The sequence below is a fragment of the Lutjanus erythropterus genome, chromosome 20 (genome assembly GCF_056507025.1).
Source record: "Lutjanus erythropterus isolate fLutEry1 chromosome 20, fLutEry1.hap2, whole genome shotgun sequence".
In the NCBI taxonomy this organism is placed as follows: Eukaryota; Metazoa; Chordata; class Actinopteri; order Lutjaniformes; family Lutjanidae; genus Lutjanus; species Lutjanus erythropterus.
The window spans coordinates 31,421-103,509 of record NC_139336.1 but is presented as its reverse complement, the minus strand read 5'-3'; the positions used below and the strand labels follow the sequence as shown (position 1 = coordinate 103,509).

The 72,089-nt window shown below is 36.4% G+C and overlaps 1 long non-coding RNA gene across 2 annotated transcripts; it reads right to left on the bottom strand.

Annotated features, from left to right (window-relative positions):
* Positions 1-26,906: 26,906 nt before the first annotated feature.
* On the bottom strand, positions 26,907-35,495 carry LOC146307954 (uncharacterized). Of its 2 annotated transcripts, none has more exons than XR_014772630.1 (6): positions 35,423-35,495; positions 35,086-35,187; positions 32,785-32,831; positions 31,355-31,432; positions 30,001-30,193; positions 26,907-27,382 (listed from the first exon to the last, which is right to left on the bottom strand). It is a non-coding gene; the product is annotated as an uncharacterized LOC146307954 (long non-coding RNA). The 2 variants fall into 2 exon arrangements; XR_014772631.1 differs by having other exon boundaries at positions 26,907-27,359.
* Between the last annotated feature and the right edge of the window lie 36,594 nt (positions 35,496-72,089).

Here is a 72,089-nt window from a genome sequence, read left to right as displayed (position 1 = left end):
CTGACCACTGTGATTTGGTCCCTGTATGTGACTGCATATGGTGAAATAAGCGTTTTCAGAACCTAAAAAGCTCAAAAAGCACACTTTTCACAGCCAAGTGGCTGCAATCATCATCTTCTTGATGGAAAAGGTGGTTTTGTGTCTTTTTATGCCCTGTTTTGCCAGATTTTTCACCTTTAAGCATGACTGACCACTCTCTGATTTGGGCCCTGTATGTGACTGCATATGGTGAAATAAGCGTTTTCAGAGCGTAAAAAGCTCAAAAAGCACACTTTCCAGTGCCAAGTGGCTGCAATCATCATCTTCTTGATGGAAAAGGTGGTTGTGTGTCTTTTTATGCCCTGTTTTGCCAGATTTTTCACCTTTAAGCATGACTGACCACTCCGTGATTTGGGCCCTGTATGTGACTGCATATGGTGAAATAAGCGTTTTCAGAGCGTAAAAAGCTCAAAAAGCACACTTTCCAGTGCCAAGTGGCTGCAATCATCATCTTCTTGATGGAAAAGGTGGTTTTGTGTCTTTTTATGCCCTGTTTGGCCAGATTTTTCACTTTTAAGCATCAGTGACCACTCTGTGATTTGGTCCCTGTATGTGACTGCATATGGTGAAATAAGCGTTTTCAGAGCCTAAAAAGCTCAAAAAGCACACTTTCACAGCCAAGTGGCTGCAATCATCATCTTCTTGATGGAAAAGGTGGTTTTGTGTCTTTTTATGCCCTGTTTTGGCAGATTTTTCACTTTTAAGCATAACTGACCACTCTGTGATCTGGGCCCTGTATGTGACTGCATACGGTGAAATAAGCGTTTTAAGAGCGTAAAAAGCTCAAAAAGCACACTTTCCAGTGCCAAGTGGCTGCAATCATCATCTTCTTGATGGAAAAGGTGGTTTTGTGTCTTTTTATGCCCTGTTTTGCCAGATTTTTCACTTTTAAGCATCAGTGACCACTCTGTGATTTGGTCCCTGTATGTGACTGCATATGGTGAAATAAGCGTTTTCAGAGCGTAAAAAGCTCAAAACGCACACTTTTCACAGCCAAGTGGCTGCAATCATCATCTTCTTGATGTAAAAGGTGGTTTTGTGTCTTTTTATGCCCTAAATTGGCAGATTTTTCACTTTTAAGCATCAGTGACCACTCTGTGATTTGGTCCCTGTATGTGACTGCATATGGTGAAATAAGCATTTTCAGAGCGTAAAAAGCTCAAAAAGCACACTTTTCACAGCCAAGTGGCTGCAATCATCATCTTCTTGATGGAAAAGGTGGTTTTGTGTCTTTTTATGCCCTATTTTGCCAGATTTTTCACTTTTAAGCATCAGTGACCACTCTGTGATTTTGGCCCTGAATGTGACTGCATATGGTGAAATAAGCGTTTTCAGAGCGTAAAAAGCTCAAAAAGCACACTTTTCACAGCCAAGTGGCTGCAATAATCATCTTCTTGATGGAAAAGGTGGTTTTGTGTCTTTTTATGCCCTGTTTTGCCAGATATTTCACTTTTAAGCATCAGTGACCACTCTGTGATTTGGTCCCTGTATGTGACTGCATGTGGTGAAATAAGCGTTTTCAGAGCCTAAAAAGCTCAAAAAGCACACTTTCACAGCCAAGTGGCTGCAATCATCATCTTCTTGATGGAAAAGGTGGTTTTGTGTCTTTTTATGCCCTGTTTTGCCAGATTTTTCACTTTTAAGCATCAGTTGACCACTCTGTGATTTGAGCCCTGTATGTGACTGCATGTGGTGAAATAAGCCTTTTCAGAGCGTAAAAAGCTCAAAAATCACACTTTCCAGTGCCAAGTGGCTGCAATCATCATCTTCTTGATGGAAAAGGTGGTTTTGTGTCTTTTTATGCCCTGTTTTGACAGATTTTTCACTTTTTTAGCATGAGTGACCAATGTGATTTGGTCCCTGTATGTGACTGCATATGGTGAAATAAGCGTTTTCAGAGCGTAAAAAGCTCAAAAAGCACACTTTCACAGCCAAGTGGCTGCAATCATCATCTTCTTGATGGAAAAGGTGGTTTTGTGTCTTTTTATGCCCTGTTTTGACAGATTTTTCACTTTTTTAGCATGAGTGTTCAATGTGATTTGGTCCCTGTATGTGACTGCATATGGTGAAATAAGCGTTTTCAGAGCGTAAAAAGCTCAAAAAGCACACTTTCACAGCCAAGTGGATGCAATCATCATCTTCTTGATGGAAAAGGTGGTTTTGTGTCTTTTTATGCCCTGTTTTGCCAGATTTTTCACTTTTAAGCATATCTGACCACTCTGTGATTTGGGCCCTGTATGTGACTGCATATGGTGAAATAAGCGTTTTAAGAGCGTAAAAAGCTCAAAAAGCACACTTTCCAGTGCCAAGTGGCTGCAATCATCATCTTCTTGATGGAAAAGGTGGTTTTGTGTCTTTTTATGCCCTGTTTTGACAGATTTTTCACTTTTTTAGCATGAGTGACCACTGTTATTTGGTCCCTGTATGTGACTGCATATGGTGAAATAAGCGTTTTCAGAGCCTAAAAAGCTCAAAAAGCACACTTTCACAGCCAAGTGGCTGCAATCATCATCTTCTTGATGGAAAAGGTGGTTTTGTGTCTTTTTATGCCCTGTTTTGACAGATTTTTCACTTTTTTAGCATAAGTGACCACTGTTATTTGGTCCCTGTATGTGACTGCATATGGTGAAATAAGCGTTTTCAGAGCCTAAAAAGCTCAAAAAGCACACTTTCACAGCCAAGTGGCTGCAATCATCATCTTCTTGATGGAAAAGGTGGTTTTGTGTCTTTTTATGCCCTAAATTGGCAAATTTTTCACTTTTTTAGCATGAGTGACCACTGTGATTTGGTCCCTGTAAGTGACTGCATATGGTGAAATAAGCGTTTTCAGAGCCTAAAAAGCTCAAAAAGCACACTTTCACAGCCAAGTGGCTGCAATCATCATCTTCTTGATGGAAAAGATGGTTTTGTGTCTTTTTATGCCCTGTTTGGCCAGATTTTTCACTTTTAAGCATCAGTGACCACTCTGTGATTTGTTCCCTGTATGTGACTGCATATGGTGAAATAAGCGTTTTCAGAGCGTAAAAAGCTCAAAAAGCACACTTTCACAGCCAAGTGGCTGCAATCATCATCTTCTTGATGGAAAAGGTGGTTTTGTGTCTTTTTATGCCCTATTTTGCCAGATTTTTCACTTTTAAGCATCAGTGACCACTCTGTGATTTTGGCCCTGAATGTGACTGCATATGGTGAAATAAGCGTTTTCAGAGCGTAAAAAGCTCAAAAAGCACACTTTTCACAGCCAAGTGGCTGCAATAATCATCTTCTTGATGGAAAAGGTGGTTTTGTGTATTTTTATGCCCTGTTTTGCCAGATATTTCACTTTTAAGCATCAGTGACCACTCTGTGATTTGGTCCCTGTATGTGACTGCATGTGGTGAAATAAGCGTTTTCAGAGCCTAAAAAGCTCAAAAAGCACACTTTCACAGCCAAGTGGCTGCAATCATCATCTTCTTGATGGAAAAGGTGGTTTTGTGTCTTTTTATGCCCTGTTTTGCCAGATTTTTCACTTTTAAGCATCAGTTGACCACTCTGTGATTTGAGCCCTGTATGTGACTGCATGTGGTGAAATAAGCCTTTTCAGAGCGTAAAAAGCTCAAAAATCACACTTTCCAGTGCCAAGTGGCTGCAATCATCATCGTCTTGATGGAAAACGTGGTTTGTTTCTTTTTATGCCCTGTTTGGCCAGATTTTTCACTTTTTAGCATCAGTGACCACTGTGATTTGGTCCCGGTATGTGACTGCATATGGTGAAATAAGCGTTTTCAGAGCGTAAAAAGCTCAAAAAGCACACTTTCACAGCCAAGTGGCTGCAATCATCATCTTCTTGATGGAAAACGTGGTTTTGTGTCTTTTTATGCCCTGTTTTGCCAGATTTTTCACCTTTAAGCATGACTGACCACTCTGTGATTTGGGCCCTGTATGTGACTGCATATGGTGAAATAAGCGTTTTCAGAGCGTAAAAAGCTCAAAAAGCACACTTTTCACAGCCAAGTGGCTGCAATCACCATCTTCTTGATGGAAAAGGTGGTTTTGTGTCTTTTTATGCCCTGTTTTGGCAGATTTTTCACTTTTTAGCATGAGTGACCACTCTGATTTGTTCCCGGTATGTGACTGCATATGGTGAAATAAGCGTTTTCAGAGCGTAAAAAGCTCAAAAAGCACACTTTTCACAGCCAAGTGGCTGCAATCATCATCTTCTTGATGGAAAAGGTGGTTTTGTGTCTTTTTATGCCCTGTTTTGGCAGATTTTTCACTTTTAAGCATCAGTGACCACTCTGTGATTTGAGCCCTCTATGTGACTGCATAAGGTGAAATAAGCCTTTTCAGAGCGTAAAAAGCTCAAAAAGCACACTTTTCACAGCCAAGTGGCTGCAATCATCATCTTCTTGATGGAAAAGGTGGTTTTGTGTCTTTTTATGCCCTAAATTGGCAGATTTTTCACTTTTTAGCAGCAGTGACCACTCTGATTTGGTCCCGGTATGTGACTGCATATGGTGAAATAAGCGTTTTCAGAGCGTAAAAAGCTCAAAAAGCACACTTTTCACAGCCAAGTGGCTGCAATCATCATCTTCTTGATGGAAAAGGTGGTTTTGTGTCTTTTTATGCCCTGTTTTGCCAGATTTTTCACTCTTTAGCATGAGTGACCACTGTGATTTGGTCCCGGTATGTGACTGCATATGGTGAAATAAGCGTTTTCAGAGCGTAAAAAGCTCAAAAAGCACACTTTTCACAGCCAAGTGGCTGCAATCATCATCTTCTTGATGGAAAAGGTGGTTTTGTGTCTTTTTATGCCCTAAATTGGAAGATTTTTCACTCTTTAGCATGAGTGACCACTGTGATTTGGTCCCGGTATGTGACTGCATATGGTGAAATAAGCGTTTTCAGAGCGTAAAAAGCTCAAAAAGCACACTTTTCACAGCCAAGTGGCTGCAATCATCATCTTCTTGATGGAAAAGGTGGTTTTGTGTCTTTTTATGCCCTGTTTTGACAGATTTTTCACTTTTTTAGCATGAGTGTTCAATGTGATTTGGTCCCTGTATGTGACTGCATATGGTGAAATAAGCGTTTTCAGAGCGTAAAAAGCTCAAAAAGCACACTTTCCAGTGCCAAGTGGCTGCAATCATCATCGTCTTGATGGAAAACGTGGTTTGTGTCTTTTTATGCCCTGTTTGGCCAGATTTTTCACTTTTTAGCATCAGTGACCACTGTGATTTGGTCCCGGTATGTGACTGCATATGGTGAAATAAGCGTTTTCAGAGCGTAAAAAGCTCAAAAAGCACACTTTCACAGCCAAGTGGCTGCAATCATCATCTTCTTGATGGAAAAGGTGGTTTTATGTCTTTTTATGCCCTGTTTGGCCAGATTTTTCACTTTTAAGCATCAGTGACCACTCTGTGATTTGAGCCCTCTATGTGACTGCATATGGTGAAATAAGCCTTTTCAGAGCGTAAAAAGCTCAAAAAGCACACTTTTCACAGCCAAGTGGCTGCAATCATCATCTTCTTGATGGAAAAGGTGGTTTTGTGTCTTTTTATGCCCTGTTTTGGCAGATTTTTCACTTTTAAGCATCAGTGACCACTCTGTGATTTGAGCCCTGTATGTGACTGCATATGGTGAAATAAGCGTTTTCAGAGCGTAAAAAGCTCAGAAAGCACACTTTTCACAGCCAAGTGGCTGCAATCATCATCTTCTTGATGGAAAAGGTGGTTTTGTGTCTTTTTATGCCCTGTTTTGCCAGATTTTTCACTTTTTAGCATGAGTGACCACTGTGATTTGGTCCCGGTATGTGACTGCATATGGTGAAATAAGCGTTTTCAGAGCGTAAAAAGCTCAAAAAGCACACTTTTCACAGCCAAGTGGCTGCAATCATCATCTTCTTGATGGAAAAGGTGGTTTTGTGTCTTTTTATGCCCTGTTTTGGCAGATTTTTCACTTTTTAGCATGAGTGACCACTGTGATTTGGTCCCGGTATGTGACTGCATATGGTGAAATAAGCGTTTTCAGAGCGTAAAAAGCTCAAAAAGCACACTTTCACAGCCAAGTGGCTGCAATCATCATCTTCTTGATGGAAAAGGTGGTTTTGTGTCTTTTTATGCCCTGTTTTTACAGATTTTTCACTTTTTTAGCATGAGTGTTCAATGTGATTTGGTCCCTGTATGTGACTGCATATGGTGAAATAAGCGTTTTCAGAGCGTAAAAAGCTCAAAAAGCACACTTTCACAGCCAAGTGGATGCAATCATCATCTTCTTGATGGAAAAGGTGGTTTTGTGTCTTTTTATGCCCTGTTTTGCCAGATTTTTCACTTTTAAGCATAACTGACCACTCTGTGATTTGGGCCCTGTATGTGACTGCATATGGTGAAATAAGCGTTTTCAGAGCGTAAAAAGCTCAAAAAGCACACTTTCCAGTGCCAAGTGGCTGCAATCATCATCTTCTTGATGGAAAAGGTGGTTTTGTGTCTTTTTATGCCCTGTTTTGCCAGATTTTTCACCTTTAAGCATGACTGACCACTCTGTGATTTGGGCCCTGTATGTGACTGCATATGGTGAAATAAGCGTTTTCAGAGCGTAAAAAGCCCAAAAAGCACACTTTCCAGTGCCAAGTGGCTGCAATCATCATCTTCTTGATGGAAAAGGTGGTTTTGTGTCTTTTTATGCCCTGTTTGGCCAGATTTTTCACTTTTTAGCAGCAGTGAGCACTCTGATTTGGTCCCGGTATGTGACTGCATATGGTGAAATAAGCGTTTTCAGAGCGTAAAAAGCTCAAAAAGCACACTTTTCACAGCCAAGTGGCTGCAATCATCATCTTCTTGATGGAAAAGGTGGTTTTGTGTCTTTTTATGCCCTAAATTGGAAGATTTTTCACTCTTTAGCATGAGTGACCACTGTGATTTGGTCCCGGTATGTGACTGCATATGGTGAAATAAGCGTTTTCAGAGCGTAAAAAGCTCAAAAAGCACACTTTTCACAGCCAAGTGGCTGCAATCATCATCTTCTTGATGGAAAAGGTGGTTTTGTGTCTTTTTAATGCCCTGTTTTGCCAGATTTTTCACTTTTTAGCATGAGTGACCACTGTGATTTGGTCCCGGTATGTGACTGCATATGGTGAAATAAGCGTTTTCAGAGCGTAAAAAGCTCAAAAAGCACACTTTTCACAGCCAAGTGGCTGCAATCATCATCTTCTTGATGGAAAAGGTGGTTTTGTGTCTTTTTATGCCCTGTTTTGCCAGATTTTTCACTTTTTAGCATGAGTGACCACTGTGATTTGGTCCCGGTATGTGACTGCATATGGTGAAATAAGCGTTTTCAGAGCGTAAAAAGCTCAAAAAGCACACTTTTCACAGCCAAGTGGCTGCAATCATCATCTTCTTGATGGAAAAGGTGGTTTTGTGTCTTTTTATGCCCTGTTTTGCCAGATTTTTCACTTTTTAGCATGAGTGACCACTGTGATTTGGTCCCGGTATGTGACTGCATATGGTGAAATAAGCGTTTTCAGAGCGTAAAAAGCTCAAAAAGCACACTTTTCACAGCCAAGTGGCTGAAATCATCATCTTCTTGATGGAAAAGGTGGTTTTGTGTCTTTTTATGCCCTGTTTTGCCAGATTTTTCACTTTTTAGCATGAGTGACCACTCTGATTTGGTCCCGGTATGTGACTGCATATGGTGAAATAAGCGTTTTCAGAGCGTAAAAAGCTCAAAAAGCACACTTTTCACAGCCAAGTGGCTGCAATCATCATCTTCTTGATGGAAAAGGTGGTTTTGTGTCTTTTTATGCCCTAAATTGGCAGATTTTTCACTTTTTAGCATCAGTGACCACTGTGATTTGGTCCCGGTATGTGACTGCATATGTTGAAATAAGCGTTTTCAGAGCGTAAAAAGCTCAAAAAGCAGTCTTTTCACAGCCAAGTGGCTGCAATCATCATCTTCTTGATGTAAAAGGTGGTTTTGTGTCTTTTTAAGCCCTAAATTGGCAGATTTTTCACTTTTTGAGCTTGCGTGACCACTGTGATTTGGTCCCTGTATGTGACTGCATATGGTGAAATAAGCGTTTTCAGAGCGTAAAAAGCTCAAAAAGCACACTTTCCAGTGCCAAGTGGCTGCAATCATCATCTTCTTGATGGAAAAGGTGGTTTTGTGTCTTTTTATGCCCTGTTTGGCCAGATTTTTCACTTTTAAGCATCAGTGACCACTCTGTGATTTGGTCCCTGTATGTGACTGCATATGGTGAAATAAGCGTTTTCAGAGCGTAAAAAGCTCAAAAAGCACACTTTCCAGTGCCAAGTGGCTGCAATCATCATCTTCTTGATGGAAAAGGTGGTTTTGTGTGTTTTTATGCCCTGTTTTGCCAGATTTTTCACCTTTAAGCATGACTGACCACTCTGTGATTTGGGCCCTGTATGTGACTGCATATGGTGAAATAAGCGTTTTCAGAGCGTAAAAAGCTCAAAAAGCACACTTTCCAGTGCCAAGTGGCTGCAATCATCATCTTCTTGATGGAAAAGGTGGTTTTGTGTCTTTTTATGCCCTAAATTGGCAGATTTTTCACTTTTTAAATTGAGTAACCACTCTGTGATTTGAGCCCTGTATGTGACTGCATATGGTGAAATAAGCGTTTTCAGAGCGTAAAAAGCTCAAAAAGCACACTTTTCACAGCCAAGTGGCTGCAATCATCATCTTCTTGATGGAAAAGGTGGTTTTGTTGTTTTTTATGCCCTGTTTTGCCAGATTTTTCACTTTTAAGCATCAGTGACCACTCTGTGATTTGAGCCCTGTATGTGACTGCATATGGTGAAATAAGCGTTTTCAGAGCCTAAAAAGCTCAAAAAGCACACTTTCACAGCCAAGTGGCTGCAATCATCATCTTCTTGATGGAAAAGGTGGTTTTGTGTCTTTTTATGCCCTAAATTGGCAGATTTTTCACTTTTTAAATTGAGTAACCACTCTGTGATTTGAGCCCTGTATGTGACTGCATATGGTGAAATAAGCGTTTTCAGAGCGTAAAAAGCTCAAAAAGCACACTTTTCACAGCCAAGTGGCTGCAATCCTCATCTTCTTGATGGAAAAGGTGGTTTTATGTCTTTTTATGCCCTGTTTGGCCAGATTTTTCACTTTTAAGCATCAGTGACCACTCTGTGATTTGGTCCCTGTATGTGACTGCATATGGTGAAATAAGCGTTTTCAGAGCGTAAAAAGCTCAAAAAGCACACTTTTCACAGCCAAGTGCCTGCAATCATCATCTTCTTGATGGAAAAGGTGGTTTTGTGTCTTTTTATGCCCTGTTTTGACAGATTTTTCACTTTTAAGCATCAGTGACCACTCTGTGATTTGAGCCCTGTATGTGACTGCATATGGTGAAATAAGCCTTTTCAGAGCGTAAAAAGCTCAAAAAGCACACTTTTCACAGCCAAGTGGCTGCAATCATCATCTTCTTGATGGAAAAGGTGGTTTTGTGTCTTTTTATGCCCTGTTTTGGCAGATTTTTCACTTTTTAGCATGAGTGACCACTGTGATTTGGTCCCGGTATGTGACTGCATATGGTGAAATAAGCGTTTTCAGAGCGTAAAAAGCTCAAAAAGCACACTTTTCACAGCCAAGTGGCTGCAATCATCATCTTCTTGATGGAAAGGGTGGTTTTGTGTCTTTTTATGCCCTGTTTTGCCAGATTCTTCACTTTTTAGCATGAGTGACCACTGTGATTTGGTCCCGGTATGTGACTGCATATGGTGAAATAAGCGTTTTCAGAGCGTAAAAAGCTCAAAAAGCACACTTTTCACAGCCAAGTGGCTGCAATCATCATCTTCTTGATGGAAAAGGTGGTTTTGTGTCTTTTTATGCCCTGTTTTGCCAGATTTTTCACTTTTTAGCATGAGTGACCACTCTGATTTGGTCCCGGTATGTGACTGCATATGGTGAAATAAGCGTTTTCAGAGCGTAAAAAGCTCAAAAAGCAGACTTTTCACAGCCAAGTGGCTGCAATCATCATCTTCTTGATGGAAAAGGTGGTTTTGTGTCTTTTTATGCCTTGTTTTGCCAGATTTTTCACTTTTTAGCATGAGTGACCACTGTGATTTGGTCCCGGTATGTGACTGCATATGGTGAAATAAGCGTTTTCAGAGCGTAAAAAGCTCAAAAAGCACACTTTCCAGTGCCAAGTGGCTGCAATCATCATCTTCTTGATGGAAAAGGTGGTTTTGTGTCTTTTTATGCCCTGTTTTGCCAGATTTTTCACTTTTTAGCATGAGTGACCACTGTGATTTGTTCCCGGTATGTGACTGCATATGGTGAAATAAGCGTTTTCAGAGCGTAAAAAGCTCAAAAAGCACACTTTTCACAGCCAAGTGGCTGCAATCATCATCTTCTTGATGGAAAAGGTGGTTTTGTGTCTTTTTATGCCCTGTTTGGCCAGATTTTTCACTTTTAAGCATCAGTGACCACTCTGTGATTTGGTCCCTGTATGTGACTGCATATGGTGAAATAAGCGTTTTCAGAGCCTAAAAAGCTCAAAAAGCACACTTTCACAGCCAAGTGGCTGCAATCATCATCTTCTTGATGGAAAAGGTGGTTTTGTGTCTTTTTATGCCCTAAATTGGCAGATTTTTCACTTTTTAGCAGCAGTGACCACTCTGATTTGGTCCCGGTATGTGACTGCATATGGTGAAATAAGCGTTTTCAGAGCGTAAAAAGCTCAAAAAGCACACTTTCACAGCCAAGTGGCTGCAATCATCATCTTCTTGATGTAAAAGGTGGTTTTGTGTCTTTTTATGCCCTAAATTGGCAGATTTTTCACTTTTTTAGCTTGAGTGACCACTGTGATTTGGTCCCTGTATGTGACTGCATATGGTGAAATAAGCGTTTTCAGAGCGTAAAAAGCTCAAAAAGCACACTTTCACAGCCAAGTGGCTGCAATCATCATCTTCTTGATGGAAAAGGTGGTTTTGTGTCTTTTTATGCCCTGTTTTGCCAGATTTTTCACTTTTAGGCATCAGTGACCACTCTGTGATTTGGTCCCTGTATGTGACTGCATATGGTGAAATAAGCGTTTTCAGAGCCTAAAAAGCTCAAAAAGCACACTTTCACAGCCAAGTGGCTGCAATCATCATCTTCTTGATGGAAAAGGTGGTTTTGTGTCTTTTTATGCCCTGTTTTGACAGATTTTTCACTTTTTTAGCATGAGTGACCACTGTGATTTGGTCCCTGTATGTGACTGCATATGGTGAAATAAGCGTTTTCAGAACCTAAAAAGCTCAAAAAGCACACTTTTCACAGCCAAGTGGCTGCAATCATCATCTTCTTGATGGAAAAGGTGGTTTTGTGTCTTTTTATGCCCTGTTTTGCCAGATTTTTCACCTTTAAGCATGACTGACCACTCCGTGATTTGGGCCCTGTATGTGACTGCATATGGTGAAATAAGCGTTTTCAGAGCCTAAAAAGCTCAAAAAGCACACTTTCCAGTGCCAAGTGGCTGCAATCATCATCTTCTTGATGGAAAAGGTGGTTTTGTGTCTTTTTATGCCCTGTTTGGCCAGATTTTTCACTTTTAAGCATCAGTGACCACTCTGTGATTTGGTCCCTGTATGTGACTGCATATGGTGAAATAAGCGTTTTCAGAGCCTAAAAAGCTCAAAAAGCACACTTTCACAGCCAAGTGGCTGCAATCATCATCTTCTTGATGGAAAAGGTGGTTTTGTCTCTTTTTATGCCCTAAATTGGCAGATTTTTCACTTTTTTAGCTTGAGTGACCACTGTGATTTGGTCCCTGTATGTGACTGCATATGGTGAAATAAGCGTTTTCAGAGCGTAAAAAGCTCAAAAAGCACACTTTCCAGTGCCAAGTGGCTGCAATCATCATCTTCTTGATGGAAAAGGTGGTTTTGTGTCTTTTTATGCCCTGTTTGGCCAGATTTTTCACTTTTAAGCATCAGTGACCACTCTGTGATTTGGTCCCTGTATGTGACTGCATATGGTGAAATAAGCGTTTTCAGAGCGTAAAAAGCTCAAAAAGCACACTTTTCACAGCCAAGTGGCTGCAATCATCATCTTCTTGATGGAAAAGGTGGTTTTGTGTCTTTTTATGCCCTAAATTGGAAGATTTTTCACTCTTTAGCATGAGTGACCACTGTGATTTGGTCCCGGTATGTGACTGCATATGGTGAAATAAGCGTTTTCAGAGCGTAAAAAGCTCAAAAAGCACACTTTTCACAGCCAAGTGGCTGCAATCATCATCTTCTTGATGGAAAAGGTGGTTTTGTGTCTTTTTATGCCCTAAATTGGCAGATTTTTCACTTTTTAGCATCAGTGACCACTGTGATTTGGTCCCGGTATGTGACTGCATATGTTGAAATAAGCGTTTTCAGAGCGTAAAAAGCTCAAAAAGCAGTCTTTTCACAGCCAAGTGGCTGCAATCATCATCTTCTTGATGTAAAAGGTGGTTTTGTATCTTTTTAAGCCCTAAATTGGCAGATTTTTCACTTTTTGAGCTTGCGTGACCACTGTGATTTGGTCCCTGTATGTGACTGCATATGGTGAAATAAGCGTTTTCAGAGCGTAAAAAGCTCAAAAAGCACACTTTCCAGTGCCAAGTGGCTGCAATCATCATCTTCTTGATGGAAAAGGTGGTTTTGTGTCTTTTTATGCCCTAAATTGGCAGATTTTTCACTTTTTAAATTGAGTAACCACTCTGTGATTTGAGCCCTGTATGTGACTGCATATGGTGAAATAAGCGTTTTCAGAGCGTAAAAAGCTCAAAAAGCACACTTTTCACAGCCAAGTGGCTGCAATCATCATCTTCTTGATGGAAAAGGTGGTTTTGTTGTTTTTTATGCCCTGTTTTGCCAGATTTTTCACTTTTAAGCATCAGTGACCACTCTGTGATTTGAGCCCTGTATGTGACTGCATATGGTGAAATAAGCGTTTTCAGAGCCTAAAAAGCTCAAAAAGCACACTTTCACAGCCAAGTGGCTGCAATCATCATCTTCTTGATGGAAAAGGTGGTTTTGTGTCTTTTTATGCCCTAAATTGGCAGATTTTTCACTTTTTAAATTGAGTAACCACTCTGTGATTTGAGCCCTGTATGTGACTGCATATGGTGAAATAAGCGTTTTCAGAGCGTAAAAAGCTCAAAAAGCACACTTTTCACAGCCAAGTGGCTGCAATCATCATCTTCTTGATGGAAAAGGTGGTTTTATGTCTTTTTATGCCCTGTTTGGCCAGATTTTTCACTTTTAAGCATCAGTGACCACTCTGTGATTTGGTCCCTGTATGTGACTGCATATGGTGAAATAAGCGTTTTCAGAGCGTAAAAAGCTCAAAAAGCACACTTTTCACAGCCAAGTGGCTGCAATCATCATCTTCTTGATGGAAAAGGTGGTTTTGTGTCTTTTTATGCCCTGTTTTGGCAGATTTTTCACTTTTTAGCATGAGTGACCACTGTGATTTGGTCCCGGTATGTGACTGCATATGGTGAAATAAGCGTTTTCAGAGCGTAAAAAGCTCAAAAAGCACACTTTCCAGTGCCAAGTGGCTGCAATCATCATCTTCTTGATGGAAAAGGTGGTTTTATGTCTTTTTATGCCCTGTTTTGCCAGATTTTTCACTTTTAAGCATCAGTGACCACTCTGTGATTTGGTCCCTGTATGTGACTGCATATGGTGAAATAAGCGTTTTCAGAGCCTAAAAAGCTCAAAAAGCACACTTTCACAGCCAAGTGGCTGCAATCATCATCTTCTTGATGGAAAAGGTGGTTTTGTGTCTTTTTATGCCCTAAATTGGCAGATTTTTCACTTTTTAGCAGCAGTGACCACTCTGATTTGGTCCCTGTATGTGACTGCATATGGTGAAATAAGCGTTTTCAGAGCGTAAAAAGCTCAAAAAGCACACTTTCACAGCCAAGTGGCTGCAATCATCATCTTCTTGATGGAAAAGGTGGTTTTGTGTCTTTTTATGCCCTGTTTTGGCAGATTTTTCACTTTTTTAGCATGACTGACCACTGTGATTTGGTCCCTGTATGTGACTGCATATGGTGAAATAAGCGTTTTCAGAACCTAAAAAGCTCAAAAAGCACACTTTTCACAGCCAAGTGGCTGCAATCATCATCTTCTTGATGGAAAAGGTGGTTTTGTGTCTTTTTATGCCCTGTTTTGCCAGATTTTTCACCTTTAAGCATGACTGACCACTCTCTGATTTGGGCCCTGTATGTGACTGCATATGGTGAAATAAGCGTTTTCAGAGCGTAAAAAGCTCAAAAAGCACACTTTCCAGTGCCAAGTGGCTGCAATCATCATCTTCTTGATGGAAAAGGTGGTTTTGTGTCTTTTTATGCCCTGTTTTGCCAGATTTTTCACCTTTAAGCATGACTGACCACTCCGTGATTTGGGCCCTGTATGTGACTGCATATGGTGAAATAAGCGTTTTCAGAGCCTAAAAAGCTCAAAAAGCACACTTTCACAGCCAAGTGGCTGCAATCATCATCTTCTTGATGGAAAAGGTGGTTTTGTGTCTTTTTATGCCCTATTTTGCCAGATTTTTCACTTTTAAGCATCAGTGACCACTCTGTGATTTTGGCCCTGAATGTGACTGCATATGGTGAAATAAGCGTTTTCAGAGCGTAAAAAGCTCAAAAAGCACACTTTTCACAGCCAAGTGGCTGCAATAATCATCTTCTTGATGGAAAAGGTGGTTTTGTGTCTTTTTATGCCCTGTTTTGCCAGATATTTCACTTTTAAGCATCAGTGACCACTCTGTGATTTGGTCCCTGTATGTGACTGCATGTGGTGAAATAAGCGTTTTCAGAGCCTAAAAAGCTCAAAAAGCACACTTTCACAGCCAAGTGGCTGCAATCATCATCTTCTTGATGGAAAAGGTGGTTTTGTGTCTTTTTATGCCCTGTTTTGCCAGATTTTTCACTTTTAAGCATCAGTTGACCACTCTGTGATTTGAGCCCTGTATGTGACTGCATGTGGTGAAATAAGCCTTTTCAGAGCGTAAAAAGCTCAAAAATCACACTTTCCAGTGCCAAGTGGCTGCAATCATCATCTTCTTGATGGAAAAGGTGGTTTTGTGTCTATTTATGCCCTGTTTTGACAGATTTTTCACTTTTTTAGCATGAGTGACCAATGTGATTTGGTCCCTGTATGTGACTGCATATGGTGAAATAAGCGTTTTCAGAGCGTAAAAAGCTCAAAAAGCACACTTTCACAGCCAAGTGGCTGCAATCATCATCTTCTTGATGGAAAAGGTGGTTTTGTGTCTTTTTATGCCCTGTTTTGACAGATTTTTCACTTTTTTAGCATGAGTGTTCAATGTGATTTGGTCCCTGTATGTGACTGCATATGGTGAAATAAGCGTTTTCAGAGCGTAAAAAGCTCAAAAAGCACACTTTCACAGCCAAGTGGATGCAATCATCATCTTCTTGATGGAAAAGGTGGTTTTGTGTCTTTTTATGCCCTGTTTTGCCAGATTTTTCACTTTTAAGCATAACTGACCACTCTGTGATTTGGGCCCTGTATGTGACTGCATATGGTGAAATAAGCGTTTTAAGAGCGTAAAAAGCTCAAAAAGCACACTTTCCAGTGCCAAGTGGCTGCAATCATCATCTTCTTGATGGAAAAGGTGGTTTTGTGTCTTTTTATGCCCTGTTTTGACAGATTTTTCACTTTTTTAGCATGAGTGACCACTGTTATTTGGTCCCTGTATGTGACTGCATATGGTGAAATAAGCGTTTTCAGAGCCTAAAAAGCTCAAAAAGCACACTTTCACAGCCAAGTGGCTGCAATCATCATCTTCTTGATGGAAAAGGTGGTTTTGTGTCTTTTTATGCCCTGTTTTGACAGATTTTTCACTTTTTTAGCATAAGTGACCACTGTTATTTGGTCCCTGTATGTGACTGCATATGGTGAAATAAGCGTTTTCAGAGCCTAAAAAGCTCAAAAAGCACACTTTCACAGCCAAGTGGCTGCAATCATCATCTTCTTGATGGAAAAGGTGGTTTTGTGTCTTTTTATGCCCTAAATTGGCAAATTTTTCACTTTTTTAGCATGAGTGACCACTGTGATTTGGTCCCTGTAAGTGACTGCATATGGTGAAATAAGCGTTTTCAGAGCCTAAAAAGCTCAAAAAGCACACTTTCACAGCCAAGTGGCTGCAATCATCATCTTCTTGATGGAAAAGATGGTTTTGTGTCTTTTTATGCCCTGTTTGGCCAGATTTTTCACTTTTAAGCATCAGTGACCACTCTGTGATTTGGTCCCTGTATGTGACTGCATATGGTGAAATAAGCGTTTTCAGAGCGTAAAAAGCTCAAAAAGCACACTTTCACAGCCAAGTGGCTGCAATCATCATCTTCTTGATGGAAAAGGTGGTTTTGTGTCTTTTTATGCCCTATTTTGCCAGATTTTTCACTTTTAAGCATCAGTGACCACTCTGTGATTTTGGCCCTGAATGTGACTGCATATGGTGAAATAAGCGTTTTCAGAGCGTAAAAAGCTCAAAAAGCACACTTTTCACAGCCAAGTGGCTGCAATAATCATCTTCTTGATGGAAAAGGTGGTTTTGTGTCTTTTTATGCCCTGTTTTGCCAGATATTTCACTTTTAAGCATCAGTGACCACTCTGTGATTTGGTCCCTGTATGTGACTGCATGTGGTGAAATAAGCGTTTTCAGAGCCTAAAAAGCTCAAAAAGCACACTTTCACAGCCAAGTGGCTGCAATCATCATCTTCTTGATGGAAAAGGTGGTTTTGTGTCTTTTTATGCCCTGTTTTGCCAGATTTTTCACTTTTAAGCATCAGTTGACCACTCTGTGATTTGAGCCCTGTATGTGACTGCATGTGGTGAAATAAGCCTTTTCAGAGCGTAAAAAGCTCAAAAATCACACTTTCCAGTGCCAAGTGGCTGCAATCATCATCTTCTTGATGGAAAAGGTGGTTTTGTGTCTTTTTATGCCCTGTTTTGACAGATTTTTCACTTTTTTAGCATGAGTGACCAATGTGATTTGGTCCCTGTATGTGACTGCATATGGTGAAATAAGCGTTTTCAGAGCGTAAAAAGCTCAAAAAGCACACTTTCACAGCCAAGTGGCTGCAATCATCATCTTCTTGATGGAAAAGGTGGTTTTGTGTCTTTTTATGCCCTGTTTTGACAGATTTTTCACTTTTTTAGCATGAGTGTTCAATGTAATTTGGTCCCTGTATGTGACTGCATATGGTGAAATAAGCGTTTTCAGAGCGTAAAAAGCTCAAAAAGCACACTTTCACAGCCAAGTGGATGCAATCATCATCTTCTTGATGGAAAAGGTGGTTTTGTGTCTTTTTATGCCCTGTTTTGCCAGATTTTTCACTTTTAAGCATAACTGACCACTCTGTGATTTGGGCCCTGTATGTGACTGCATATGGTGAAATAAGCGTTTTAAGAGCGTAAAAAGCTCAAAAAGCACACTTTCCAGTGCCAAGTGGCTGCAATCATCATCTTCTTGATGGAAAAGGTGGTTTTGTGTCTTTTTATGCCCTGTTTTGACAGATTTTTCACTTTTTTAGCATGAGTGACCACTGTTATTTGGTCCCTGTATGTGACTGCATATGGTGAAATAAGCGTTTTCAGAGCCTAAAAAGCTCAAAAAGCACACTTTCACAGCCAAGTGGCTGCAATCATCATCTTCTTGATGGAAAAGGTGGTTTTGTGTCTTTTTATGCCCTAAATTGGCAAATTTTTCACTTTTTTAGCATGAGTGACCACTGTGATTTGGTCCCTGTAAGTGACTGCATATGGTGAAATAAGCGTTTTCAGAGCCTAAAAAGCTCAAAAAGCACACTTTCACAGCCAAGTGGCTGCAATCATCATCTTCTTGATGGAAAAGATGGTTTTGTGTCTTTTTATGCCCTGTTTGGCCAGATTTTTCACTTTTAAGCATCAGTGACCACTCTGTGATTTGGTCCCTGTATGTGACTGCATATGGTGAAATAAGCGTTTTCAGAGCGTAAAAAGCTCAAAAAGCACACTTTCACAGCCAAGTGGCTGCAATCATCATCTTCTTGATGGAAAAGGTGGTTTTGTGTCTTTTTATGCCCTGTTTTGCCAGATTTTTCACTTTTTTAGCATGAGTGACCAATGTGATTTGGTCCCTGTATGTGACTGCATATGGTGAAATAAGCGTTTTCAGAGCGTATAAAGCTCAAAAAGCACACTTTTCACAGCCAAGTGGCTGCAATCATCATCTTCTTGATGGAAAAGGTGGTTTTGTGTCTTTTTATGCCCTGTTTTGCCAGATTTTTCACTTTTAAGCATCAGTGACCACTCTGTGATTTGGTCCCTGTATGTGACTGCATATGGTGAAATAAGCATTTTCAGAGCGTAAAAAGCTCAAAAAGCACACTTTTCACAGCCAAGTGGCTGCAATCATCATCTTCTTGATGGAAAAGGTGGTTTTGTGTCTTTTTATGCCCTATTTTGCCAGATTTTTCACTTTTAAGCATCAGTGACCACTCTGTGATTTTGGCCCTGAATGTGACTGCATATGGTGAAATAAGCGTTTTCAGAGCGTAAAAAGCTCAAAAAGCACACTTTTCACAGCCAAGTGGCTGCAATCATCATCTTCTTGATGGAAAAGGTGGTTTTGTGTCTTTTTATGCCCTGTTTTGACAGATTTTTCACTTTTTTAGCATGAGTGACCAATGTGATTTGGTCCCTGTATGTGACTGCATATGGTGAAATAAGCGTTTTCAGAGCGTATAAAGCTCAAAAAGCACACTTTTCACAGCCAAGTGGCTGCAATCATCATCTTCTTGATGGAAAAGGTGGTTTTGTGTCTTTTTATGCCCTGTTTTGCCAGATTTTTCACTTTTAAGCATCAGTGACCACTCTGTGATTTGGGCCCTGTATGTGACTGCATGTGATGAAAAAAGCCTTTTCAGAGCGTAAAAAGCTCAAAAAGCACACTTTTCACAGCCAAGTGGCTGCAATCATCATCTTCTTGATGGAAAAGGTGGTTTTGTGTCTTTTTATGCCCTGTTTTGACAGATTTTTCACTTTTTTAGCATGAGTGTTCAATGTGATTTTGTCCCTGTATGTGACTGCATATGGTGAAATAAGCGTTTTCAGAGCGTAAAAAGCTCAAAAAGCACACTTTCACAGCCAAGTGGATGCAATCATCATCTTCTTGATGGAAAAGGTGGTTTTGTGTCTTTTTATGCCCTGTTTTGACAGATTTTTCACTTTTAAGCATAACTGACCACTCTGTGATTTGGGCCCTGTATGTGACTGCATATGGTGAAATAAGCGTTTTAAGACCGTAAAAAGCTCAAAAAGCACACTTTCCAGTGCCAAGTGGCTGCAATCATCATCTTCTTGATGGAAAAGGTGGTTTTGTGTCTTTTTATGCCCTGTTTTGACAGATTTTTCACTTTTTTAGCATGAGTGACCACTGTTATTTGGTCCCTGTATGTGACTGCATATGGTGAAATAAGCGTTTTCAGAGCCTAAAAAGCTCAAAAAGCACACTTTCACAGCCAAGTGGCTGCAATCATCATCTTCTTGATGGAAAAGGTGGTTTTGTGTCTTTTTATGCCCTGTTTTGACAAATTTTTCACTTTTTTAGCATGAGTGACCAATGTGATTTGGACCCTGTATGTGACTGCATATGGTGAAATAAGCGTTTTCAGAGCGTAAAAAGCTCAAAAAGCACACTTTCACAGCCAAGTGGATGCAATCATCATCTTCTTGATGGAAAAGGTGGTTTTGTGTCTTTTTATGCCCTGTTTTGCCAGATTTTTCACTTTTAAGCATAACTGACCACTCTGTGATTTGGGCCCTGTATGTGACTGCATATGGTGAAATAAGCGTTTTAAGAGCGTAAAAAGCTCAAAAAGCACACTTTCCAGTGCCAAGTGGCTGCAATCATCATCTTCTTGATGGAAAAGGTGGTTTTGTGTCTTTTTATGCCCTGTTTTGACAGATTTTTCACTTTTTTAGCATGAGTGACCACTGTTATTTGGTCCCTGTATGTGACTGCACATGGTGAAATAAGCGTTTTCAGAGCCTAAAAAGCTCAAAAAGCACACTTTCACAGCCAAGTGGCTGCAATCATCATCTTCTTGATGGAAAAGGTGGTTTTGTATCTTTTTATGCCCTGTTTTGCCAGATTTTTCACTTTTTTAGCATGACTGACCACTGTGATTTGGTCCCTGTATGTGACTGCATATGGTGAAATAACCGTTTTCAGAGCCTAAAAAGCTCAAAAAGCACACTTTCACAGCCAAGTGGCTGCAATCATCATCTTCTTGATGGAAAAGGTGGTTTTGTGTCTTTTAATGCCCTGTTTTGGCAGATTTTTCACTTTTTTAGCATGACTGACCACTGTGATTTGGTCCCTGTATGTGACTGCATATGGTGAAATAAGCGTTTTAAGAGGGTAAAAAGCTCAAAAAGCACACTTTCACAGCCAAGTGGCTGCAATCATCATCTTCTTGATGGAAAAGGTGGTTTTGTGTCTTTTTATGCCCTGTTTTGACAGATTTTTCACTTTTTTAGCATGAGTGACCAATGTGATTTGGTCCCTGTATGTGACTGCATATGGTGAAATAAGCGTTTTCAGAGCGTAAAAAGCTCAAAAATCACACTTTCACAGCCAAGTGGCTGCAATCATCATCTTCTTGATGGAAAAGGTGGTTTTGTGTCTTTTTATGCCCTGTTTTGACAGATTTTTCACTTTTTTAGCATGAGTGTTCAATGTGATTTGGTCCCTGTATGTGACTGCATATGGTGAAATAAGCGTTTTCAGAGCGTAAAAAGCTCAAAAAGCACACTTTCACAGCCAAGTGGATGCAATCATCATCTTCTTGATGGAAAAGGTGGTTTTGTGTCTTTTTATGCCCTGTTTTGCCAGATTTTTCACTTTTAAGCATAACTGACCACTCTGTGATTTGGGCCCTGTATGTGACTGCATATGGTGAAATAAGCGTTTTAAGAGCGTAAAAAGCTCAAAAAGCACACTTTCCAGTGCCAAGTGGCTGCAATCATCATCTTCTTGATGGAAAAGGTGGTTTTGTGTCTTTTTATGCCCTGTTTTGCCAGATTTTTCACTTTTAAGCATCAGTGACCACTCTGTGATTTGGTCCCTGTATGTGACTGCATATGGTGAAATAAGCATTTTCAGAGCGTAAAAAGCTCAAAAAGCACACTTTTCACAGCCAAGTGGCTGCAATCATCATCTTCTTGATGGAAAAGGTGGTTTTGTGTCTTTTTATGCCCTATTTTGCCATATTTTTCACTTTTAAGCATCAGTGACCACTCTGTGATTTTGGCCCTGAATGTGACTGCATATGGTGAAATAAGCGTTTTCAGAGCGTAAAAAGCTCAAAAAGCACACTTTTCACAGCCAAGTGGCTGCAATAATCATCTTCTTGATGGAAAAGGTGGTTTTGTGTCTTTTTATGCCCTGTTTTGCCAGATTTTTCACTTTTAAGCATCAGTGACCACTCTGTGATTTGGTCCCTGTATGTGACTGCATATGGTGAAATAAGCGTTTTCAGAGCCTAAAAAGCTCAAAAAGCACACTTTCACAGCCAAGTGGCTGCAATCATGATCTTCTTGATGGAAAAGGTATTTTTGTGTCTTTTTATGCCCTGTTTTGACAGATTTTTCACTTTTAAGCATCAGTGACCACTCTGTGATTTGAGCCCTGTATGTGACTGCATGTGATGAAAAAAGCCTTTTCAGAGCGTAAAAAGCTCAAAAAGCACACTTTCACAGCCAAGTGGCTGCAATCATCATCTTCTTGATGGAAAAGGTGGTTTTGTGTCTTTTTATGCCCTGTTTTGACAGATTTTTCACTTTTATAGCATGAAAGACCAATGTGATTTGGTCCCTGTATGTGACTGCATATGGTGAAATAAGCGTTTTCAGAGCGTATAAAGCTCAAAAAGCACACTTTTCACAGCCAAGTGGCTGCAATCATCATCTTCTTGATGGAAAAGTTGGTTTTGTGTCTTTTTATGCCCTGTTTTGCCAGATTTTTCACTTTTAAGCATCAGTGACCACTCTGTGATTTGGTCCCTGTATGTGACTGCATATGGTGAAATAAGCGTTTTCAGAGCGTAAAAAGCTCAAAAAGCACACTTTTCACAGCCAAGTGGCTGCAATCATCATCTTCTTGATGGAAAAGGTGGTTTTGTGTCTTTTTATGCCCTATTTTGCCAGATTTTTCACTTTTAAGCATCAGTGACCACTCTGTGATTTTGGCCCTGAATGTGACTGCATATGGTGAAATAAGCGTTTTCAGAGCGTAAAAAGCTCAAAAAGCACACTTTTCACAGCCAAGTGGCTGCAATAATCATCTTCTTGATGGAAAAGGTGGTTTTGTGTCTTTTTATGCCCTGTTTTGCCAGATTTTTCACTTTTAAGCATCAGTGACCACTCTGTGATTTGGTCCCTGTATGTGACTGCATGTGGTGAAATAAGCGTTTTCAGAGCCTAAAAAGCTCAAAAAGCACACTTTCACAGCCAAGTGGCTGCAATCATCATCTTCTTGATGGAAAAGGTGGTTTTGTGTCTTTTTATGCCCTGTTTTGCCAGATTTTTCACTTTTAAGCATCAGTTGACCACTCTGTGATTTGAGCCCTGTATGTGACTGCATGTGGTGAAATAAGCCTTTTCAGAGCGTAAAAAGCTCAAAAAGCACACTTTCACAGCCAAGTGGCTGCAATCATCATCTTCTTGATGGAAAAGGTGGTTTTGTGTCTTTTTATGCCCTGTTTTGGCAGATTTTTCACTTTTTAGCATGAGTGACCACTGTGATTTGGTCCCGGTATGTGACTGCATATGGTGAAATAAGCGTTTTCAGAGCCTAAAAAGCTCAAAAAGCACACTTTCACAGCCAAGTGGCTGCAATCATCATCTTCTTGATGGAAAAGGTGGTTTTGTGTCTTTTTATGCCCTAAATTGGCAGATTTTTCACTTTTTTAGCATGAGTGACCAATGTGATTTGGTCCCTGTAAGTGACTGCATATGGTGAAATAAGCGTTTTCAGAGCCTAAAAAGCTCAAAAAGCACACTTTCACAGCCAAGTGGCTGCAATCATCATCTTCTTGATGGAAAAGGTGGTTTTGTGTCTTTTTATGCCCTAAATTGGCAGATTTTTCACTTTTTTAGCTTGAGTGACCACTGTGATTTGGTCCCTGTATGTGACTGCATATGGTGAAATAAGCGTTTTCAGAGCGTAAAAAGCTCAAAAAGCACACTTTCCAGTGCCAAGTGGCTGCAATCATCATCTTCTTGATGGAAAAGGTGGTTTTGTGTCTTTTTATGCCCTAAATTGGCAGATTTTTCACTTTTTTAGCATGAGTGACCAATGTGATTTGGTCCCTGTATGTGACTGCATATGGTGAAATAAGCATTTTCAGAGCGTAAAAAGCTCAAAAAGCACACTTTCACAGCCAAGTGGCTGCAATCATCATCTTCTTGATGGAAAAGGTGGTTTTGTGTCTTTTTATGCCCTATTTTGCCAGATTTTTCACTTTTAAGCATCAGTGACCACTCTGTGATTTTGGCCCTGAATGTGACTGCATATGGTGAAATAAGCGTTTTCAGAACGTAAAAAGCTCAAAAAGCACACTTTTCACAGCCAAGTGGCTGCAATAATCATCTTCTTGATGGAAAAGGTGGTTTTGTGTCTTTTTATGCCCTGTTTTGCCAGATTTTTCACTTTTAAGCATCAGTGACCACTCTGTGATTTGGTCCCTGTATGTGACTGCATATGGTGAAATAAGCGTTTTCAGAGCGTAAAAAGCTCAAAAAGCACACTTTCCAGTGCCAAGTGGCTGCAATCATCATCTTCTTGATGGAAAAGGTGGTTTTGTGTCTTTTTATGCCCTGTTTGTCAGATTTTTCACTTTTTTAGCTTTTTGTTCACAGATTCTCATTTAGGCTACGGGATCTCCTTTACACATGAGATTTTTTTTTTGCAACTAAAAGCACTCTACAAATGTGGCATTAATTGAATCAAAATGTAACGACTGACACTGCATTGTCTTGTATTGTATCATATTGTATTGTATCGTGACAGAGGTGAATCATATCGAACCCAATCGTTGGCTACTTAAAGATTTATAAGACACATCTAAGGTTGAACATGTATCAAGATACTTATCAAATCGGTCTCACTCAGTGAGATACACTCCCCTACTGGATATCTATTGCAGATATCCGTAATTCAGTTCTTCCTATTCAAAAATAACATTTCAGATATCCACAGCCTCATTATTCCTATACACAACTGTCAGTTAACAGTTATCCACAACTACGTTCTCACTCGGAGAAATGACGTCACTTTCTCTATTCATGTGTATGGGGTTCGTCATTACAGATAGTCATAATTAAGTTGCAGATATCCACAACTCACATTGCAGATATGTACATCTAAATTACAATTGTCTGTAATTCCAGTTAGATATATCTACAACATAATTTTGACTAGGCGTGATTCCAGTTCAAGATATCTATAGTGTTATTCTGACTAGGTAAAACTCAATTTAAGATATCTAAAAATTACAGTGTAGATATCTTGAATTAAGAGGGGGTTGAAGATATCCTGAACTGGAATATCTCATCTTATACACATTATGCATGATGCTTTACACATAGTTTTATTACTTTGTGAAAGCATTAAAACTTACAATAACACATTTTTCACTTTCATTCCATTTATTTTTGTGCAGGAGAAGATAAAAAAAAAAAAATGAAATCAGTTAAAATTCAACAGCCCTGGCTCACTTAAAACTGGTTTACAGCTAATTCCTGTTCTGCATCACATAAAAGACAAAACAGAACAAACAAAAGATACAGTAACACACAAATTACTATATACTTTGCTGTATCAATTCAAAGATTTCATGAGATGATCACAAAGTAAGGATGGGTTTGTCCTTTGCCAGAACTTGTTACATTCATGCCAAATTTGTCAGTGGATCAGTCAGTCAATCCCAGAGGAATTATACAATTGCTCGACCTATATTATGTTTTTGCCACGCCAGGTTTTGTGTCACCATGTTTTTGACTTTAACACTCAGCGTGCATACTTGTGTTACAGGACTATGCCGCTGGGTGTAAAAGACAAGGGGCAAGTGCACTATGAGCTGCTTCCATGTGATATAGCATTATAGGAATATGACTATAAAAATATTGGTTCTTTCTTTGTCAGAACTGGCTATTGGCAACATATACTCAGGCCTGGAATGAAGTCATTTTTAGGAGAAGTCACTTTGGCCTATGATGAATTCAAGTTTAATGGGGCTTTCTGGTCAAATTGTAGGGCACAAGAGTGCACAAATAGTAGGTGATAATTATAATGTATTAAGATAAAACAGTTTTAGCTGATAATTACGTAAAAGGATAGTCCACCCAAAGATAAGAATTTATGCATTATCTACTCAAACTCATGTCAACTGAGAGATGTACCGATTTCAATGTTCTTGGCCTATGTGCAAGCATATGATGAATTAAGGTGTTTCTGAGCATCAGACGCCCAGAAAGCACAGTTTCGTAGCACAAGTGGCTGCAATCCTCATCTTCTCGATGGAAAACATGGTTGTATGCCCTGTTTTGTCAGATTTTTCACTTCTGAGCCTTAAGTGCCCACACTGTGATGTGAGCTGCCTATGCGACTGCATGTGGTGAAATAAGGTTATTCTGAGCATCAGATGCCCAGAAAGCACAATTTAGGGAAGTTCATCATTTAGACATAAAAATTATTTAATTATTTATTTTTAACCAGGGCTTGCGCCCCCTAAAAAAGCCTAAATTGTAAAGGAATAATCCGCAAAATGTGAATCTTGTGAAAAAACAACAGCCACAATACAAGTCTTTACTCGTTTCATTTGGATCTTAAATGAAAACTGAAAGTCTTTAAACCCTTTGATTTAAGCAGTCTGGTGAAACTTTGGCAAGCTTATTAATGAGTTGGATCTCATGTCTCACCCTTTGGTTTTTTGGACCAAAGAGTTGTTCCAAGCCAATATACTTGAAATTGTGGATACCATGAATGGTAAAATGAGCATGTGACTTTTCTTAACATGATTAACATGCTCCAGTATTCTCGTTTTCAGAGTTCAGCCTGTTTCCCCAATGTACAGTAATTTACAGTGTTGACATTGGACAGCATTGTGGTGGAAAATCTGAAAATGAAGACAGGCACAATGACCAAGATTTTCTTTAATAGAGCTTTGCAAAGGATCAGTACACAGTCACAAAGAAAGTGTAAAAGGAAGTGATAATGTCAAGAATGTAAATCTGTCTTAGAGATGAAGGAGGTTGGGACCTGAAGTGCTTATTGTCAGGATGTGATTGTGTTATCAGAAGTTGTTGTTCCAAAGGGAGAACAGCTGTGTGTTCAAGGACAAGTAACCAGTTAGTGCCTGACAATACATGAGAAGTAACTATGAGGAACAACAGTGACCAGTTCAGCATATAATTTTCTTACTATAATCCCCCCTTTTTGATCATACGTGATCACATAAAAAGGAAAGTAAAGGAAAATTATAAAAGACCATAAAAGATCACACCTTCTCTACAAACAATACAACAAAAAATAGTCCTTACATATGATAACATAATAGTAAAGTATAAGAGAGTGAAGAAAAATTTTAAAACATTACTTCATAAAATACTACCCCTGGAAAAAGCAAGATGCTGTTGTTACAGATGGGAGAATTTAGTATAACAAATGCAAGCAACTTAGGCAGGAAAGTTCCATATCTATTAACATAACAATGTCAAAATCTGGGTTGTCAATAGGATCAGGAATGTCTTCAGCATTGCATGGTGGGAGCCAATCAGGAGTAGTTAACTGTGTCATCTGATGGAAAACATTTTTTTTTACTTTAGGGAATGAACTCACAAGAAAACACATTGAGCCTCACAGGCCACACCATCCAGGGTGGCTGAATGCATGCCATGGCTGTTATTGGAGTTCCATCTCTGATCCCATGATGGTGACACTGAGGTTCATTCAGCACGCCACTTAGTTGGAGCCATGCAAGTTCTCGTTGGACAGTATGCCAATACTGTTGCCTCTTCTTCTCATCCTCGCGATGTGATGACCAATTTTGTTATAGGTGTCTCTGGTGGAGGTGGAACCCTTTTGCAGTGGCTGGCATGGATCCGGGTAACTCTTTTGGCAAACTTTACTGCCGTCTGTGCGGTCAGCAGCATGTGGAATGGACCCGTCCACTGCTTCGAGTGCCAGGTCTTTTGTCTCAGGACTCTCACCACTACCCAGTCACCAGGCTGCAGGTCATGAAGAGGTCCTGTGGCTGGAGCTGGTAGCGCTTCCTTCACCTGCTTATGAATGTTAGATAAAACAGCTATAGCAGTGGAGGGTGTGTTAGGGTCATTATATGGAAAGAATTTAGAAATAGTTAATTCTGGGCATGCTGCGGCCTTGGCAGCTGCTTCTCCTCTGGTGTTCTCCTGTGAAAGTTGGTCATTGTTAGTGTGAGCATGACATTTACACACAGCAACCTGTTTTGGGAGCAGAACAGCATCCAGCAGTTGTAAAACAAGAGTGTGATGTGCTATAGGTTTGCCAGATGGTGTTTGAAAATTTCTCTTTTTCCAAATTGTACCAAAATCATGCATAAAGCCAAAAACATATCTACTGTCTGTGTAGATATTCACTGTTTTGTCTGTTGCTAGATTACATGCTTCTATGAGAGTGATTTGGCATTGACTGTATCATGTGCAGTTACCAATGGTGAAAAGAGTACAAGAAATCTGTTATATTGCTAAAACATTACTCAATTACAAGTAAAAGTACTGGCGTTAGAAATATATTTCAGTAAAAGTACAAAGTATTTGCCTGAAAAACTACTAGAGTATTAGTTACTTTCAACCATTGATGTCACTGTCACCTCTCCAAACTAGGGTTATAAATTTTGTGCATTTTCCAGAACCAATAGTTGAAAGCTTTGACTGATTAATCATTGATAATTTATGAGATACATAACACCATTTATTTTCTAATTTTGTTTTTTTTTCTTTTTGAGTCAAAGTTTAAGTTAAGGTTAGGGGTCTGTTTGTTGAATAAGGATTCAACAAACAGACCCCTAACCCCTGGTTACCACAGCGAAACTAATTACATTTTTTTTCCTGTGTCAGGGTTGCATGATGCTGATCCATCCACAAACAGTTCAAAATCTGGATTTTGCAAAGGTGTTTCTTGCAAATCTGGTCTGGGGGAACAAACTTCAGTTATTGTAAGAACATAGTTGTGTTCTTCGCTCATCTCCTAACATGGACTGATGCAAAGAGCTGTATCTTCATGATACCCAAAAATGGAAATACATGGCTCTCAGGCCACAGAGAACAAAGATACGCTGAATTGTTAGAGAAGGTTAGGGACTGTATGATCTGTAGGCCTACACTACACATGAACCCATGGTTATCTTACCAGAAATATACCTCAGTTATATTGTATCTTTTCACAGTGATATCAAGGATTTCAAATAGAACAGTGTTATAAAGGAGCAATCTTGCTGCTGAAAGATAAGATGTTTTCTGCTAAATCAAAATCAATGAAACGTGGGAGCAAGGTGAGTTAGTTTAGAGTAACCTTAAAAAGTAGGAATTCCTGTAGCTAAAGCATCAAGTTTAGCTGAAAAGTAGGCTACAGGTCTCTGTCTGCCTCCATCATCCTAGAGTACTGAACACTCTTTGTCCACAGTCTGAGTAAAAGGTCGGTTTGGATCTGGTGACCCAAGAGTTAGAGTCATCAGAGTCTTCAGAAGGACATGTTTTAAGTCAACAAATGTTTATCCTGCATCAGCAGTCCATGTCACTTTACTATGTGCTTCTAGGCCTCGTTCGTGTGCGATTGCGCTCAGGGGTGTCTCGAGGACAGCATAATTGGGAATGAAGGTCCTGCAATAGGAACACAAAAGACATAACTTGTTTCTTTATGATTGGATTTGAAAATGTTTTGAAATGTCTACTCTTTTTTGGGAGAGGAATTTGGCCTCAGATATGATCACATGACCCAAAAATGTCACTTGTAGGACAAACTGCAGTTTTGACGAGCTAGTTTTGTGACCTTCTTCAGCCAAATGTTTCAAATGTGTCTTTTTCACACTGAACTTGAGTTAAAGCACGAATCATTTAATCATCAATATATTGTAATCGTGCACTTCCTGGTGACAGATTTAATTAGCTCCAACTTTCTCTTGAATTTTTAGCTGATTTTTGTTTTGTTTTAACTGAGAAAATTGGTGTGCACACAGGAGAATTTTCACAGGGAATGATTACAACTGCCCTTAATCAAGTGTTAAAGACTGGTGTAATACCGTCGATGGCCTCTCTCTATTTTTTATTTTTATTTTTATTTTTTTTGTTGAGTGGATATTATGGTTGACAGGGCCTTTAATTAGATTTTGGTGTGATCACAATTGGTTGCATGCCTCTGATTAGACCAATATAATTTTTAGGGATCTTCTGAAAGGCTGGGGTGTTTGTGATGTCACATGCTTTATGTAAATAGGCAAATGTGTGTTGTGTGTCTGGTACCAGTTGAACACATCTGAGTATGTAGACAACAAAGGTAATTTTTGTTGATAAACCTTCAAAACAGGGTTATATTGAACATTATGGTCAGATATTGAGTCCCATGATTCCGCCGCGAGTCAATCATCTTTTGAGTTGCATCAGTCTAGTGTTTGGCTCAGGGTAGTGTTTGGCTCAATGTCCCTTTTTGCCACAATGGAAACAAACATCTGGATCAGCTGTACGTAGACCTCCACAGAATGTCCTTGGAACATAGTCAATGTGTCATGTCAATAGTCTTTTTTTTTTCTTTCTCATGCAATTCCTCAGTTTGTTCAACTGTCTTATACTGAAACTTTCTGTGCTCAGAAAATTACATTCAGTCTCCTGATTTTCCCCCCTCTTCTACTTTTCTAAAAGTAAATTAAATAAGTTTTCAGATTCTCACCAATGAGAATTGTTGAATCGCAGCGCTGAGTGAGTCTGGTCTTGGTCTCAGGCCCTCCTTCTCACTCATCTTTGTGGGGAGGTTGAGGCTGAAGGGAATATCTCCTCAGGGTGTGCACTACCACCATCGACCCCGAGTCCAAAAACCCTCAGACAAGCAATCCCACTTCTGACACCAAATTGTGGTGGAAAATCTGAAAATGAAGACAGACACCATGACCAAGATTGTCTGGTGTTTGATGCGGTGTTTCAATAGAGCTTTGCAAAGGATCAGTACACAGTCACACGGAAAGTGTGAAAGGAACTGATAATGAGTCAATAATGTAAATCTGTCTTATAGGGTGAGGAGATGAAGGAGTTTGGGTCAGGATGGACCTGAAGTGCTTAGTGGGAGAGTCAGGATGTGATTGTGTTATCAGAAGTTGTTGTTCCAAAGGGACAACAGCTGTGTGTTCAAGGACAAGTAACCAGTTAGTGCCTGACAATACATGAGAAGTAACTATGAGGAACAACAGTGACCAGTTCAGCATATAATTTTCCCACTATAGCATACACCACATTTGTGACCTGCGGTGAGATTAAATCTCTAATTGGATGGCCCTTTCCTGAGGCTCCATTAAAAATAAAAGGTAAATGGTTGAGCAGCCACGGATCGTCACCTGACCTCTTCCTATCCAGTGCTGTATGCACCAATTAATTATTCAGCACACCTATATCTCAGGTGAGGTGATAATATCTAGAAGATATCAAATTGAGAAGAGGTCAGGACAACGATCCAAAATCGCACACACAATAAAACCCTTTATTGGGGGGGGGGGTTATGGAAGAAAAAAACTTTATCCTCTTAAAAAAACAAATAAATCCCTAAAATATAAATGCAAAGAAAATAAATTATTACTAAAAAAAATTAGAATAAATGTGTAAAAAAAAATTAACTAATGGAGACTAATTCCTGATTAAAAAAACCTTCAGTATTAAATAAAATTTATAAAAGAAGGGAAAAAAGAAGGAAAAGGGGATAGAAAAGCATGTCCTACTGTGTCAGGGTAGCTGTTTGATGAGAAAGAGCAAAAGTCAAATAACTGATTACTGATAGCTTGGCTCCATCTCCTGGACAAAAAGAGTCACTGCAAGGCCTATCAAGTGAACCGCCAAACAATTCAGCAGCACATGGAGAGTCAGTTTACAGCCTCTACAAGGCCTCTAAAGCAATAGTAAAATAAAACATCATAATTATTTTCTAAAAGAGATTCACAAAAGATGAAATTAGTCCAGAGAATTTGAATTTTGGAGCCATATGGCTCACAGAATAAAGAAAAAATGTCTTTATAACTTCGGCTATTGTGCTGTTTCACCTCCTTTGTGGCAGTCCTTTCACCTTGCTGGGGGATGCAGCTTGCACCGGCTCAGGTCTTCACTTACACCAGACCATTCTGAAATACAGAGAAAAGGCCTGGTGTCAATGTAATAAACCCAAATAATATTGAAAGGAAGGCATTCAGACCAAAAATTGAAGCAAAACTGTCCTCAAAATCACTATTAACAATAATAAAAATAATAACAGTATTGATGGTGAAATACACCTCAAGTAATGAAAGCAAAAAAAAACCCTTAACTACCACTGTACTACACGGGCTCTCAGGAAAGGTCAGAAGGTCACACTGCTTCAAAAACTGCTCATTCTTACAAAAGAGGATCGAACCCTGAAGGAATTTAGGGTCGAGTTAAATAGGATACTAGAGATACTAGAAAAGCAATTTCTAAAGAAATTACGACTGTGAATGCAACAAGCTGAAGCCAAGCTGCAATGCTGCATTGGCTTGCTGCAACAATATGCCTGACGCCACACTGAATAGCTGCGTGAATGATATAAGAAGGTTTGAATTATGTATAATACTTGAATATTAGTTAAAAAGCTAAAGCCACACTGAATAGCTGCCATGATAATGTAATAATACGTGAATTATGTAGAATATTTGAATATTAGTTAGAAAGGCTGACACCACACTGAATAGCTACCTTTAAAATATAATAAAGTTTGAATTCTATGGAATTTCTGAATGTTTGTAGAATGACTGACACCACGCTGAATAGCTGCCTTTTTAAGGTAATTAGGTAGAACATTTGGATTTTTGTTAAAAAGCTGATGTTAAAAAGCTGATGCCACACTGATAGCGGCCTCGAAAATATAATTTTTGAATTATGTAGAGTATTTGAATATTACTTAAAAACCTGACGCAACACTGAATACCTGCCATGTAAATATAATATTTGAATTATGTAGAATATTTGAATGTTTGTTAGAAAGCTGACCCCACGCTGAATAGCTGCCTTTATAATATCACAATGTTAGAATTCTGCTTCTGCTACAAACTGCTTATTTGGTCCAGCCATTCTGAAACAACAGAAACACACACACTAATGTTTTTTATAAAGCAGTATAACATTCATTTAGTGCAATAATGAACACTCAATAGCTACCTTCATGATATAACAATGTTTGAATTATGTGCAACATTTGACTGTTTGTTGCTTAAGAATTTAAAAAACAATGACTGTTATGAATGAGAAAAGTCATAGCCAGCATGTCCTAATTGATCTAGATTTTTAAATGCTTAAACAGAGTCTCTACTCCGAATTTCTTATCGACTCATTTCTAAATTTACAGGTTCCCCCACACATAAAAATACTCAGTTTCACTGCTCTAACAGAACTACTACTACCATTCAAACTACTATTACCAGAAGTATTGTCAGTGGTTCCTTTGATGATAAACAAGACGTACCTCGGCTGGCCGTTCAGGACTCTCAGACTCTCTCAACGCAGCGTTGGCTGTAGACAAGAAAAATCTCATTATAAATGTTATAATGGGGCAAACAGAAAAAAACATGAAGCACATCATCACAAATAGATTTGGAAAACAAGTACACATTTAACAGTGAACAAGTATTAACTCTATTCAAAACCAAGCCTATATAGCAGGGGTATTCAACTAAAATTCAAAGAGGTCCAGTTAGAGAAAATTTCCTAAAGCAAAGGTCCGGAACATCATAATGTCTAACTTGTGTTATGAGAGTGATATATACTGAAGTAGTGTAGTAGTTGTATCAGCGTCTACATCAGGGGCCTCATTTTAGTTCAGGGGCCACATACAGACCAATTTGATCTCAAGTGGGCCAGACCAGTAAAATTAAAGCATAATCTATTATATCTATCTATCTATTCTGGCGATTAATTGAGTAATCAGATAAAAAATATTGCGTGTTCTGCATTTTTTTCTATTACATTACTTTTGCTTTATTTAAGAACAATACAAAAGAGAAGATAAGACAGGTCTACAAGCAACTATAAATTACTAAAATAAAAATACTCAGTAAAGTAACTTTACTTTTACTGTAGATTTGCTTTTACTGTTTTTACTTTACTTTCTACTTTTGTTTCCAAGTACAAAGGTAAAAGTTAAGGTAGTAATGTCTGCAGAAACCACAAACAGAAGATGGAACTAACTCTTTTAACTGAAACAGTCACCAGGATGTTTTGTTCACTTGTTAAAATCACAACATTTTTCTTCTGGAGCAGGATGCTCCCAGACCCCCAGGGGACGGGGGACTGGTTTACCAACATGCCACCTTTTCCTTTTCTCTTATGACTTTTGCAGGTCTGTATTTAGTCATCAAAAAATACCAATAAGAATACCATTAAAGTTACAACAACAGCAATAAAAATGTTGATTTTTCAAAAAAGGAAACAATAACATGCAAAATTTTGAAATTGTAATTAAGTAAAAACACTAATACCACAATGTAAAAATACCTAAGTAAAGAATCTGAGTATTTTTTTCCATCACAGCAGGTCAGTGATCAGTGTTTCAGTGAATAGTGTTTTATTTATGGCAGCCCGCCACATTAAAAACATCAACACCACGATATGATTTTCTATTTTTGGAGCTGCGCACCTTTTTCGGGCATGGCTAGAAGCTCTAACTCTTTATTTGCACAACTCTCGCGAGATTTGTGTTCGTTATTTCTACTAAGATAATCAAACTCGCGCAATCTTTCGCGGGTCTAGGGTTCCCTTCTAGACACGACCCTCTCTGTCTGTCTGACAAACTAATGACAGCAGACTGTCTGTAAACAGCACGATGTTACACTCTGCAGTGTTTCACACAAAGACCTTATTTGTGTGGACACCCAGGTTTGGTTTGTCGCCAATTTTGTCATTTTTATTTTTTAATCAGTCCGAGATGACGACGGTATCAGTGATTGATTAGTGATCAATGTGCCCTCCTCCCCTCCCTCACCTGTTCACTCCGCTGTGAGAAGATCTGAAAGTTTCTCACAGAGAAACACAGACTCTCCTGTTTTACATATAGGCCTCCTTATACAGTTGTTTAAAAAAAAAGATCTGAAAATTTGAACCTTTTCCCTGTTTACACACTCACAACACACTGTAAGTAAAAGTGTGAGTGCAGACGTAGAAGTTTTGAAGCCTGCTCACTGAATATAAAAATCTATTCAAAGTAGAAAGTGAGGATTAATTTAAGTGCATCTGGTTGGTGTCGATGTCATTAACCATCACGTTAGTTTTGACTGTTGTAATAAACTCCGTCATTAACAACAGTCTCCTCCACACGCAGCTTCTCTGCAATTGGTCTGTGCGTTTCCTGATCACCTAAACCAGCGCTGGAAAGACTAGAATAGTTGCGCCAGTTAAAATAGAAGCGTCCTGTCAAAATTTCAAATCTATTAAGAATTTATTAGTTATAGGTCCGGGTCCGTATAGGACGGCGTGCGGGTCCGGACTCGGACCGCGGTCCGCCTGTTAAGGGAGCCCTGCTATATAGGATACTTACAGATGGTCTGGGTCCATCTGAAGAGTAGCAATGAATGTTGAGTAAAAAGCACATAGCTGCACTGCTTTTTCCTGTCCCTGAGAGGAGAGGAGAGGAGAGGAGAGGAGAGGAGAGGAGAGGAGAGGAGAGGAGAGGAGAGGAGAGGAAACTTTAGCGCCATGTCTGGAAATCAGCAGTTTTCAGAGTCATGGTGTAACACTATAGTGTTTATGACAGAAAAACACAGTCACATACGAGGTACAGGTCAGGCAGTTGTCAGGTGTATTCGTCGTAGCCTCTCAGTGTGGCTTAGCTGTGCAAAGCATGGTCAAATGTTGCTGGAGCCCTCCTTGATTTCTGTTTGTTGTTCATGAAGGACACAAGCACACAAACATAAAAAAAGGATATGACAGTTGGCATATACCATAACAGTCTGTGGTTTTGCACATGTACATCACAGAAATCTCTGTTTAACACTTGAGTACCAGAGCAAAACAGAAGGAGCAGTGACTTAACCTTTAAATGTTTTCACATTATAACTATTGCTCATACTAATGGTATGCATAATCTATGAACTGTAAAGTTGACTTACAGCATGTTTGACTCCAGCTCAAGATGACTGCTGATGTTGCTTGTTGCTTCATTGACATGTGCCCAACTTGTCAGAGCCTTGTGAGAGGAAGAGAAAAATGTTACACCATTGATGCATATAAAAAAGCACAATACAGACAGTGTACATTACATGCTTATATACCACTAATACACAATAAAAAAGAGACACATATCATGCATGGGAGGAGGCTGTTCTTATTTACCTGGCACAGGTTAAGATTTATAGAGCAGATAATAGTGGTGTGTTCCTGTGAGTTTTGTCTCTCCATCTCTGGAACATGTTTGTTTCCTGTTAAGAACAAGTGCACAAACACAGATCAACACTCATTTACATGTATACCTCTGCAAATGAAAATAATAAAAAAAAAAAATTCAAGATGTTGTAAGTTATGTATGTTAATTATTATGTATGCTATTATTATTCATAGATCAGTGGAAGAGAGAGATGGCATTAACCAATAATGTATATGGTATTATACTGGACAAAAAGAGTCACTGCACGGCCTATCAAGTGAACCGTCAAACAATTCAGCAGCACATGGAGAGTCAGTTTACAGCCTCCGCAAAACCTCTAAAGCAATAGTAAAATAAAATATCATAATTATTTTCTAAAAGAGAGTCACAAAAGATGAAATTAGTCCAGAGAAGTTGAATTTTGGAGCAAAAAGTTAAGTGCATGAAAATCGGAGGTGCTTGAATTCATGGCTCTTTGCGCTAGCTAACTAATTAATTAAAGCGCTCATCATATTATTATCATTGTTATTATTATTATCATTATTATTATTATTATTATTATCATTATTATTATTATTATTAATGAAAACACTCAAATTTGTTTTTTCATGAACAAATAATCATGTCTGTTCCTTTTTGTTCCTTTTTTCCTATTATGCCATTTTTTTGGACAGAATGTGAGCACAATTCCTCAAATTCTGTCTAAAAAAATGGTATTAGGACACCCTCTGGCGGACACAATTGGGAACAACATGTAATATCCTCTTTTTGCCTCAGCTCCGCTGTGCTATTTTAGCAACAGGCTAATTGTCTTGCACAAGCTGCTTTTTCGCAGTCAAAGAAGACACTTGATGGCCCGTGACAAAATAAGCTTTTATTAAAAATCTAATGTGCGCGACGTCTCGGCCTTGAAAGACCTTCTTCAGGCACAAAATGTGTATATTTCTCACCAGCTGTAGCGTCGGCCGAGTCCGGAAGGCAGGCCTCGATTGGCCAGGTGAAATCAAGATGACAACGTCACATCCGGCTCTAAGGTCTGATGCTCCCTTCAAAATAAGAGTCCTTGGGCTAAATGACAAATGTCGTGATTTTTACACCTTTTCTACCATGAATTAATTTTAATTTCATGAATTGTGTGTCCCTTATTTATCTTTTATTCAATATATGAACTGTGTATGTTTTAACCTCTTACTGTCCATATATATGAATTGTTTATTTTACATTTCATGCTGTATATTCATGAATTGGTTGATTTAAATCCTTGTGTACATACATGAATTTATATTAAACCGTTCTGGATACAACTACATTATTTTGCCCTGTATTTACTTATTTGCATTGTTCTTTTTAGCATTTGTCAATTATTTAAAGAATCCCACAACAGACTTAATCAATTTAAAATCCATAATAATCCAAATGGTTGTGGTTAGGATTCAAATCCCTTGGTGAGAATATTATCAACCTCTGTCTACCCCAATTGGGGCAAGGCAAGGAAATTACTATGGTTAGGATCAGGAGCTTGCTCCGCTGGGTAGGGCATATAAGTGCTAATACTGCCAGACACACCTCTCAGAATTGGCCGGGGACACACGGGACCATCACAATAACATCACAAAGGTAATCAGTATAACAAACATACAAAGAACTGAGGTCAATAATTGACATTACAATACCATGTTAATTATTAGTGCCATATTGAGGTGTTATTGTCCTTCCATCACATTCTAATGGTGTTATAATGGCACAATAATATAGAACATCAACATAAGATTTCAGATGTCACTGATGACATTATGTCAACAGACATTCAAATTAAGGAACTCTTCCCATCAATGTGGTATATAAATCATCCTCATAAAGATAAAGTGTTGTTTGTTGTCCTTGGAAACATTCTCCGTGCCATTTGGTCTGGAGTCAAATAATACAATCATATTATTATCATCTTCATCATCATTATTGTCATCATTATTATTATTGTTATTATTATTATTATTATTATTATTGTTATTATTATTATTATTATTATTATTATTATTATTATTAATGAAAACACTCTCAAATTTGTTTTTTCATGAACAAATAACCATGTCTGTTCCTTTTTGTACCAGCAAGTGTGTTACACAAGTCTTCTTCTTCTTCTTCTTCTTCTTCTTCTTCTTCTTCTTCTTCTTCTTCTTCTTCTTCTTCTTCTTTCTACTCCATAGATCTGGAATGAAATTGTTATTGTTATTAAGTAAAACATTTGCCACCTGAGGCCTAGAATGCTGTACTTATCTTCAAATTCTGTCCGCAATTTGGTATTCCTCAATAAGGATCATTTTGTCATTAATCAAACCACTTTATACATTTTGTTTTCCATAACTGGATGGCAATAACTGTGCATTTTTATGCCACAAATTGTGTTAAACCAGTTTCCCCTACCTAATTGGTCTGGAATCAAATTATTATTATCATTAAATAAAAACACTGGCCACCTGAGGCCTATTATGCCATTTTTTAGACAGAATGTGAGCACAAATCCACAAATTCTGTCTAAAAAAATGGTATTAGGACTCCCTCTGGAGGACACAATTGGGAACAACATGTAATATTTTCTTTTTGCCAATATGGCACTAATGTTAATTATTAGTGCCATATTGAGGTGTTATTGTCCTTCCATCACATTCTAATGGTGTTATAATGGCACAATAATATAGAACATCAACATAAGATTTCAAATGTCACTGATGACATTATGTCAACAGACATTCAAATTAAGGAACTCTTCCCATCAATGTGGTATATAAATCATCCTCATAAACATAAAGTGTTGTTTGTTGTCCTTGGAAACATTCTCCGTGCCATTTGGTCTGGAGTCAAATAATACAATCATATTATTATCATCTTCATCATCATTATTGTCATCATTATTGTCATTATTATTATTATTATTATTATTATTATTATTATTAACAATGAAAACACTCTCAAATTTGATTTTTCATGAACAAATAACCATGTCTGTTCCTTTTTGTACCAGCAATTGTGTTACACAAGTCTTCTTCTTCTTCTTCTTCTTCTTCTTCTTCTTCTTCTTCTTCTTCTTCTTCTTCTTTCTACTCCATAGATCTGGAATGAAATTGTTATTGTTATTAAGTAAAACATTTGCCACCTGAGGCCTAGAATGCTGTACTTATCTTCAAATTCTGTCCGCAATTTGGTATTCCTCAATAAGGATCATTTTGTCATTAATCAAACCACTTTATACATTTTGTTTTCCATAACTGGATGGCAATAACTGTGCATTTTTATGCCACAAATTGTGTTAAACCAGTTTCCCCTACCTAATTGGTCTGGAATCAAATTATTATTATCATTAAATAAAAACACTGGCAACCTGAGGCCTATTATGCCATTTTTTAGACAGAATGTGAGCACAAATCCACAAATTCTGTCTAAAAAAATGGTATTAGGACTCCCTCTGGAGGACACAATTGGGAACAACATGTAATATTTTCTTTTTGCCAATATGGCACTAATGTTAATTATTAGTGCCATATTGAGGTGTTATTGTCCTTCCATCACATTCTAATGGTGTTATAATGGCACAATAATATAGAACATCAACATAAGATTTCAAATGTCACTGATGACATTATGTCAACAGACATTCAAATTAAGGAACTCTTCCCATCAATGTGGTATATAAATCATCCTCATAAACATAAAGTGTTGTTTGTTGTCCTTGGAAACATTCTCCGTGCCATTTGGTCTGGAGTCAAATAATACAATCATATTATTATCATCTTCATCATCATTATTGTCATCATTATTGTCATTATTATTATTATTATTATTATTATTATTATTATTAACAATGAAAACACTCTCAAATTTGATTTTTCATGAACAAATAACCATGTCTGTTCCTTTTTGTACCAGCAATTGTGTTACACAAGTCTTCTTCTTCTTCTTCTTCTTCTTCTTCTTCTTCTTCTTCTTCTTCTTCTTCTTCTTCTTCTTTCTACTCCATAGATCTGGAATGAAATTGTTATTGTTATTAAGTAAAACATTTGCCACCTGAGGCCTAGAATGCTGTACTTATCTTCAAATTCTGTCCGCAATTTGGTATTCCTCAATAAGGATCATTTTGTCATTAATCAAACCACTTTATACATTTTGTTTTCCATAACTGGATGGCAATAACTGTGCATTTTTATGCCACAAATTGTGTTAAACCAGTTTCCCCTACCTAATTGGTCTGGAATCAAATTATTATTATCATTAAATAAAAACACTGGCCACCTGAGGCCTATTATGCCATTTTTTAGACAGAATGTGAGCACAAATCCACAAATTCTGTCTAAAAAAATGGTATTAGGACTCCCTCTGGAGGACACAATTGGGAACAACATGTAATATTTTCTTTTTGCCAATATGGCACTAATGTTAATTATTAGTGCCATATTGAGGTGTTATTGTCCTTCCATCACATTCTAATGGTGTTATAATGGCACAATAATATAGAACATCAACATAAGATTTCAAATGTCACTGATGACATTATGTCAACAGACATTCAAATTAAGGAACTCTTCCCATCAATGTGGTATATAAATCATCCTCATAAACATAAAGTGTTGTTTGTTGTCCTTGGAAACATTCTCCGTGCCATTTGGTCTGGAGTCAAATAATACAATCATATTATTATCATCTTCATCATCATTATTGTCATCATTATTGTCATTATTATTATTATTATTATTATTATTATTATTATTATTATTATTATTATTAATGAAAACACTCTCAAATTTGATTTTTCATGAACAAATAACCATGTCTGTTCCTTTTTGTACCAGCAATTGTGTTACACAAGTCTTCTTATTCTTCTTTTTCTTCTTCTTCTTCTTCTTCTTCTTCTTCTTCTTCTTCTTTCTACTCCATAGATCTGGAATGAAATTGTTATTGTTATTAAGTAAAACATTTGCCACCTGAGGCCTAGAATGCTGTACTTATCTTCAAATTCTGTCCGCAATTTGGTATTCCTCAATAAGGATCATTTTGTCATTAATCAAACCACTTTATACATTTTGTTTTCCATAACTGGATGGCAATAACTGTGCATTTTTATGCCACAAATTGTGTTAAACCAGTTTTCCCTACCTAATTGGTCTGGAATCAAATTATTATTATCATTAAATAAAAACACTGGCCACCTGAGGCCTATTATGGCATTTTTTAGACAGAATGTGAGCACAAATCCACAAATTCTGTCTAAAAAAATGGTATTAGGACTCCCTCTGGAGGACACAATTGGGAACAACATGTAATATTTTCTTTTTGCCAATATGGCACTAATGTTAATTATTAGTGCCATATTGAGGTGTTATTGTCCTTCCATCACATTCTAATGGTGTTATAATGGCACAATAATATAGAACATCAACATAAGATTTCAAATGTCACTGATGACATTATGTCAACAGACATTCAAATTAAGGAACTCTTCCCATCAATGTGGTATATAAATCATCCTCATAAACATAAAGTGTTGTTTGTTGTCCTTGGAAACATTCTCCGTGCCATTTGGTCTGGAGTCAAATAATACAATCATATTATTATCATCTTCATCATCATTATTGTCATCATTATTGTCATTATTATTATTATTATTATTATTATTATTATTATTATTATTATTATTATTATTATTATTAATGAAAACACTCTCAAATTTGATTTTTCATGAACAAATAACCATGTCTGTTCCTTTTTGTACCAGCAATTGTGTTACACAAGTCTTCTTCTTCTTCTTCTTCTTCTTCTTCTTCTTCTTCTTCTTCTTCTTCTTCTTTCTACTCCATAGATCTGGAATGAAATTGTTATTGTTATTAAGTAAAACATTTGCCACCTGAGGCCTAGAATGCTGTACTTATCTTCAAATTCTGTCCGCAATTTGGTATTCCTCAATAAGGATCATTTTGTCATTAATCAAACCACTTTATACATTTTGTTTTCCATAACTGGATGGCAATAACTGTGCATTTTTATGCCACAAATTGTGTTAAACCAGTTTTCCCTACCTAATTGGTCTGGAATCAAATTATTATTATCATTAAATAAAAACACTGGCCACCTGAGGCCTATTATGGCATTTTTTAGACAGAATGTGAGCACAAATCCACAAATTCTGTCTAAAAAAATGGTATTAGGACTCCCTCTGGAGGACACAATTGGGAACAACATGTAATATTTTCTTTTTGCCAATATGGCACTAATGTTAATTATTAGTGCCATATTGAGGTGTTATTGTCCTTCCATCACATTCTAATGGTGTTATAATGGCACAATAATATAGAACATCAACATAAGATTTCAAATGTCACTGATGACATTATGTCAACAGACATTCAAATTAAGGAACTCTTCCCATCAATGTGGTATATAAATCATCCTCATAAACATAAAGTGTTGTTTGTTGTCCTTGGAAACATTCTCCGTGCCATTTGGTCTGGAGTCAAATAATACAATCATATTATTATCATCTTCATCATCATTATTGTCATCATTATTGTCATTATTATTATTATTATTATTATTATTATTATTATTATTATTATTATTATTATTATTAACAATGAAAACACTCTCAAATTTGATTTTTCATGAACAAATAACCATGTCTGTTCCTTTTTGTACCAGCAATTGTGTTACACAAGTCTTCTTCTTCTTCTTCTTCTTCTTCTTCTTCTTCTTCTTCTTTCTACTCCATAGATCTGGAATGAAATTGTTATTGTTATTAAGTAAAACATTTGCCACCTGAGGCCTAGAATGCTGTACTTATCTTCAAATTCTGTCCGCAATTTGGTATTCCTCAATAAGGATCATTTTGTCATTAATCAAACCACTTTATACATTTTGTTTTCCATAACTGGATGGCAATAACTGTGCATTTTTATGCCACAAATTGTGTTAAACCAGTTTTCCCTACCTAATTGGTCTGGAATCAAATTATTATTATCATTAAATAAAAACACTGGCCACCTGAGGCCTATTATGGCATTTTTTAGACAGAATGTGAGCACAAATCCACAAATTCTGTCTAAAAAAATGGTATTAGGACTCCCTCTGGAGGACACAATTGGGAACAACATGTAATATTTTCTTTTTGCCAATATGGCACTAATGTTAATTATTAGTGCCATATTGAGGTGTTATTGTCCTTCCATCACATTCTAATGGTGTTATAATGGCACAATAATATAGAACATCAACATAAGATTTCAAATGTCACTGATGACATTATGTCAACAGACATTCAAATTAAGGAACTCTTCCCATCAATGTGGTATATAAATCATCCTCATAAACATAAAGTGTTGTTTGTTGTCCTTGGAAACATTCTCCGTGCCATTTGGTCTGGAGTCAAATAATACAATCATATTATTATCATCTTCATCATCATTATTGTCATCATTATTGTCATTATTATTATTATTATTATTATTATTATTATTATTATTATTAATGAAAACACTCTCAAATTTGAATTTTCATGAACAAATAACCATGTCTGTTCCTTTTTGTACCAGCAATTGTGTTACACAAGTCTTCTTCTTCTTCTTCTTCTTCTTCTTCTTCTTCTTCTTCTTCTTCTTCTTCTTCTTCTTTCTACTCCATAGATCTGGAATGAAATTGTTATTGTTATTAAGTAAAACATTTGCCACCTGAGGCCTAGAATGCTGTACTTATCTTCAAATTCTGTCCGCAATTTGGTATTCCTCAATAAGGATCATTTTGTCATTAATCAAACCACTTTATACATTTTGTTTTCCATAACTGGATGGCAATAACTGTGCATTTTTATGCCACAAATTGTGTTAAACCAGTTTTCCCTACCTAATTGGTCTGGAATCAAATTATTATTATCATTAAATAAAAACACTGGCCACCTGAGGCCTATTATGGCATTTTTTAGACAGAATGTGAGCACAAATCCACAAATTCTGTCTAAAAAAATGGTATTAGGACTCCCTCTGGAGGACACAATTGGGAACAACATGTAATATTTTCTTTTTGCCAATATGGCACTAATGTTAATTATTAGTGCCATATTGAGGTGTTATTGTCCTTCCATCACATTCTAATGGTGTTATAATGGCACAATAATATAGAACATCAACATAAGATTTCAAATGTCACTGATGACATTATGTCAACAGACATTCAAATTAAGGAACTCTTCCCATCAATGTGGTATATAAATCATCCTCATAAACATAAAGTGTTGTTTGTTGTCCTTGGAAACATTCTCCGTGCCATTTGGTCTGGAGTCAAATAATACAATCATATTATTATCATCTTCATCATCATTATTGTCATCATTATTGTCATTATTATTATTATTATTATTATTATTATTATTATTATTAATGAAAACACTCTCAAATTTGATTTTTCATGAACAAATAACCATGTCTGTTCCTTTTTGTACCAGCAATTGTGTTACACAAGTCTTCTTCTTCTTCTTCTTCTTCTTCTTCTTCTTCTTCTTCTTCTTTCTACTCCATAGATCTGGAATGAAATTGTTATTGTTATTAAGTAAAACATTTGCCACCTGAGGCCTAGAATGCTGTACTTATCTTCAAATTCTGTCCGCAATTTGGTATTCCTCAATAAGGATCATTTTGTCATTAATCAAACCACTTTATACATTTTGTTTTCCATAACTGGATGGCAATAACTGTGCATTTTTATGCCACAAATTGTGTTAAACCAGTTTTCCCTACCTAATTGGTCTGGAATCAAATTATTATTATCATTAAATAAAAACACTGGCCACCTGAGGCCTATTATGGCATTTTTTAGACAGAATGTGAGCACAAATCCACAAATTCTGTCTAAAAAAATGGTATTAGGACTCCCTCTGGAGGACACAATTGGGAACAACATGTAATATTTTCTTTTTGCCAATATGGCACTAATGTTAATTATTAGTGCCATATTGAGGTGTTATTGTCCTTCCATCACATTCTAATGGTGTTATAATGGCACAATAATATAGAACATCAACATAAGATTTCAAATGTCACTGATGACATTATGTCAACAGACATTCAAATTAAGGAACTCTTCCCATCAATGTGGTATATAAATCATCCTCATAAACATAAAGTGTTGTTTGTTGTCCTTGGAAACATTCTCCGTGCCATTTGGTCTGGAGTCAAATAATACAATCATATTATTATCATCTTCATCATCATTATTGTCATCATTATTGTCATTATTATTATTATTATTATTATTATTATTATTAATGAAAACACTCTCAAATTTGATTTTTCATGAACAAATAACCATGTCTGTTCCTTTTTGTACCAGCAATTGTGTTACACAAGTCGTCTTCTTCTTCTTCTTCTTCTTCTTCTTCTTCTTCTTCTTCTTCTTCTTCTTCTTTCTACTCCATAGATCTGGAATGAAATTGTTATTGTTATTAAGTAAAACATTTGCCACCTGAGGCCTAGAATGCTGTACTTATCTTCAAATTCTGTCCGCAATTTGGTATTCCTCAATAAGGATCATTTTGTCATTAATCAAACCACTTTATACATTTTGTTTTCCATAACTGGATGGCAATAACTGTGCATTTTTATGCCACAAATTGTGTTAAACCAGTTTTCCCTACCTAATTGGTCTGGAATCAAATTATTATTATCATTAAATAAAAACACTGGCCACCTGAGGCCTATTATGGCATTTTTTAGACAGAATGTGAGCACAAATCCACAAATTCTGTCTAAAAAAATGGTATTAGGACTCCCTCTGGAGGACACAATTGGGAACAACATGTAATATTTTCTTTTTGCCAATATGGCACTAATGTTAATTATTAGTGCCATATTGAGGTGTTATTGTCCTTCCATCACATTCTAATGGTGTTATAATGGCACAATAATATAGAACATCAACATAAGATTTCAAATGTCACTGATGACATTATGTCAACAGACATTCAAATTAAGGAACTCTTCCCATCAATGTGGTATATAAATCATCCTCATAAACATAAAGTGTTGTTTGTTGTCCTTGGAAACATTCTCCGTGCCATTTGGTCTGGAGTCAAATAATACAATCATATTATTATCATCTTCATCATCATTATTGTCATCATTATTGTCATTATTATTATTATTATTATTATTATTATTATTATTATTATTATTATTATTATTATTAACAATGAAAACACTCTCAAATTTGATTTTTCATGAACAAATAACCATGTCTGTTCCTTTTTGTACCAGCAATTGTGTTACACAAGTCTTCTTCTTCTTCTTCTTCTTCTTCTTCTTCTTCTTCTTCTTCTTCTTCTTCTTCTTCTTCTTCTTTCTACTCCATAGATCTGGAATGAAATTGTTATTGTTATTAAGTAAAACATTTGCCACCTGAGGCCTAGAATGCTGTACTTATCTTCAAATTCTGTCCGCAATTTGGTATTCCTCAATAAGGATCATTTTGTCATTAATCAAACCACTTTATACATTTTGTTTTCCATAACTGGATGGCAATAACTGTGCATTTTTATGCCACAAATTGTGTTAAACCAGTTTTCCCTACCTAATTGGTCTGGAATCAAATTATTATTATCATTAAATAAAAACACTGGCCACCTGAGGCCTATTATGGCATTTTTTAGACAGAATGTGAGCACAAATCCACAAATTCTGTCTAAAAAAATGGTATTAGGACTCCCTCTGGAGGACACAATTGGGAACAACATGTAATATTTTCTTTTTGCCAATATGGCACTAATGTTAATTATTAGTGCCATATTGAGGTGTTATTGTCCTTCCATCACATTCTAATGGTGTTATAATGGCACAATAATATAGAACATCAACATAAGATTTCAAATGTCACTGATGACATTATGTCAACAGACATTCAAATTAAGGAACTCTTCCCATCAATGTGGTATATAAATCATCCTCATAAACATAAAGTGTTGTTTGTTGTCCTTGGAAACATTCTCCGTGCCATTTGGTCTGGAGTCAAATAATACAATCATATTATTATCATCTTCATCATCATTATTGTCATCATTATTGTCATTATTATTATTATTATTATTATTATTATTATTATTATTATTATTATTATTATTAATAATGAAAACACTCTCAAATTTGATTTTTCATGAACAAATAACCATGTCTGTTCCTTTTTGTACCAGCAATTGTGTTACACAAGTCTTCTTCTTCTTCTTCTTCTTCTTCTTCTTCTTCTTCTTCTTCTTTCTACTCCATAGATCTGGAATGAAATTGTTATTGTTATTAAGTAAAACATTTGCCACCTGAGGCCTAGAATGCTGTACTTATCTTCAAATTCTGTCCGCAATTTGGTATTCCTCAATAAGGATCATTTTGTCATTAATCAAACCACTTTATACATTTTGTTTTCCATAACTGGATGGCAATAACTGTGCATTTTTATGCCACAAATTGTGTTAAACCAGTTTCCCCTACCTAATTGGTCTGGAATCAAATTATTATTATCATTAAATAAAAACACTGGCCACCTGAGGCCTATTATGCCATTTTTTAGACAGAATGTGAGCACAAATCCACAAATTCTGTCTAAAAAAAATGGTATTAGGACTCCCTCTGGAGGACACAATTGGGAACAACATGTAATATTTTCTTTTTGCCAATATGGCACTAATGTTAATTATTAGTGCCGTATTGAGGTGTTATTGTCCTTCCATCACATTCTAATGGTGTTATAATGGCACAATAATATAGAACATCAACATAAGATTTCAAATGTCACTGATGACATTATGTCAACAGACATTCAAATTAAGGAACTCTTCCCATCAATGTGGTATATAAATCATCCTCATAAACATAAAGTGTTGTTTGTTGTCCTTGGAAACATTCTCCGTGCCATTTGGTCTGGAGTCAAATAATACAATCATATTATTATCATTGTAAGCGCCATTTATCATTTAGGAAGTGTATTAACTGTTAAATTGTATTATTTGTTGAGTACAATGACATACTATTTAGATTTAAAGTCAGGGAATAATGCTGAATATTTTGTAGGACTTAATTCCTGTTTGTTTGACTTCTGAGTTTTATTTTGTTAGTCTCTGCAGTTTCCGTTGATTTGTGTTGAATTAATAGGAAGTGGAATTTTATTGTGAAAGATCTGTTCTGTAAATAAATGAGGATGGCGGAGCCACACGGTTGTTTTACCGTTGGCGTTGGCGTTGCCACCGACCCGACTCAACGCGTAAAGCAGTCTCCTGTCGTCAGTGTCATCCAGAAGTGTGGTTACATTTAGAAATAAGAAGACATGAAAGTGAAGAAATGTTTAGACCGAAGATAGCCACTACATTAAGTAAAACAACCAGCTCACGAACAAGACGACTGCATCGCCATGATGTCTCGAGCGCCGAACAATACAGAACAACAAGAGAACTCCAGATACGGGCATAAAGCTAACGTATGCAAAAGAAACAAAGACGAAGGTATTTGAAGACAGTATAGAGACTGATATGCTACAGAACTGTGACAGAAAAATGAAGAAGTGTGCGCCGCTCATCTTTTTGTGAGACAACAAGAAATGTTTTGGTCTGCAGAAGATGACACTTATTATGAAAGCCAGCTGCGCTTTGTGTCATAGACCATTTTTCATGAACACTTGTTGAATTAAGACGCCGTGCATATATCCAATATGGCGGACGACGGTGAGCACGTAAGGCCAAGAGCACAGAGCTGCAGCAGCAGGTCCAGCCACAAGAGGGCAACGAAGTACACCGAAAGAGGACTGGAAGAGCAACTGAGCAGGCATATCAATACCAGACGATCCAAGCTGTCACAGTTAACATCAAAAACGAATAAAGTGAGTGGACTAATGAAAGACAATGAAAGTCCAGACATTGTTGATGAACATTTAAAAGAATGCTTCAAACTCTTGAAGGAGTTCACTCATGCAAACTATGATGTACTCATGCTGTTACCTGATGATGAAAAGGACGCAGATCAGACATTTTGGTTCAAACCAAAAAAGGAACAGTTCAACAGTTTCATGAGTGAAGCTCAAAGATGGGTATCTACAACAAAGCAACAAAATGAAGAAGTGAGTCCAGATGATAGTATATCTGTAACTGGTACTTCAGCAGAAAATAAATCTGGTCTCTCTGTTGCACGAAGCACAGCTAGTAGCCACTCATCAAGATCATCAAAATCATCCAGATCATCTAGAGCATCATCCATCTCATCTATACGGCAGAAGGAACAAGCAGAACGTGCTGCCTTACTTGCACGTGCAGCATCCCTGAAACAAAAACAGGCATTAGAGCTTGAGGAATGCAAGTTAAAGGCAAAGAAGGATCAGCTTGAGATTGAGACAGCTATTGCTGAATCTACAGCCAAAATAAAAGTGCTGGAAAATTATGAGTATGAGAACAAACAAGATGTAGCTGGTCATCCTGAGGCAAGCTTTGAGGACAATCAGCAGCCAAGCAGACAGGAGCCAGTAGTAAGACATGAACACACTGAACAGCCACAAGTGACTGTAAATAAAGTGAAACATGAACATGACATACAGCAAAATGATGTCATTAATAATCCCATAGAACTGTGTGAAGTGATGCTGAAACAAAATGACATCACTGAGATGTTAGTCAAACAACAGAGACTATCACATTTACCCCAGAGAGATATACCTGTTTTCAATGGTGATCCCCTTGAGTTTAAGTCCTTCATGAGGGCATTTGACCATACTATTCATGGTAAAGCTGATAGTGACAGTGACAGGTTATACTACCTTGAACAGTTTACCAGAGGTGAGCCCAGAGACTTAGTCAGAAGTTGTCAGCACATGAATCCTCAACAAGGCTACAGTGAAGCAAGAAAATTGCTGACTTATCACTTTGGTGATGAACTGAAAATCTCAACTGCCTATATGAACAGAGCATTCAACTGGCCGCAAATTAAACCAGATGATGCTAAGGCTCTTCATAGTTATTCCCTGTTTCTAACTGGCTGTAACAATGCAATGCAAGACCTCAATCAGCTCCAAGAAATGGAAAATCCCACTAATCTCAGAATCATTGTCTCCAAGTTACCATACAAGATGAGAGAGATGTGGAGAGTCTCTGCCTTTGACATTCAAGAAACAAGGGGAAGGAGAGCAAGGTTTTCAGATCTGGTCAGATTCATAAACAGACAAGCTAAAATAGCTGTAGATCCTTTGTTTGGGAACATTAAGGATGCTGAAGATAAGGGAAAACCTTATGCAAATGCAAGAACTACAAGAGCATTCAGGCCAAAGGGGAGTACATTTGCCACAAGTGTAGCACCAGCTACAAATGAACAGTCACCTGATAACTGTAAAAACTCCTCTCGTCACACCATTAATGCCTTTCAAAAGCCATGTATATACTGTGAAAAACAACATCCACTGGCAGAATGTCACAAAATTAGAAACCAGCCTTACAAAGATAAACTAGAGTTTCTTAAAGAAAAGGGACTGTGTTTTTCATGTTTGACACAAGGACACTTGAGTAAAGACTGTAAGAAAAGAGCTTCATGTGAATACTGCTCTAAAAGACATCCAAGCATGCTTCATTTCGCAAAGGAAGTAGATAATGAAGCAGTTGAGAAAGTTCAGAGAAACGCCACAGAAAGCACTACAACTTGTGAAACAACACACATCTCAGGTGGAACTTGTGGAGCCACCGGGGCCGGAAAAGACAGTCGTGTCTTAGCAATTGTGCCTGTGTGTGTCAAGTCAAAGAAAGGCAGCAAGATTATAGAGACTTATGCATTCATGGATAATGGAAGCCAAGCCACATTCTGCACTGAGAAGCTGATGAGACAGCTTGGCATTGAGGGTAAGAAAACCCAAATACTGCTCCGTACAATGGGCCAAGAAAAACTAGAGCCAAGCTACCGTCTTTCAGGATTAGAGGTGTGTGGTTTGAAAGAGAACATCTACATTGACTTACCTGAGATTTACACTCATAGAGACATTCCAGTGTCCAAAGAGAACATTCCGGTGCAAGATGATTTGAAAAGGTGGCCACACCTTCATGGAATCCAGCTGCCACAAATAAGTGCAGACATTGGACTGTTAATAGGCTGTAATGTTTACAAGGCTATGGAACCATGGGAAGTCATCCACAGTGAGGATGATGGTCCATATGCAGTTCAAACAGTTCTTGGTTGGGTCATCAACGGTCCCCTCAGGAGTGACAGTTGCACCTCTCCATCTGAAAGTGAACCAAGTGTCTCTGTAAATCGCATCTCTATCGCTGATGTAGAGAACCTGCTTGTGCAACAGTTTAACCATGATTTTCCAGAGAAAGCCAGCGAGGAGAAACATGAAATGTCACGAGAAGACATCCAGTTTATGGAATCTGTCAATGAAACAGCAAAACGGGTTGATGGACACTATAGTATAGGCCTTCCCTTGAGAAACAAGGCTGTTAAAATGCCTAACAACAGAAGTGTAGTTGTTCAAAGAGCAGAACACCTGAAAAAGAAACTTGTCAAAAACAAAGACTTTCACAGAGAGTATCAAAGCTTCATGTCTGACCTGTTGAGTAAAGGCTATGCTGTTGAAGTACCAAAAGAAAAGACTGTGTCTGAGAATGAGAGAGTTTGGTACATACCTCATCACGGGGTATATCACCCCCAAAAAGGGAAACTTCGTGTAGTTTTTGACTGTGCAGCATCATATCAGGGCAAGTCACTGAATGGAGAACTTTTGCAGGGCCCAGATTTAACAAACACACTAATAGGGGTGTTAACAAGATTCAGACATGACCACATTGCCTTAATGTCAGACATAGAGGCTATGTATCATCAAGTGAAAGTGCCACCAGGAGACAGTGACCTTCTGCGATTCCTCTGGTGGCCAGATGGAAACTTAAACGAACCACTGCGAGAATACAAGATGGTTGTGCACTTGTTTGGGGCTACGTCTTCCCCCAGCTGTGCCAACTTTGCATTGAAGAAGACAGCTGAGGATGCTAAAGACAAAATGGCACCTGCTGCAGTTAAAGCAGTAATGGACAATTTTTACGTAGATGATTGCCTTTTATCAGTGCCAGATGAAACCCAAGCAGTTGCTATGATCAGAAACTTAACAGCACTCTGTGAGAGTGGAGGATTCCACCTAACAAAGTGGATGAGCAATAGCAGAACCATCCTAGCCTCCGTTCCTGAATCAGAGAGAGCAAGGGAGGTTAAGGATTTGGACTTCAGTCACGATGCATTACCTGATGAGAGAGTCCTTGGAGTAAACTGGTGTACTGAGTCAGATGTATTTAAGATCAGGATAAGTGCAAAAAACACACCTCAGACAAGACGTGGCATTCTCTCATTTGTAAGTGCCATATATGACCCCTTAGGGTTTTTGTCACCTGTTATCCTTCCAGCAAAAATGATCCTACAGGAGCTGTGTGGCAGGAAAGTCTCGTGGGACGAGCACATCCCACCTGAACTGGCTCAAAGATCACAAAAGTGGATTTCTGAACTCACAAAGCTTCATGGTTTCACAGTGGACAGATGTCTGAAACCAGTTGGATTTGGAAAAATCACAGCTGCACAAATGCATCATTTTGCAGATGCAAGTGAGAAAGGTTATGGAGTTGTCACCTACCTACGCATAACAAATGAAAGGAGATCAACTCACTGTTCATTCATCATCGGCAAGTCCAGAGTGTCGCCGTTGAAACAGACAACAATTCCGAGACTGGAATTAACAGCAGCTACAGTTGCTGTAAAAATAGACCGCCTCATGAGAAAGGAGCTGCACATGCCACTGGAAGAATCCATGTTTTGGACTGACAGTACCACAGTGTTAAGGTATGTTGCCAGTGAAAATGTTAGATTCAAAACATTTGTAGCAAACAGAGTGTCACTCATCAGAGACAACACCAAGCCCAGTCAGTGGATGTATGTTAACTCTGAGTTAAACCCAGCTGATCATGCATCAAGAGGCATGAGTGCAGACGCATTCACAGAATGTCAAAACTGGATTGGTGGGCCAGATTTTTTGACAAGAGACCAGAAACACTGGCCAGTTTCACCTGACCTGAGAGGAATACAGAAAGATGATGTTGAAATTAAAGGAGCATTGATTGTGAATGCTACAAATGTGCATGAGAACCCACTTAACAAGCTCATTTGTCATCATTCAGAGTGGCACAGTTTAAAAAGGTCTGTTTCCTGGATGATCAGATTCAAACAACTGCTTCACAAGCTGAGCACACATCGTAAATATCTCATATCACAAGCAAATGAGAGTTTGAGTCATGAAAAGAAAACTGAAATGGTTGAAAGCCAAATGCAGAAGTTCAGATCAACTATTAAGGGATCCTTGCTCACTGCTGAAGATGTTGCAAGTGGAGAAATTGAGATTATCAAACTATGTCAAAGTCAAAGCTTCAGTGAAGAACTTATGACTCTTCAGAAAGGTGACAAGCTTAAAAGGAGCAGTCACATTGTTAAGCTTGATCCTGTCATGCAGGATGGTATTTTAAGAGTAGGAGGAAGATTGCATCGGTCTGCATTACCAGCAGATGCTAAGCATCCTGCGATCCTTCCTAAAAATCACCATGTTTCAACTTTGATCCTCAGACATACTCATCAAGAAACGGGACATAGTGGAAGGAATTATACATTGTCCAGACTGAGAGAGAGATTCTGGATTCCACAAGCAGACTCTGCTCTTAGGAAGATACTGTCAAAGTGTGTGACATGCAGAAAGATCTCAGCGAAGCCTGGTGAACAGAGAATGGCAAATTTGCCACAAGATCGCCTGATACATGACAAACCCCCATTCACTAGTGTGGGAATAGACTATTTTGGGCCCTTTGAGGTCAAATGTGGGCGGAGTACAGTAAAGAGGTATGGCATATTGTTCACATGTCTTACCATAAGAGCAATACACATTGAAGTTGCCCATTCACTTGAGACTGACTCCTGCATTAATGCATTTAGGAGATTCATTGCAAGAAGAGGCCAAGTGTCAGTCATGAGATCAGATAATGGCACAAATCTTGTTGGAGCAGAGAGGGAAATGCGTGAAGCAATCAAAGGCTGGAATCAGTCAAAAATCTCAGAGATGCTCATGCAGAAAGGTATCACCTGGATATTCAACCCACCAGCGGGTTCACACTTCGGAGGCATCTGGGAGAGACAGATTCGTTCTGTGAGGAGAATTCTTAACCAGATCCTAAAACAGCAGCCTCTTAATGATGAGCGCCTCCACACGCTGTTTTGTGAAGTTGAGGCCATTATTAATGGCAGGCCAATAACAAGAGTGTCAAACGATCCAAACGATATAGAAGCTCTCACACCAAACCACCTACTTCTTCTTAAAAGACAACCAGTACTGCCACCTGGAGTGTTTCAAAGGGAGGATTTGTATGTTAAGAGAAGGTGGAAACAGGTGCAATACTTGTCTGACATCTTCTGGAAGCGTTGGACCAAAGAGTATTTGCTGCTTCTGCAAGAAAGACAGAAGTGGTCAGTAACCAGGAGAAATCTGAAAGCAGGAGATGTCGTCCTCATAGTTGATGACAGTGCACCAAGAAACTCCTGGTTAATGGGAAAGGTTGAGAGGACAGTTTCTGATTCAAAGGGACTTGTCAGACGTGTATTTGTGAAAACTAAAACTAGTGTTTTGGAAAGGCCAATAGATAAGCTATGTCTGTTGCTTGAAATGGATGAGTGAATGAAATGTTTATGTGCCATGTGTATATTTGTGCTTAAAGCATGAGATTTGCATTGCATATCAAACTTGTGTAAATACTGAGTTAAACTAAATGTTGATTTAAAAGCACTTTTCAAGTTAAGAGATGAATGTAAGATTCATGTAAGAAAAATGAGATACAAGAAGTCAGTTATATGTTCTGAGTTTGAGTTTAAATGACGCTTTAATGTGTTAAGATGTAATTGTTATGCCTCAGCAGTAACAATTAGGGGCCGGAATGTAAGCGCCATTTATCATTTAGGAAGTGTATTAACTGTTAAATTGTATTATTTGTTGAGTACAATGACATACTATTTAGATTTAAAGTCAGGGAATAATGCTGAATATTTTGTAGGACTTAAGTCCTGTTTGTTTGACTTCTGAGTTTTATTTTGTTAGTCTCTGCAGTTTCCGTTGATTTGTGTTGAATTAATAGGAAGTGGAATTTTATTGTGAAAGATCTGTTCTGTAAATAAATGAGGATGGTGGAGCCACACGGTTGTTTTACCGTTGGCGTTGGCGTTGCCACCGACCCGACTCAACGCGTAAAGCAATCTCCTGTCGTCAGTGTCATCCAGAAGTGTGGTTACATTTAGAAATAAGAAGACATGAAAGTGAAGAAATGTTTAGACCGAAGATAGCCACTACAATCATCTTCATCATCATTATTGTCATCATTATTGTCATTATTATTATTATTATTATTATTATTATTATTATTATTATTATTATTATTATTAATGAAAACACTCTCAAATTTGATTTTTCATGAACAAATAACCATGTCTGTTCCTTTTTGTACCAGCAATTGTGTTACACAAGTCTTCTTCTTCTTCTTCTTCTTCTTCTTCTTCTTCTTCTTCTTCTTCTTCTTCTTTCTACTCCATAGATCTGGAATGAAATTGTTATTGTTATTAAGTAAAACATTTGCCACCTGAGGCCTAGAATGCTGTACTTATCTTCAAATTCTGTCCGCAATTTGGTATTCCTCAATAAGGATCATTTTGTCATTAATCAAACCACTTTATACATTTTGTTTTCCATAACTGGATGGCAATAACTGTGCATTTTTATGCCACAAATTGTGTTAAACCAGTTTCCCCTACCTAATTGGTCTGGAATCAAATTATTATTATCATTAAATAAAAACACTGGCCACCTGAGGCCTATTATGGCATTTTTTTAGACAGAATGTGAGCACAAATCCACAAATTCTGTCTAAAAAAATGGTATTAGGACTCCCTCTGGAGGACACAATTGGGAACAACATGTAATATTTTCTTTTTGCCAATATGGCACTAATGTTAATTATTAGTGCCATATTGAGGTGTTATTGTCCTTCCATCACATTCTAATGGTGTTATAATGGCACAATAATATAGAACATCAACATAAGATTTCAAATGTCACTGATGACATTATGTCAACAGACATTCAAATTAAGGAACTCTTCCCATCAATGTGGTATATAAATCATCCTCATAAACATAAAGTGTTGTTTGTTGTCCTTGGAAACATTCTCCGTGCCATTTGGTCTGGAGTCAAATAATACAATCATATTATTATCATCTTCATCATCATTATTGTCATCATTATTGTCATTATTATTATTATTATTATTATTATTATTATTATTATTATTATTATTATTATTAATGAAAACACTCTCAAATTTGATTTTTCATGAACAAATAACCATGTCTGTTCCTTTTTGTACCAGCAATTGTGTTACACAAGTCTTCTTCTTCTTCTTCTTCTTCTTCTTCTTCTTCTTCTTCTTCTTCTTCTTCTTCTTTCTACTCCATAGATCTGGAATGAAATTGTTATTGTTATTAAGTAAAACATTTGCCACCTGAGGCCTAGAATGCTGTACTTATCTTCAAATTCTGTCCGCAATTTGGTATTCCTCAATAAGGATCATTTTGTCATTAATCAAACCACTTTATACATTTTGTTTTCCATAACTGGATGGCAATAACTGTGCATTTTTATGCCACAAATTGTGTTAAACCAGTTTCCCCTACCTAATTGGTCTGGAATCAAATTATTATTATCATTAAATAAAAACACTGGCCACCTGAGGCCTATTATGGCATTTTTTAGACAGAATGTGAGCACAAATCCACAAATTCTGTCTAAAAAAATGGTATTAGGCCTCCCTCTGGAGGACACAATTGGGAACAACATGTAATATTTTCTTTTTGCCAATATGGCACTAATGTTAATTATTAGTGCCATATTGAGGTGTTATTGTCCTTCCATCACATTCTAATGGTGTTATAATGGCACAATAATATAGAACATCAACATAAGATTTCAAATGTCACTGATGACATTATGTCAACAGACATTCAAATTAAGGAACTCTTCCCATCAATGTGGTATATAAATCATCCTCATAAACATAAAGTGTTGTTTGTTGTCCTTGGAAACATTCTCCGTGCCATTTGGTCTGGAGTCAAATAATACAATCATATTATTATCATCTTCATCATCATTATTGTCATCATTATTGTCATTATTATTATTATTATTATTATTACTATTATTATTATTATTAATGAAAACACTCTCAAATTTGATTTTTCATGAACAAATAACCATGTCTGTTCCTTTTTGTACCAGCAATTGTGTTACACAAGTCTTCTTCTTCTTCTTCTTCTTCTTCTTCTTCTTCTTCTTTCTACTCCATAGATCTGGAATGAAATTGTTATTGTTATTAAGTAAAACATTTGCCACCTGAGGCCTAGAATGCTGTACTTATCTTCAAATTCTGTCCGCAATTTGGTATTCCTCAATAAGGATCATTTTGTCATTAATCAAACCACTTTATACATTTTGTTTTCCATAACTGGATGGCAATAACTGTGCATTTTTATGCCACAAATTGTGTTAAACCAGTTTTCCCTACCTAATTGGTCTGGAATCAAATTATTATTATCATTAAATAAAAACACTGGCCACCTGAGGCCTATTATGCCATTTTTTAGACAGAATGTGAGCACAAATCCACAAATTCTGTCTAAAAAAATGGTATTAGGACTCCCTCTGGAGGACACAATTGGGAACAACATGTAATATTTTCTTTTTGCCAATATGGCACTAATGTTAATTATTAGTGCCATATTGAGGTGTTATTGTCCTTCCATCACATTCTAATGGTGTTATAATGGCACAATAATATAGAACATCAACATAAGATTTCAAATGTCACTGATGACATTATGTCAACAGACATTCAAATTAAGGAACTCTTCCCATCAATGTGGTATATAAATCATCCTCATAAACATAAAGTGTTGTTTGTTGTCCTTGGAAACATTCTCCGTGCCATTTGGTCTGGAGTCAAATGATACAATCATATTATTATCATCTTCATCATCATTATTGTCATCATTATTGTCATTATTATTATTATTATTATTATTATTATTATTATTATTAATGAAAACACTCTCAAATTTGATTTTTCATGAACAAATAACCATGTCTGTTCCTTTTTGTACCAGCAATTGTGTTACACAAGTCATCTTCTTCTTCTTCTTCTTCTTCTTCTTCTTCTTCTTCTTCTTCTTCTTCTTTCTACTCCATAGATCTGGAATGAAATTGTTATTGTTATTAAGTAAAACATTTGCCACCTGAGGCCTAGAATGCTGTACTTATCTTCAAATTCTGTCCGCAATTTGGTATTCCTCAATAAGGATCATTTTGTCATTAATCAAACCACTTTATACATTTTGTTTTCCATAACTGGATGGCAATAACTGTGCATTTTTATGCCACAAATTGTGTTAAACCAGTTTTCCCTACCTAATTGGTCTGGAATCAAATTATTATTATCATTAAATAAAAACACTGGCCACCTGAGGCCTATTATGGCATTTTTTAGACAGAATGTGAGCACAAATCCACAAATTCTGTCTAAAAAAATGGTATTAGGACTCCCTCTGGAGGACACAATTGGGAACAACATGTAATATTTTCTTTTTGCCAATATGGCACTAATGTTAATTATTAGTGCCATATTGAGGTGTTATTGTCCTTCCATCACATTCTAATGGTGTTATAATGGCACAATAATATAGAACATCAACATAAGATTTCAAATGTCACTGATGACATTATGTCAACAGACATTCAAATTAAGGAACTCTTCCCATCAATGTGGTATATAAATCATCCTCATAAACATAAAGTGTTGTTTGTTGTCCTTGGAAACATTCTCCGTGCCATTTGGTCTGGAGTCAAATAATACAATCATATTATTATCATCTTCATCATCATTATTGTCATCATTATTGTCATTATTATTATTATTATTATTATTATTATTATTATTATTATTAATGAAAACACTCTCAAATTTGATTTTTCATGAACAAATAACCATGTCTGTTCCTTTTTGTACCAGCAATTGTGTTACACAAGTCGTCTTCTTCTTCTTCTTCTTCTTCTTCTTCTTCTTCTTCTTCTTCTTCTTTCTACTCCATAGATCTGGAATGAAATTGTTATTGTTATTAAGTAAAACATTTGCCACCTGAGGCCTAGAATGCTGTACTTATCTTCAAATTCTGTCCGCAATTTGGTATTCCTCAATAAGGATCATTTTGTCATTAATCAAACCACTTTATACATTTTGTTTTCCATAACTGGATGGCAATAACTGTGCATTTTTATGCCACAAATTGTGTTAAACCAGTTTTCCCTACCTAATTGGTCTGGAATCAAATTATTATTATCATTAAATAAAAACACTGGCCACCTGAGGCCTATTATGGCATTTTTTAGACAGAATGTGAGCACAAATCCACAAATTCTGTCTAAAAAAATGGTATTAGGACTCCCTCTGGAGGACACAATTGGGAACAACATGTAATATTTTCTTTTTGCCAATATGGCACTAATGTTAATTATTAGTGCCATATTGAGGTGTTATTGTCCTTCCATCACATTCTAATGGTGTTATAATGGCACAATAATATAGAACATCAACATAAGATTTCAAATGTCACTGATGACATTATGTCAACAGACATTCAAATTAAGGAACTCTTCCCATCAATGTGGTATATAAATCATCCTCATAAACATAAAGTGTTGTTTGTTGTCCTTGGAAACATTCTCCGTGCCATTTGGTCTGGAGTCAAATAATACAATCATATTATTATCATCTTCATCATCATTATTGTCATCATTATTGTCATTATTATTATTATTATTATTATTATTATTATTATTATTAATGAAAACACTCTCAAATTTGATTTTTCATGAACAAATAACCATGTCTGTTCCTTTTTGTACCAGCAATTGTGTTACACAAGTCGTCTTCTTCTTCTTCTTCTTCTTCTTCTTCTTCTTCTTCTTCTTTCTACTCCATAGATCTGGAATGAAATTGTTATTGTTATTAAGTAAAACATTTGCCACCTGAGGCCTAGAATGCTGTACTTATCTTCAAATTCTGTCCGCAATTTGGTATTCCTCAATAAGGATCATTTTGTCATTAATCAAACCACTTTATACATTTTGTTTTCCATAACTGGATGGCAATAACTGTGCATTTTTATGCCACAAATTGTGTTAAACCAGTTTTCCCTACCTAATTGGTCTGGAATCAAATTATTATTATCATTAAATAAAAACACTGGCCACCTGAGGCCTATTATGCCATTTTTTAGAGAGAATGTGAGCACAAATCCACAAATTCTGTCTAAAAAAATGGTATTAGGACTCCCTCTGGAGGACACAATTGGGAACAACATGTAATATTTTCTTTTTGCCAATATGGCACTAATGTTAATTATTAGTGCCATATTGAGGTGTTATTGTCCTTCCATCACATTCTAATGGTGTTATAATGGCACAATAATATAGAACATCAACATAAGATTTCAAATGTCACTGATGACATTATGTCAACAGACATTCAAATTAAGGAACTCTTCCCATCAATGTGGTATATAAATCATCCTCATAAACATAAAGTGTTGTTTGTTGTCCTTGGAAACATTCTCCGTGCCATTTGGTCTGGAGTCAAATAATACAATCATATTATTATCATCTTCATCATCATTATTGTCATCATTATTGTCATTATTATTATTATTATTATTATTATTATTATTATTATTAATGAAAACACTCTCAAATTTGATTTTTCATGAACAAATAACCATGTCTGTTCCTTTTTGTACCAGCAATTGTGTTACACAAGTCTTCTTCTTCTTCTTCTTCTTCTTCTTCTTCTTCTTCTTCTTCTTCTTTCTACTCCATAGATCTGGAATGAAATTGTTATTGTTATTAAGTAAAACATTTGCCACCTGAGGCCTAGAATGCTGTACTTATCTTCAAATTCTGTCCGCAATTTGGTATTCCTCAATAAGGATCATTTTGTCATTAATCAAACCACTTTATACATTTTGTTTTCCATAACTGGATGGCAATAACTGTGCATTTTTATGCCACAAATTGTGTTAAACCAGTTTTCCCTACCTAATTGGTCTGGAATCAAATTATTATTATCATTAAATAAAAACACTGGCCACCTGAGGCCTATTATGCCATTTTTTAGAGAGAATGTGAGCACAAATCCACAAATTCTGTCTAAAAAAATGGTATTAGGACTCCCTCTGGAGGACACAATTGGGAACAACATGTAATATTTTCTTTTTGCCAATATGGCACTAATGTTAATTATTAGTGCCATATTGAGGTGTTATTGTCCTTCCATCACATTCTAATGGTGTTATAATGGCACAATAATATAGAACATCAACATAAGATTTCAAATGTCACTGATGACATTATGTCAACAGACATTCAAATTAAGGAACTCTTCCCATCAATGTGGTATATAAATCATCCTCATAAACATAAAGTGTTGTTTGTTGTCCTTGGAAACATTCTCCGTGCCATTTGGTCTGGAGTCAAATAATACAATCATATTATTATCATCTTCATCATCATTATTGTCATCATTATTGTCATTATTATTATTATTATTATTATTATTATTATTAATGAAAACACTCTCAAATTTGATTTTTCATGAACAAATAACCATGTCTGTTCCTTTTTGTACCAGCAATTGTGTTACACAAGTCTTCTTCTTCTTCTTCTTCTTCTTCTTCTTCTTCTTCTTCTTCTTTCTACTCCATAGATCTGGAATGAAATTGTTATTGTTATTAAGTAAAACATTTGCCACCTGAGGCCTAAAATGCTGTACTTATCTTCAAATTCTGTCCGCAATTTGGTATTCCTCAATAAGGCTCATTTTGTCATTAATCAAACCACTTTATACATTTTGTTTTCCATAACTGGATGGCAATAACTGTGCATTTTTATAACTGTGCATTTTTATGCCACAAATTGTGTTAAACCAGTTTTCCCTACCTAATTGGTCTGGAATCAAATTATTATTATCATTAAATAAAAACACTGGCCACCTGAGGCCTATTATGCCATTTTTTAGACAGAATGTGAGCACAAATCCACAAATTCTGTCTAAAAAAATGGTATTAGGACTCCCTCTGGAGGACACAATTGGGAACAACATGTAATATTTTCTTTTTGCCAATATGGCACTAATGTTAATTATTAGTGCCATATTGAGGTGTTATTGTCCTTCCATCACATTCTAATGGTGTTATAATGGCACAATAATATAGAACATCAACATAAGATTTCAAATGTCACTGATGACATTATGTCAACAGACATTCAAATTAAGGAACTCTTCCCATCAATGTGGTATATAAATCATCCTCATAAACATAAAGTGTTGTTTGTTGTCCTTGGAAACATTCTCCGTGCCATTTGGTCTGGAGTCAAATAATACAATCATATTATTATCATCTTCATCATCATTATTGTCATCATTATTGTCATTATTATTATTATTATTATTATTATTATTATTATTAATGAAAACACTCTCAAATTTGATTTTTCATGAACAAATAACCATGTCTGTTCCTTTTTGTACCAGCAATTGTGTTACACAAGTCTTCTTCTTCTTCTTCTTCTTCTTCTTCTTCTTCTTTCTACTCCATAGATCTGGAATGAAATTGTTATTGTTATTAAGTAAAACATTTGCCACCTGAGGCCTAAAATGCTGTACTTATCTTCAAATTCTGTCCGCAATTTGGTATTCCTCAATAAGGCTCATTTTGTCATTAATCAAACCACTTTATACATTTTGTTTTCCATAACTGGATGGCAATAACTGTGCATTTTTATAACTGTGCATTTTTATGCCACAAATTGTGTTAAACCAGTTTTCCCTACCTAATTGGTCTGGAATCAAATTATTATTATCATTAAATAAAAACACTGGCCACCTGAGGCCTATTATGGCATTTTTTAGACAGAATGTGAGCACAAATCCACAAATTCTGTCTAAAAAAATGGTATTAGGACTCCCTCTGGAGGACACAATTGGGAACAACATGTAATATTTTCTTTTTGCCAATATGGCACTAATGTTAATTATTAGTGCCATATTGAGGTGTTATTGTCCTTCCATCACATTCTAATGGTGTTATAATGGCACAATAATATAGAACATCAACATAAGATTTCAAATGTCACTGATGACATTATGTCAACAGACATTCAAATTAAGGAACTCTTCCCATCAATGTGGTATATAAATCATCCTCATAAACATAAAGTGTTGTTTGTTGTCCTTGGAAACATTCTCCGTGCCATTTGGTCTGGAGTCAAATAATACAATCATATTATTATCATCTTCATCATCATTATTGTCATCATTATTGTCATTATTATTATTATTATTATTATTATTATTATTAATGAAAACACTCTCAAATTTGATTTTTCATGAACAAATAACCATGTCTGTTCCTTTTTGTACCAGCAATTGTGTTACACAAGTCGTCTTCTTCTTCTTCTTCTTCTTCTTCTTCTTCTTCTTCTTCTTTCTACTCCATAGATCTGGAATGAAATTGTTATTGTTATTAAGTAAAACATTTGCCACCTGAGGCCTAGAATGCTGTACTTATCTTCAAATTCTGTCCGCAATTTGGTATTCCTCAATAAGGATCATTTTGTCATTAATCAAACCACTTTATACATTTTGTTTTCCATAACTGGATGGCAATAACTGTGCATTTTTATGCCACAAATTGTGTTAAACCAGTTTTCCCTACCTAATTGGTCTGGAATCAAATTATTATTATCATTAAATAAAAACACTGGCCACCTGAGGCCTATTATGCCATTTTTTAGACAGAATGTGAGCACAAATCCACAAATTCTGTCTAAAAAAATGGTATTAGGACTCCCTCTGGAGGACACAATTGGGAACAACATGTAATATTTTCTTTTTGCCAATATGGCACTAATGTTAATTATTAGTGCCATATTGAGGTGTTATTGTCCTTCCATCACATTCTAATGGTGTTATAATGGCACAATAATATAGAACATCAACATAAGATTTCAAATGTCACTGATGACATTATGTCAACAGACATTCAAATTAAGGAACTCTTCCCATCAATGTGGTATATAAATCATCCTCATAAACATAAAGTGTTGTTTGTTGTCCTTGGAAACATTCTCCGTGCCATTTGGTCTGGAGTCAAATAATACAATCATATTATTATCATCTTCATCATCATTATTGTCATCATTATTGTCATTATTATTATTATTATTATTATTATTATTATTATTATTATTATTATTATTATTATTATTAATGAAAACACTCTCAAATTTGATTTTTCATGAACAAATAACCATGTCTGTTCCTTTTTGTACCAGCAATTGTGTTACACAAGTCTTCTTCTTCTTCTTCTTCTTCTTCTTCTTCTTCTTCTTCTTCTTCTTCTTCTTCTTTCTACTCCATAGATCTGGAATGAAATTGTTATTGTTATTAAGTAAAACATTTGCCACCTGAGGCCTAGAATGCTGTACTTATCTTCAAATTCTGTCCGCAATTTGGTATTCCTCAATAAGGATCATTTTGTCATTAATCAAACCACTTTATACATTTTGTTTTCCATAACTGGATGGCAATAACTGTGCATTTTTATGCCACAAATTGTGTTAAACCAGTTTTCCCTACCTAATTGGTCTGGAATCAAATTATTATTATCATTAAATAAAAACACTGGCCACCTGAGGCCTATTATGCCATTTTTTAGACAGAATGTGAGCACAAATCCACAAATTCTGTCTAAAAAAATGGCATTAGGACTCCCTCTGGAGGACACAATTGGGAACAACATGTAATATTTTCTTTTTGCCAATATGGCACTAATGTTAATTATTAGTGCCATATTGAGGTGTTATTGTCCTTCCATCACATTCTAATGGTGTTATAATGGCACAATAATATAGAACATCAACATAAGATTTCAAATGTCACTGATGACATTATGTCAACAGACATTCAAATTAAGGAACTCTTCCCATCAATGTGGTATATAAATCATCCTCATAAACATAAAGTGTTGTTTGTTGTCCTTGGAAACATTCTCCGTGCCATTTGGTCTGGAGTCAAATAATACAATCATATTATTATCATCTTCATCATCATTATTGTCATCATTATTGTCATTATTATTATTATTATTATTATTATTATTATTAATGAAAACACTCTCAAATTTGATTTTTCATGAACAAATAACCATGTCTGTTCCTTTTTGTACCAGCAATTGTGTTACACAAGTCTTCTTCTTCTTCTTCTTCTTCTTCTTCTTCTTCTTCTTCTTTCTACTCCATAGATCTGGAATGAAATTGTTATTGTTATTAAGTAAAACATTTGCCACCTGAGGCCTAGAATGCTGTACTTATCTTCAAATTCTGTCCGCAATTTGGTATTCCTCAATAAGGATCATTTTGTCATTAATCAAACCACTTTATACATTTTGTTTTCCATAACTGGATGGCAATAACTGTGCATTTTTATGCCACAAATTGTGTTAAACCAGTTTTCCCTACCTAATTGGTCTGGAATCAAATTATTATTATCATTAAATAAAAACACTGGCCACCTGAGGCCTATTATGGCATTTTTTAGACAGAATGTGAGCACAAATCCACAAATTCTGTCTAAAAAAATGGTATTAGGACTCCCTCTGGAGGACACAATTGGGAACAACATGTAATATTTTCTTTTTGCCAATATGGCACTAATGTTAATTATTAGTGCCATATTGAGGTGTTATTGTCCTTCCATCACATTCTAATGGTGTTATAATGGCACAATAATATAGAACATCAACATAAGATTTCAAATGTCACTGATGACATTATGTCAACAGACATTCAAATTAAGGAACTCTTCCCATCAATGTGGTATATAAATCATCCTCATAAACATAAAGTGTTGTTTGTTGTCCTTGGAAACATTCTCCGTGCCATTTGGTCTGGAGTCAAATAATACAATCATATTATTATCATCTTCATCATCATTATTGTCATCATTATTGTCATTATTATTATTATTATTATTATTATTATTATTATTATTATTATTATTATTATTATTAATGAAAACACTCTCAAATTTGATTTTTCATGAACAAATAACCATGTCTGTTCCTTTTTGTACCAGCAATTGTGTTACACAAGTCTTCTTCTTCTTCTTCTTCTTCTTCTTCTTCTTCTTCTTCTTCTTCTTCTTTCTACTCCATAGATCTGGAATGAAATTGTTATTGTTATTAAGTAAAACATTTGCCACCTGAGGCCTAGAATGCTGTACTTATCTTCAAATTCTGTCCGCAATTTGGTATTCCTCAATAAGGATCATTTTGTCATTAATCAAACCACTTTATACATTTTGTTTTCCATAACTGGATGGCAATAACTGTGCATTTTTATGCCACAAATTGTGTTAAACCAGTTTTCCCTACCTAATTGGTCTGGAATCAAATTATTATTATCATTAAATAAAAACACTGGCCACCTGAGGCCTATTATGCCATTTTTTAGACAGAATGTGAGCACAAATCCACAAATTCTGTCTAAAAAAATGGTATTAGGACTCCCTCTGGAGGACACAATTGGGAACAACATGTAATATTTTCTTTTTGCCAATATGGCACTAATGTTAATTATTAGTGCCATATTGAGGTGTTATTGTCCTTCCATCACATTCTAATGGTGTTATAATGGCACAATAATATAGAACATCAACATAAGATTTCAAATGTCACTGATGACATTATGTCAACAGACATTCAAATTAAGGAACTCTTCCCATCAATGTGGTATATAAATCATCCTCATAAACATAAAGTGTTGTTTGTTGTCCTTGGAAACATTCTCCGTGCCATTTGGTCTGGAGTCAAATAATACAATCATATTATTATCATCTTCATCATCATTATTGTCATCATTATTGTCATTATTATTATTATTATTATTATTATTATTATTATTATTATTAATGAAAACACTCTCAAATTTGATTTTTCATGAACAAATAACCATGTCTGTTCCTTTTTGTACCAGCAATTGTGTTACACAAGTCTTCTTCTTCTTCTTCTTCTTCTTCTTCTTCTTCTTCTTCTTCTTCTTCTTCTTCTTCTTTCTACTCCATAGATCTGGAATGAAATTGTTATTGTTATTAAGTAAAACATTTGCCACCTGAGGCCTAGAATGCTGTACTTATCTTCAAATTCTGTCCGCAATTTGGTATTCCTCAATAAGGATCATTTTGTCATTAATCAAACCACTTTATACATTTTGTTTTCCATAACTGGATGGCAATAACTGTGCATTTTTATGCCACAAATTGTGTTAAACCAGTTTTCCCTACCTAATTGGTCTGGAATCAAATTATTATTATCATTAAATAAAAACACTGGCCACCTGAGGCCTATTATGCCATTTTTTAGACAGAATGTGAGCACAAATCCACAAATTCTGTCTAAAAAAATGGTATTAGGACTCCCTCTGGAGGACACAATTGGGAACAACATGTAATATTTTCTTTTTGCCAATATGGCACTAATGTTAATTATTAGTGCCATATTGAGGTGTTATTGTCCTTCCATCACATTCTAATGGTGTTATAATGGCACAATAATATAGAACATCAACATAAGATTTCAAATGTCACTGATGACATTATGTCAACAGACATTCAAATTAAGGAACTCTTCCCATCAATGTGGTATATAAATCATCCTCATAAACATAAAGTGTTGTTTGTTGTCCTTGGAAACATTCTCCGTGCCATTTGGTCTGGAGTCAAATAATACAATCATATTATTATCATCTTCATCATCATTATTGTCATCATTATTGTCATTATTATTATTATTATTATTATTATTATTATTATTATTATTATTATTATTATTAATGAAAACACTCTCAAATTTGATTTTTCATGAACAAATAACCATGTCTGTTCCTTTTTGTACCAGCAATTGTGTTACACAAGTCTTCTTCTTCTTCTTCTTCTTCTTCTTCTTCTTCTTCTTCTTCTTCTTCTTCTTTCTACTCCATAGATCTGGAATGAAATTGTTATTGTTATTAAGTAAAACATTTGCCACCTGAGGCCTAGAATGCTGTACTTATCTTCAAATTCTGTCCGCAATTTGGTATTCCTCAATAAGGATCATTTTGTCATTAATCAAACCACTTTATACATTTTGTTTTCCATAACTGGATGGCAATAACTGTGCATTTTTATGCCACAAATTGTGTTAAACCAGTTTTCCCTACCTAATTGGTCTGGAATCAAATTATTATTATCATTAAATAAAAACACTGGCCACCTGAGGCCTATTATGCCATTTTTTAGACAGAATGTGAGCACAAATCCACAAATTCTGTCTAAAAAAATGGCATTAGGACTCCCTCTGGAGGACACAATTGGGAACAACATGTAATATTTTCTTTTTGCCAATATGGCACTAATGTTAATTATTAGTGCCATATTGAGGTGTTATTGTCCTTCCATCACATTCTAATGGTGTTATAATGGCACAATAATATAGAACATCAACATAAGATTTCAAATGTCACTGATGACATTATGTCAACAGACATTCAAATTAAGGAACTCTTCCCATCAATGTGGTATATAAATCATCCTCATAAACATAAAGTGTTGTTTGTTGTCCTTGGAAACATTCTCCGTGCCATTTGGTCTGGAGTCAAATAATACAATCATATTATTATCATCTTCATCATCATTATTGTCATCATTATTGTCATTATTATTATTATTATTATTATTATTATTATTATTATTATTATTATTATTAATGAAAACACTCTCAAATTTGATTTTTCATGAACAAATAACCATGTCTGTTCCTTTTTGTACCAGCAATTGTGTTACACAAGTCTTCTTCTTCTTCTTCTTCTTCTTCTTCTTCTTCTTTCTACTCCATAGATCTGGAATGAAATTGTTATTGTTATTAAGTAAAACATTTGCCACCTGAGGCCTAGAATGCTGTACTTATCTTCAAATTCTGTCCGCAATTTGGTATTCCTCAATAAGGATCATTTTGTCATTAATCAAACCACTTTATACATTTTGTTTTCCATAACTGGATGGCAATAACTGTGCATTTTTATGCCACAAATTGTGTTAAACCAGTTTTCCCTACCTAATTGGTCTGGAATCAAATTATTATTATCATTAAATAAAAACACTGGCCACCTGAGGCCTATTATGGCATTTTTTAGACAGAATGTGAGCACAAATCCACAAATTCTGTCTAAAAAAATGGTATTAGGACTCCCTCTGGAGGACACAATTGGGAACAACATGTAATATTTTCTTTTTGCCAATATGGCACTAATGTTAATTATTAGTGCCATATTGAGGTGTTATTGTCCTTCCATCACATTCTAATGGTGTTATAATGGCACAATAATATAGAACATCAACATAAGATTTCAAATGTCACTGATGACATTATGTCAACAGACATTCAAATTAAGGAACTCTTCCCATCAATGTGGTATATAAATCATCCTCATAAACATAAAGTGTTGTTTGTTGTCCTTGGAAACATTCTCCGTGCCATTTGGTCTGGAGTCAAATAATACAATCATATTATTATCATCTTCATCATCATTATTGTCATCATTATTGTCATTATTATTATTATTATTATTATTATTATTATTATTATTAATGAAAACACTCTCAAATTTGATTTTTCATGAACAAATAACCATGTCTGTTCCTTTTTGTACCAGCAATTGTGTTACACAAGTCGTCTTCTTCTTCTTCTTCTTCTTCTTCTTCTTCTTCTTCTTCTTCTTTCTACTCCATAGATCTGGAATGAAATTGTTATTGTTATTAAGTAAAACATTTGCCACCTGAGGCCTAGAATGCTGTACTTATCTTCAAATTCTGTCCGCAATTTGGTATTCCTCAATAAGGATCATTTTGTCATTAATCAAACCACTTTATACATTTTGTTTTCCATAACTGGATGGCAATAACTGTGCATTTTTATGCCACAAATTGTGTTAAACCAGTTTTCCCTACCTAATTGGTCTGGAATCAAATTATTATTATCATTAAATAAAAACACTGGCCACCTGAGGCCTATTATGCCATTTTTTAGAGAGAATGTGAGCACAAATCCACAAATTCTGTCTAAAAAAATGGTATTAGGACTCCCTCTGGAGGACACAATTGGGAACAACATGTAATATTTTCTTTTTGCCAATATGGCACTAATGTTAATTATTAGTGCCATATTGAGGTGTTATTGTCCTTCCATCACATTCTAATGGTGTTATAATGGCACAATAATATAGAACATCAACATAAGATTTCAAATGTCACTGATGACATTATGTCAACAGACATTCAAATTAAGGAACTCTTCCCATCAATGTGGTATATAAATCATCCTCATAAACATAAAGTGTTGTTTGTTGTCCTTGGAAACATTCTCCGTGCCATTTGGTCTGGAGTCAAATAATACAATCATATTATTATCATCTTCATCATCATTATTGTCATCATTATTGTCATTATTATTATTATTATTATTATTATTATTATTAATGAAAACACTCTCAAATTTGATTTTTCATGAACAAATAACCATGTCTGTTCCTTTTTGTACCAGCAATTGTGTTACACAAGTCTTCTTCTTCTTCTTCTTCTTCTTCTTCTTCTTCTTCTTCTTTCTACTCCATAGATCTGGAATGAAATTGTTATTGTTATTAAGTAAAACATTTGCCACCTGAGGCCTAAAATGCTGTACTTATCTTCAAATTCTGTCCGCAATTTGGTATTCCTCAATAAGGCTCATTTTGTCATTAATCAAACCACTTTATACATTTTGTTTTCCATAACTGGATGGCAATAACTGTGCATTTTTATAACTGTGCATTTTTATGCCACAAATTGTGTTAAACCAGTTTTCCCTACCTAATTGGTCTGGAATCAAATTATTATTATCATTAAATAAAAACACTGGCCACCTGAGGCCTATTATGCCATTTTTTAGACAGAATGTGAGCACAAATCCACAAATTCTGTCTAAAAAAATGGTATTAGGACTCCCTCTGGAGGACACAATTGGGAACAACATGTAATATTTTCTTTTTGCCAATATGGCACTAATGTTAATTATTAGTGCCATATTGAGGTGTTATTGTCCTTCCATCACATTCTAATGGTGTTATAATGGCACAATAATATAGAACATCAACATAAGATTTCAAATGTCACTGATGACATTATGTCAACAGACATTCAAATTAAGGAACTCTTCCCATCAATGTGGTATATAAATCATCCTCATAAACATAAAGTGTTGTTTGTTGTCCTTGGAAACATTCTCCGTGCCATTTGGTCTGGAGTCAAATAATACAATCATATTATTATCATCTTCATCATCATTATTGTCATCATTATTGTCATTATTATTATTATTATTATTATTATTAATGAAAACACTCTCAAATTTGATTTTTCATGAACAAATAACCATGTCTGTTCCTTTTTGTACCAGCAATTGTGTTACACAAGTCTTCTTCTTCTTCTTCTTCTTCTTCTTCTTCTTCTTCTTCTTTCTACTCCATAGATCTGGAATGAAATTGTTATTGTTATTAAGTAAAACATTTGCCACCTGAGGCCTAGAATGCTGTACTTATCTTCAAATTCTGTCCGCAATTTGGTATTCCTCAATAAGGATCATTTTGTCATTAATCAAACCACTTTATACATTTTGTTTTCCATAACTGGATGGCAATAACTGTGCATTTTTATGCCACAAATTGTGTTAAACCAGTTTCCCCTACCTAATTGGTCTGGAATCAAATTATTATTATCATTAAATAAAAACACTGGCCACCTGAGGCCTATTATGGCATTTTTTAGACAGAATGTGAGCACAAATCCACAAATTCTGTCTAAAAAAATGGTATTAGGACTCCCTCTGGAGGACACAATTGGGAACAACATGTAATATTTTCTTTTTGCCAATATGGCACTAATGTTAATTATTAGTGCCATATTGAGGTGTTATTGTCCTTCCATCACATTCTAATGGTGTTATAATGGCACAATAATATAGAACATCAACATAAGATTTCAAATGTCACTGATGACATTATGTCAACAGACATTCAAATTAAGGAACTCTTCCCATCAATGTGGTATATAAATCATCCTCATAAACATAAAGTGTTGT